Source organism: Periplaneta americana, chromosome 6, assembly GCF_040183065.1.
Source record: "Periplaneta americana isolate PAMFEO1 chromosome 6, P.americana_PAMFEO1_priV1, whole genome shotgun sequence".
Classification (NCBI taxonomy): Eukaryota; Metazoa; Arthropoda; class Insecta; order Blattodea; family Blattidae; genus Periplaneta; species Periplaneta americana.
The window spans coordinates 90,633,340-90,705,428 of NC_091122.1; the positions used below are offsets into that span (position 1 = coordinate 90,633,340).

Here is a 72,089-nt window from a genome sequence, read left to right on the forward strand (position 1 = left end):
GCAGAATTAATTTTGGGAAAAGGAAATTGTACCAGAACAATAGAAGGAGTCCATAATCGTACCTATCTTTAAGAAGGGGGACAAGACTAACTGTAGTAACTTTCGAGGAATATCACTTTGTTGACACCATACAAAATTTTGTCCAATATTATTTTGAGAAGATTAACCCCATATGTAGATGAAATTATTGGGGATTATCAGTGTGGTTTTAGGCGTAATAGATCAACTATTGATCAGATATTTTGTTTTCGACAGATAATGGAGAAAAACTGGGAGTATAAGGATACAGTGCATCAGTTATTCATAGATTTCAAAAAGGCATATGACTCGGTTAAGAGAGAAATTTTATATGATATTCTTATTGAATTTGGTATTCCCAAGAAACTAGTTCCATTAATTAAAATGTGTCTCAGTGAAACGTATAGCAGAGTCCATATAGGTCAGTTTCTGTCAGATGCGTTTCCAATTCACTGTGAGGTAAAGCAAAGAGATGCACTATCACCTTTACTTTTTAACTTTGCTCTAGAGTATGCCATTAGGAAAGTCCAGAATAACAGAGAGGGTTTGGAATTGAACAGGTTACATCAGCTGCTTGTCTATGCGGATGACGTGAATATATTAGGAGAAAATCCACAAACGATTAGGGAAAACACAGGAATTTTACTTGAAGCAAGTAAAGAGATAGGTTTGGAAGTAAATCCCGAAAAGACAAAGTATATGATTATGTCTCGTGACGAGAATATTGTACGAAATGGAAATATAAAAATTGTAAATTTATCTTTTGAAGAGGTGGAAAAATTCAAATACCTGGGAGCAACAGTAACAAATATAAATGATTCTCGGGAGGAGATTGAACACAGCATAAATATGGGAAATGCCTGTTATTATTCGGTTGAGAAGCTTTTATCATCCAGTCTGCTGTCAAAAAATCTGAAAGTTAGAATTTATAAAACAGTTATATTACCGGTTGTTCTTTATGGTTGTGAAACGTGGACTCTCACTTTGATAGAGGAACATAGGTTAAGGGTGTTTGAGAATAAGGTGTTTAGGAAAATATTTGGGACTAAGAGGGATGAAGTTACAGGAGAATGGAGAAAGTTACACAACACAGAACTGCACGCATTGTATTCTTCACCTGACATAATTAGGAACATTAAATCTTGACGTTTGAGATGGGCAGGGCATGTAGCACGTATGGGCGAATCCAGAAATGCATATAGTGTGTTAGTTGGGAGGCCGGAGGGAAAAAGAACTTTGGGGAGGCCGAGACGTAGATGGGAGGATAATATTAAAATGGATTTGAGGGAGGTGGGATATGATGATAGAGACTGGATTAATCTTGCTCAGGATAGAGACCAATGGCGGGCTTATGTGAGGGCGGCAATGAACCTGCGGGTTCCTTAAAAGCCAGTAAGTAAGTAAGTAAGTGATATATAAACAGGTGGAAGTGAAATAGCCTTGCAGATTTTCAGAGGGAATAGCTCATGTTGTTTGTAACAAATAATTATAATATCATATTGGTGGAAAGTTCATAGTTTTTCCCCAAATGTTTAACAACCACTTATTCAGTAACTACTGCTAGCAGGATCGTGATTTTTGTCCATATCGATAGGAAAACTAATAAAGAATAATTTATCCCTCTGGTGTATTTCAATAATGTGGACAGTTTTCGCACGGTGCGAGTGCCAGAGAACAGCTTCTAGCGAGACACACAGAGTTTGTTGACCTCTTACATCTGTATAACGAGAAGAGTGTGTTTTCAGCAATGTTCTCGGACCGCTGAAACTTCAAACTTAATTTTCTAATTAACCATGCATTTAATCATCAAATGTAATATACGTTTTCTATTAATTTCAGAGTACCCTATCGTCCCTTTCAATCTGCAAGGTTATTTCACTTCTACACTGTATATATATATATATATTTTTTTATTTATTACTTTTATAAATTTGGAAGCTTTATGTTTGTTGGTGCAATTGTATTAGATTTAGCCCACTTATGATAGACATTATCTTCATTATTATGTATTAGTAACATTCTGAAGAACACCTTTGGCCACAAAGAATTTCTTGTACAAAAATCATCTTCGTTCATATCCATTTCAAATAACTCCTCCAACTCTCGTAAGTCTTTGAAATCAATGGCTGTGTTTAAACTAGCAGGAAGTCATGACTATATTAAAATTTTCCCTGATTTCATATGTTTTGTCAAATAACTGTAATGTATAATATAACTCTTCTCGGGTTCTCAGCCAGGTGAGTTGGAGATTTGCTTCCAAGCTTTCACTGGCTAGCTCTGCCATCTTCTTCAGAGAATGAAGTGATGTGGGACCATGTCTAGCCGGTATATATGCAATAGTAGGACTCCCGTTGTGGGCCAAACAGGAGCTAGTTCCTAGTCCCGACCTCCAGGCGCATTCTGGTTGGTGGAAGCGGTAGCCAATCAGGAGCTAGTTGCTATTCCCGACTGACTGCCGTGTGCTGGTGGTCTAAGCGTATTGATGGCAGGTTTCCATGCTGTGCTCAGCTGTAGACGAAATTATTGCCATCTATCTGGATTTCGATGGCTTCCTTGATAACCAAGTCCCAGTAACCTGTTGTCTTGTCCAAGATGGTAATGGCGCCGAAATCTATCTTGTGACCCGTTTCTAGGCTGTGTTGGGCTACAGAAGACTTATTGGGGTAATATAGTCTTATGCTGCGTTCCATAATAGTGCATCCCGTCTGCCCGATGTAGCATTTTCCACACTCACAAGGTATTTTGTAGACACCAGGTGTCCTAAGACCAAGGTCGTCCTTAACTGGTCTCAGCAAGTTCTGGATCTTTGTGGGTGGCTTATGGATGGTCTTAATCCCGCGTTTTTTAGCAGTCTGCCAATCTTGCCCGAGGGAGGCCATAGAACGGGATGTATACCATGCCCTTTGTCTCCTCTTGTTCCTTGGTGGGTGGTTTGTCCGAAAAGGCCCTTCTGAGGGCCAAGCCGATTTCCCTGTTGCCGAAGTTGTTCTGTTGGAACGTCTTACGTAGGTGACAGGTCTCAGAAGGGAGACTCTCTTTGTCCGAAATCCCTCTCGTCCTGTGCAGAAGAGTCGACAAGACTGTTCGTTTCTGTGCCGGGTGGTGTGGCTGCATCCATTCAGGTATAGATCGGTATGTGTAGGTTTCCTGTATATGCTGTGACCCAGTGTGCCATCTGGCTTCCTGGAGATGAGAATGTCTAAGAAGGGGAGACATCCATCTATTTCCACTTCTTTCGTGAACTGGATGTTCGGGTGGATATTGTTCAGGTATTCTTGGAATTCCTGAAGTTTTGCTTCTCCATGAGGCCAGAAGACCAAAGTGTCATCTACATAGTGGTAGAAGTGAGCTGGTTTCAGGGGCGCGTTCTCCAGGGTTCTATGCTCGAAGTCTTCCATGTACAAATTGGCTATGGCTGGTGATAGAGGTGAGCCCATGGCTACACACCGTCGGATTGCTCGTAATACTGCCCTTTGTACACGAAGTAAGTGGAGCTGAGTATATGGTTAAAAAGTCCATTGACTTCAGGTGGGAAGTGAGCTCTCAGTAACTCCAACGTTTCCTTGAGTGGGACTCTAGTGAAGAGGGGTACAACATCAAAACTCATCAGAATATCAGACGGATTTGTTCTGATGCTCTGTAGAGTCTTGATGAACTCTGCTGAATTCTTGACATGGTGGCTGTATTTTCCCACAAGAGGATTCAGAAGACTGGTAAGCTATTTGGCTGGTAGGTGGAAGAACCTATGGCGCTGACAATAGGTCTCAGTGGAACGTCCTTCTTGTGGATTTTCGGCAACCCGTAGAGTCTAGGTGGTCTCGTGGAATGTGGAGTCAAGGACTTCGTCACTTCAGCTGGCAGATTGGCCTTCCTTAGTAAGGCTGTTGTGCGCCTTTCTATGGAGCTCGTGGGATCGCGGCTGAGTGTCTTGTATGATGGATCCGCTAGTAGTTCCAGGATCTTCTCATTGTATGTGTTGGACTCCATGGCGACCGAAGCGTTTCCTTTATCTTACAGTAGTACCAAAATACTTTCATCTTCTCGTAACGAGCGGAGTGCTTGGTGTTCTGCCTTTGTGATGTTGGGTGTGGCTTTACCGGCCCTTCTGAGGACCATGCAGACATCCCTGCGAATCTCTTCCGCAGTGTCGGTCGGGAGTTTGTAGATGGCTTGTTCCACTCCGCTTATGATTTCCTTTACTGGAGGTTTCTTAAGTGCTAGGGCAAAGTTAAGTCCTTTCGCTAGAACCGATACCTGGTCGGGTCCAATGTCTTGCCAGTCAGGTTGACCACCACACGGTCAGTGTCCAAGGGTGGTGTGACCTGGTTGCCAACACAGTCTATTAAATTTATCACTTTGCCTAGTGGTCGCCTTTCTCCTGTAAAGTTGTTCTTGTGCCTTGGTGGAACTGTCAATCCACTCCCAATCCTGCAGATGAAGCGCAGAAGTCAACTGGAGATGGATGTCCAGAAGCTCGCAGGCGATGGTGTCCAGTATTCTCTTAGTGTGGTGTATCCATTCTCTTACGAGTGCCAGGCTCGTGCGTCTAAAGATTCTCCGAGCTGCCAGTGAATTGACATGGTGTTGGATCACGGCAAATCGGGGGATGGTGTCCTGGTCCTGGCACCAAAGTGCACTGGCCCTCTTTTTACGCAGCTGTTCAAACTTGCGGATGCTGCGATGCATTTCCTCTCTGCAAAGGTGAACAATGTAAGACTTGAGGCTTTCCCGGCGTTTGATGTAGAATAACTCTTCTCGTGTTCTCAGCCAAGCGAGTTGGAGATTTGCTTCCAAGCTTTCTTTCGATGGCTAGCTCTGCCATCTTCTTCAGGGAATGAAGTGATGTGGGACCATGTCTAGCTGGTATATATGCAATAGTAGAGAACCCGAAGAGAGATATTTCAGTATTACGAATTCTAATAGTTCTAACGAGGTGGGGGGATATTCCGAAACAGTACCCAACTAGGCCCTAAGTATTGAGGGGTATTGGAGGATTGATATTGTGACAGCCACGTCGAGGCTCGATCACGCGTCCCGCAGAGGGCGGGGCGCAGAGAAACGCGGCGAAGAAGGCTGCAGCCGCTCGGGTCTGGAGGGGCGCGACGTAAGGGGAACGACGGACTGTAGTCCGCGGCAGTGAGGGGGAAGTAAGCAGCTGGTGACTGAGGGGAGAAATCCAGAGAAGTCTGGATAGGCGTTATCTTCTAGGCATCTGACGATTGATCGCGAAATCGTACTCTCCAGAAACTATGGTTTAGTTATAAATACAACACACGAGTGAACTTGAGTTAGTTGTAATCATTGGACAGCAAGCCAGCCTTGTGTAGCAGTGGAACCAGCTTCGAGACCGGAGTTCGACTTGAGTTGTGTCCGTAACTGTGGGAGCCGGAAGTCCTGAGTTTGAGTGCAGTGGACCGCAGTTGGGGGACCTGAGTTCGAAGTTCAGCGGATTGTCTCTGAAGGTCTGGGGTTCGAGATACTGTGAACTCGAGTGACTGAGCTAGAAGAACTAGCCAAGGCAAACTAACTGTGAACTGAGAACTGACAGTTCTGTTTTGTAAATAGTGCTTTGTGAACATTAGTTAAGATTAACAGTTCATTGTTGTTCTCAATAATCCAAGTAAATTGTCATTGTCGTCTGTGGAGTGCAATAACGAATACTGTGTTACATATGTGGAGTGGAAATCCCATTGTTGACGGGAGTATTTAAACTAAATTATAGAAAGTAATTATTGTCGTAACGAATAAATTTACAATATTTAATATATATATATATATATGGACTGGAAGGTCCGGGGTTCGATCCCAGGTGGTGACAGGAATTTTTCTCGTTGCCAAACTTTCAGAACGGCCCCGAGGTTCACTCTCAGCCTCCTATAAAATTGAGTACCGGGTCTTTCCCGGGGGTAAAAGGCGGTCAGAGCGTGGTGCCGACCACACCACCTCATTCTAGTGCCGAGGTCATGGAAAGCATGGGGCTCTACCTCCATGCCCCCCAAGTGCCTTCATGGCATGTTACGGGGATACCTTTACCTTCTATATATATATATATATATATATATATATATATATATACATATATACATATATACGTAGTGAAGATGTCGTTCCATACGGCGCATCGTGTAGACACAAAATCTGCATACATCTTAATTGAACGTTCGTTTTCAACCTGATTCTGTCAATATTCTCACCAGATTGCATGCATAAACGCATAGAAAATTGAACCGTGTTTCCATGTAGAATATGTAGAGTGTAGACGTATCTTTAAATTGATGACACTTCATAAGTTCATATCGTGTGTAGTAGGTTTACCAACTACAATAATTGAAGTAGGCCTATATTAAGCCATACAACAACGTCATAAATATAGCTCTTCAAAGTGAAAAACTATATTTGAAGTGTAATCCTAAAACATTTCCTGATGCGGACTAGTTTTTGTTTCATCTATGAACATCACTTTGCATTGTTATTATGTGAAGTTGGCTGCACTTTTTTGAAGTGTACGCCGGCGCCGGTGTGTTTATCGTTGACATATGTGCACGTTGACGCTAGTTTTTTTTAATGTCATAATGATAAAAATAATGTTATTTATAAGTATTGTTTTATCTACGTTGATTTTAGAAGTTTAGGGTGCCGCGGATTGTTTTGTGGTTTTACGATAAAGGGAAGTGGAATAATAATGGATATCTCTGAATTATTGAAAAGACATTGGTTCTTGGCTGGAACAATGATTGCTATCTTTTTGGCCGAAATATTTCCAGAAATTGGAGCAAAAGAAGGCAAGTAGTATATTACTCTTCGTTGAATAATCTTAAGCTTAAGGAAAGCTTATTTTAAATCGTGACTCTTGCAATATTTTCAAAAAAATAATACATCCTTCAAAATTTACACTAAAAGCCAATTGACACTGACGTGCTGTGCCACTAGTTGTTACAGGGGCTGGAATTTCATAACAATATCTTCCTTAGATATACCATATATACCAAGAAATGGATTCGGAACACCTCAAAATCTGTGCTTCATTGGCTGGTCATGATAATATCTTTGAAAAATATTAGAGTGCAAGAGGTCAAATGACTTTATTGTCAAACGCCTGGCATTAGAAAACAACAACAATATATTTCTTCTTTGTCATAAAAATTTATTGGTAGCCCGAGCGATTGTCTCGCTTGAACAATAGAACGTTTAGCAGCACAAGTTAGTCTACAAAGACCACACAGTGACCAAATTATGGGGAAAATCGCATTAAGCAGAACGTAGAAGCTCCGCCCAATACCCCTTGTATTTTTAATGTATAATATAATAATCCCTGATTGAGGTTCTGGCTGATATGTACATCTCACTTGACGATATGTGTCAGAGGAAGAACAATTGTTTGTAGGCCTATACATCTGAAATCTGTTTAATGACCTAATATGTAGCTAGTCGGCGATATATGCAATGGAGGAAAGAAACTGGCCATCCCACTCTGTTATCTCCTGGCCTAGTTGCCTTGTTGGTATCGTTTTTGAGGTTTAACCTGTCTTCTGAAGTTGACTAAACAACAACAATATAATAACTCCAAGAATATTGAGAGTTCTACCATCAATATAACTTATGGTAATTATGTTAAACGTATATAGGACATTAGAATTATATATATATATATATATATATATATATATATGTATATAGGCCTATTTTTTTTTTCAAAAATTTAAAAATTACGTTTTTTGAAAAATCATAAATGGAATATTTTATTTCTCTTAAGCACACTCTAATTTTGAGGATATTACGTTGTATTTCTATATTTAAGAAAACTGCTGTCATATGCTTTTAGGTAAGCCCAAAACCAATTTTGTACCTATGTTCATTGGTTTGTAAGTTATGATAACATTTGTTAAAGGTACGGTAATTACATGTAAAATTTAATTTTTTTTTTTCTATTTCCTTTCCAAGCAGTAACTCAAAAAGTGTTACGTATAGAGCTCTATTATTTTGTGCATGTTCATTTCTTATGTAAAGTACCGTAACATGTTCATCAAATTTTATTGAAATTGAAGAAAGTCGGGTGGAAAATGGTGACAAAGTGTGTTGATTTAACATGGAATGTCTTGTACTATGCCATGGGAACCGCAAAAGATTGCTGAAAAGGGAGCTCTGGAATGTTACCCTTCTAGTAAAACTAATTTAAGATGGTTTCTATTGTTGTTTAGTTTTTGTTTGACTGAGACTAGCATCATTCCTTGAGTTGCGAATGCGTATAACATGAATTAAGCTGTTGTTGAGTGAATGCAGTGACGTATACAGAACATTGATTGATAGTTTTCTGCCCAAGACAGGTCTTTCACTGCAAATCCAGCATTCTCCAATCTTTCCTATTTTCTGCCTTCCTCTTAGTCTCCGCATAGGATCCTTATATCTTAATATTGTCTATCATCTGAGATCTTCTTCTGTCCCGAACTTTTCTCCTGTTCATCATCCTTCCAGTGCATCTTTTAGTAGACAGTTTCTTTTCAGCCAGTGAAGACCAATTTCTTTTTCTCTTCCTGATCAGTTTCAGCATCATTCTTTCTTCACCCACTCTTTCCAACACAGCTTCCTTTCTTCTTCTGTCTGTCCATTTTACACATTCCATTCTTCTCCATATCCATATTTCAAATGCTTCTAGTTGCTTCTCTTCACTTCGTTGTAATGTCCATGTTTCTGCCCCATACAGTGCCACACTTCACACAAAGCACTAGTCTCTTCCTTAGTTCTTTTCCCAAAGATCTGCAGAAGATGCTCCTTTTTCCATTGAACGACAGAAATTTGAAGCTTAGTTAAAAGGTGACTGTCTGTTCGATTCATCTGGCCTCCTTACTTTTCCCTGTCACATTTCTTTAAGTTAATTATTTTCTTGTATCTCTTTTCTGCTTTGTGTATAGTGCCTTTATACAGGACTAAAAAAAATTAGAGGAATAAGATTTTGTTCGAATGTACCATTTAACAAGTTATTATTTAAGACATACTTGCTGTGTCTTATTGTTCTGACCAGGGGCGTATTTTGCGGGCTACCGGCGGTAGCCCAAGGAAATTACAAAAGAAAAAGTTTATAATATAACATAATGTAACAATTTTGTATTATTAGTTTTACCATAGTAATTAAAATTAAAGTAATTGTTAGATATATTTTGTGTAATAATAGGGTCAGCGGTAGCCCAAACCCTTTAACCAGTATACGCCACTGGTTCTGACACACTTTGCAATTAGGCTATAAGTAATCCACCAAATTCACTTTTGAAGCTATAGCTTCTAACAAATATTAAAACATATGTCGAAAACCAAAGTGAGTGTTTAATGATTGACGTTGTCTTAAACTACATCTAGGACCTTCAAGAGACGATTTCACCTTTGTATGCCTTGTTTACATGTACTTAGTCAAAATGAGACACCTTACAGAGGTAAAAACTGTCACTTCATAAACCATCCTGCCTTGTTACTGAACCAAGCACTAAGCTAAGCCAAGATGACCTAATCGTTTATACAAAGGTTAACTATCGTCTCACTAAACCATCTAGCCTTGTTATTGAACTAAGGAGTCTAACCTTGTTGCTGAACTAGGACTAGGCTAATCAGTGGCACCAACTTTTGGAAAACATTGGGTGGGCTCAAACACTTCAGTTTTAAGTTGTTGTTGTTCTTTTTTCTTCTATCACGTATTAAGCCTGGTGGTCTGTTACAGTCTCACTCTATCACGACCCAAAGATCTTGTTTCTAAAGGGCGGTAATTTAGTGCTTGGCATGGTATCCTTGTTCTAGGCATCCTGAATATATGAGATTTCCATTTCTGTCTGTAATTTTGAATTTTCTCTAAAATTGGGTCAATATTTAATTCTTTAAAAATATCCAAATTTTTCTTCTTGTCTAATCTAGTATAGCCAGCAGTTCTTCTTAAAAACTTCATTTCATTGGCAGTGATTCGGTGTTCATCACATTTACGTATGGTCCAAGCTTCACTTCCATACTTAAGAACAGGTCTCACCAATGATTTATAGGGTTTAATTCTGGTATGTTTTTGGACAAGAGAAGGTTTGAAAATGTTATTAATGGTATTCATTGCATAGTTAAAGTAATTCAGTTTTGTAGAAATATCTTTCTCTTGTTCATAGCTCAAATGATAATCCAAATATTTAAAACATGAAACCTGTTCTAAGGTTTATTATAAAGGCAAATTTTGCCGCGAAGACGATTTTTTCTGGTGAATCCCATTACTTTAGTTTTATTAATTGAAATTTTCATCCCGTATTCCTCAGAAATGAGTTGTAATTGAAAAACAGAACGTTGGAGGCCATTTTCAGAATCTGCTAATAATATTACATCATCTGCAAACAGTAATATATCTAACTTTAAATTTCTTTTGATATTCAAATTACCATGTTTTGTTCTTTTCCAGTTTTAATCATATGGTCCATATATATAGTAAATAGTAATGGGGATAGTCTACAACCTTGTCGAACACCTTGATTAATTGATTTCCACTCAGTTTGGTTGTTTCCAGTACATAAGCACTGAAATATATTTTTCACAATATAAATTACCGGTAATTTATAGGTTGCATTTGTTAATTGGTTTGGAACATAGCCTAATCTTCCTTCAAAATTTCAAATAACTTTTTTCTATTAACTTTATCAAAAGCCTTTTTAAAATCGATGAAAGCCAAATGTGTCTCTCTATTAAACTCCCTTTGTTTTTCTAATATCATTTTTAGAGTAAAGTACGTTAAAATAAATAAATCTCATAAATAATAATAATAATAATAATAATAATAATAATAATAATAATAGTAGTAGTAGTAGTAGTAGTAGTAGTAGCACAACAAATTATTGGGTGGGCTTGAGCCCCATTGGTCCATATAAGTTGGCGCCACTGAGGCTAATCCAAGATGACCTAATCGTTTGTACAAAGGCTGTCACCTCACTAAACCATCTAACCTTGTTACTGGAACCAGGGACTAAACTAAACCAAGCTAATTTAATTGTTTGTACAATTGTTTGTTCCGTTTCCTTGTTTATGTTTTATAAATTAATTTTTTAGTCGTGAACATTGTAATTGGGCTTTGCCTGTTATGTTCAACAACAAATAAATAAATAAAATAAAAAAAAAGAAGCAACTTATGTGCAACTGCATGTTAGTTTCTGCAGTAACAGCTTAAGTCGTTAATGTGGATTGCAGATTTAATTTTACAATGACAGATCATGCATTACTTACTTAAATTGACATATTATTAAAGAAGCATCTTAAATTGTTCCTACAGAAAAGGCAGCATTCTAGAGTCTCCAGAGCCTTCACTGGACTGGAATGACCTCGTCTCTTTGAAAAATATATTTTGTGAAGAGTAAATTAGATGGATGGTGTTATATTAGGATAATGTTAGCAACAAAATTTATTTATATTTATACATGACTATCTGCAAGGAAATGAAACATGCTGTAAAAATACCGATTTCGAGATTTTCACGGACATACACGTTTACAGCATCCCTGATATCGAAAAAGTGATTTTGAGCATGCTGTTTGTCTGTGCACAATGTTATCTCTTAATGATTGGACAGATTGTATTAATATTCATTATCAACATGTTAATATAACTTGATTGATGCCATTTTGTGTAATCATGAAGGCATTGAGTGCGGAGCATTGTGCTTTTATCATCGAGACTTTTTCAAGAATAGCAATTCAGTTGTGAAAACACAGCGTGCCTTTTGTCTTCATTTTAATATTGGTCACCACGGAGCCATTCCTAGTCACAATACCATATTGAGATGGGTAAAAACTTTCGCTTGACATCATCAACTTCCAATAAGAAACTACCAGGCCATGTTCAAATTGTACAGATGCCAGAAAGAATTGAGCGAGTAAGAGAGGCATTTATGAAGAGTCCACAGCAATCAGGTAGATGATAGGCTGCAGTGCTCCGAGTTGCAGATCATTCTGTGTGGTGAATCTTACATTTAGATCTCAGGTTTCATCCTTATAAACTCATGATTGTTCAGCTATTAAATGAGAGAGACTATGCCCAAATGTAAGACATTCGCCAAGATAATGCTCAACATTTTGGCAGACGAAATGTTTGTGTTCATGAGTGATGAGGCGCATTTCCATTTGAATGGTCATGTAAATAAGCAAAACTTTAAATACTGGGCACCCGAAAATCCTAAAAAAACTACACAAGCAGCCACTTCACAGTGCAAAGGTTACAGTTTGGTGTGCCATGTCTAGATTCTATATCATAGGCCCATATTTTTTTGAGGAGAACAGAAACACTGTGACAGTGAATAGTGAATGCTACATCGAAATGCTGACGAGATTTCTTCATAGGCGTCTTTGTGGGATTAATAGGTAGGTGGTATGGTTTCAGCAAGGTGGTGCCACATCTCAGCACAACGACATTTCCTGGCCTCCCCGTTCACCTGACCTTACAATCTGCGACTATTTCTGTGGGTTACCTGAAGTCAAAAGTGTATGTAAACAGGTCCCGAACAATCGATGACCTGAAGATTGCTATTGCCCAGGAAATCGCCATCTTTGGTGGCGAAATGTTGGAAAGAGCGACATGTAACTTCAGGGAAAGACTTGAGTGCATGGAGAGGGACGAACAACATTTGAGGAACGTAATTTTCAAGATAGCCTAAATGTACTGCATGTATGAGGGGCGTCCCAAAAGTAAGTTTGCAAGGCATTTATTGTCGCTAGACAACATCTAATTATGGCGAAATGTTTGTATTGTTTCATTTGATGACGTCATATTGGTTGGTAGCATTGTGCACAAGCATTTGCTGACAAAAACCAATTAAAGATGGAGAGTCGACTGGAACAATGGTCCAAGCAGGAAGTTTGTGCTGTAATTTGATTTCTCGACGCAAAGAAGATGTTAACTGCGGAGATTCATCGTCAGTTGGTGAACATCTATGGCAAAAGCATAGGTCGTCAGTGTGTGGCAAAATGGTGCACCAAATTTCGAACCGGGAGGGTGACAACAGTTGACTGTGTGTGTAGTGGCATATCCGCAACAGTTGGCACAGCAGAGAACAAAAAAGACACTGAGCATGTGATACTGGAGAACAGGAGAATCACCATCACAGAACTTACACATGACTTAGATCTGTCACGTGAAACAGTTAGCCGCAGTATTAAGCAGTTGGGATTTCACAAAGTGTGTGTATGATGAGTTCCATGAAACCTTTCTGAAGACCACAAAGCTCAGAGAATGTCTTGTGCCCTGTCATTCTCGCAGCAATACAGTAGAACCCCAATTATCTGTCACCCTATTAACCGATTGGCGGATTATCTGACTGTCTTTCCTTTGCTCTTATTTTTTCCTTTCTTTTATGCTGCAGAAAAAATAAGTATTACTGCATGTTATATTAGTACTAATTTCTTCTACAGTGTGTTATTACAAGCCTTTACCCTTATACAGTACTGCTCCTGCTGCCAGCAACAGGAACAATTAATTACTTGTGGGTGTTTTTCCCAACTTGTAAAATAGTCACTACCTGCTTTCAAAGAAATGGTCCAAAGAATTTGTACACAATTTATAGCAAACCTCTGCACCATTCAGTCCTTGTTCTTCTGTTTGGGTGGCCGCACTTCATAACTTCTGTATAAAATGTTTTCCATGGGTGTCAAAAGTGTTTTGCTAAGTACGGTATCGAAATAAGCAAATAATTGAGTGGTATGGGGAAAAAGAAACCGTAGCTCATCTCGCATCAGAATACGAGATTGGAGTTACAACTGTGTGCGATTTAATAAAAACAAGAATAGAGTGTATAAAGTATGTAAATCTATAACACGAGACATGTACTATTACAACCTTTCTGCAGACAGCCATCACAAGAAATTTTCTTGGTCCTTATAAACCCATCGCTGAAAACAAGACTTAAATTAGTTAACTTCTGATTCACTATCTAGCGTGTTTAATCAAAAGACCATGGAGGAAATTACGAAACTGTATTATGCACTTAATTTATGGAAATATTTTACGTTACGGATTATCCGATTTTTTCAATTAACCGTTCAGTCTGCCCCCTTCATTACCATGGATAATAGAGATTATACTGTATGCCATTGGTGGCCAAAATTTTCTTCAGCATATTGTCACTAGTGACAAGTCATAGGTTTACCACCATATTCCAGAACCAAAAAGGGCAAGCATGGAGTGAAAGCATCCAGGTTCCCCACGAACCAAGAAATTCAAGGTCATGAAGTCGGCTGGCAAAGTGATGGCTACTGTCTTCTGGGAGCAGAAGGGTGTGTTGCTGGTCGATTTCTTAGAGAAGGGAGCAACAATAACAGCTGTATATGGTACAACATTGGAATGTTTACAAGCTGCCATTAGATGTAAACATCCTGTATTGCTCTCCTCCATGATAATGCTCGGCCACACACTGCCAATGTCACTCAAGAATTGTTGCGACATTTTCGGTTGGAGACTTTGGAACTTCCACCATACAGCCCTGATCTCGCACCAAGTGATTATTGTCTCTTCCCGGTCTTGAAATAACATCTTGGAGGGTACAAATTTCAAAGTGATGAAGACATCAAAACAGCAGTGAAATGCTGGCTCAACACAAAGGACACCACATTTTACGAGAGTGGCATCGACAACTCATCAACGGTTAGATAAATGCCTTAATCGCCATGGAGACTATGTCGAAAAATAGTGTTGAGCGTAGAGCACAATGTGCAGTGTTTTATGTACAAAATAAAATATGAATATTAAAAAATATGCCTTGTAAACTTACTTTTAGAATGTCCTTTGTACAAATATCCAAATGGACACATAGCCAGATTTTTGGCATTAATAAATTTGGTTCTGGTATACATAACCACTGTGTTATTTCCATTTGAAAACCGTCCAACTCCTTTGTAGCACCTTGTATAATAATTTTTGGTAGAAGATTAATATGTATTTGATCGAATTAAATGGCGAATTAGTCGAATCAAATCTAAAGATTTTATTTGTGATTGTGTGCAGTGCATAAATAGTGTAGGATAATCTGGCAATGTGATGAAGTTGGTACCGATGGAAAAATATTTTGCTAAGAGTTTTAATAATTTTACATGCCACAAAGGTGCGTGGGGATGTGACTCATGCTTCAATGACCTTGGCGCTAGAATGAGATGTGTAGGCACCCCCGGAGAAGAACTGGTACCCTATTTGATAGGAGGCTGAATGGACCCCTGAACTGTTCTGAAACTTTTGGTAATGAGAAAAATGCCGTTACCCTGGATTGAACCTGGAATCTTCATATGAAATTTTATTTCTACTTTATGTTGCTAATGTTATAAGTTCCTTAATCCTTTAGGCTGCACCAGGTCAGGCAGCTAATAAGTAATGTCGATTTTCACAGAAAGAAAAAATAATATTAAAAATGAGGACAACATAATATATAACTATTTTATGTAAATTTGTGCAAAATTAATTATATATATCTACTTAAACCATACAATGTTTAAACGAAGTCAAATTTCTTACTTTTCCTGTTATAAAGAATACATACCTTTTATCTGAAAACCAGAGACGAAAGTTCGTATTCTTATGTAGATGCATATGAAGTGATTTCATTTTTTGTTGTTCAGTCAACTGTCTGAAGACAGGTTTGAACCTCATAAGTGATACCAATAGGGCATCACTCATGAGGCAACTAAGTTAGGAGATAATGGGGTAGAGTGGCAGTTTCTTTGCCCCGTGATTTTATTTATAGAAGTTATATTATATCTTCATATAATTAAAGGACAATAATTATCAACAGTAATATCACAACATGCATGAATTGTTACAAAACATGTAAAGTTTACAAAGGGAAAGTAAGGAGACCTATCAACTTTTTGACACCCATTTTTTATGTCTATAGTAGACATCACAAGCAAAGATACCACCATGCTGTTTTGGCATAGTGAATGAAACTTTTAGTCCATGGCTACACTTGTGCAGAAGAGTTGAATCCTGCTTTGTCAGGTTACCTGATGTGGTCTTATTCAAAGGTTTTCCCCAACTTTATGGCGAATGTCAGATAATCCTGTGATGGATGCTCAGATTCATCTTGCTAAAATACCATCTTATCACCAATTCCATCAATACTAGATAACCACGTTGATACAATATTGTTAAATAACTGATTAAAAAAGAAAGAAAAAAGAAAACAGAAAAACAAAACTGGAAATTATGATATTGAATTATAATTACACGTACGAGTATATCCACAAATTGTAGAAGAAAATGTTTTTCTGGAGTGAAAAACAATGGATTATTCAGACTGAAAAAAAAGTCTAAAAAGATATTGAAAGATAAATTGAAACATGGGATGACTAGCAGTCCTAACTGTAGAACTGTCTTGTGTTACAGGGCCACTGAATCCCGAAGTCACTGTCAAGTATGGTGCAGTTGGACTCATCTTCCTCGTTAGTGGTTTATCCATAAAGCTGGAAGAGCTGTTGGGTACCTTCACTAATTATAAAATCCACATTTTTATTCAGCTGTTCTCGCAAGTGTTGACACCTGTGTTGGTAAAGGTGCTGACTTTATTCTTGTGGATGATAGGTGTCAATGAATGGATTATGAAGGGGTGAGTCATACAATATTGCATGTTGATTCATAACATGCTAACATATCTTTGTGTGCATGAGAGTAGTAAACAAGTGCGCTCTACGTCTACCAGGCTGATCACTGTTGCTTGCATGCCGCCGCCCGTGTCATCTGCAGTCATCCTCACCAGAGCTGTCGGGGGCAATGAGGCGGCCGCCATCTTCAACTCTGTGCTGGGATGTGTCCTTGGGATCCTCCTCACCCCCTTTACGCTGCTCTTCTTCGTATGTGGCCAAGAATATGTGTGCGTGTACTTGTGCGTGTGTCTAAGGTCTGGCTTTTGAGGATATTTCATGAAAATGTTTCCCCTACTACCATCATCTCATTATGGGGAATTATTGTCTGACTCTGCCAGTCCCACATAGTTTGTATGTTCTGTGTATGTAGTACCTATGGATTTCATGTCTGACCAATTAGTTGAGCTGAAAACATTTTGAGAGAGAAATATCACAGTCGACTTTCGTTTATCATTGTTGCGACGATTATTGAAACTACAATCGAATCATTTAAACCCATATTATAGTGACAGTTCATTTCGAAAATAAAAGCTAGTGACATATAAACATCTTTTTACATCTTGATTACACAACGTTTAACACTATATCACTTCGGAATATGTATTGCAGACATCGGATTCTAGGGCAAATGCCTATTTTGTTTCTTTAGGAGAAAAGTAAAAATAATTATTAATATTTGTGTTTCATGGAAATTGAAAGGTATTCAAAGAGTTTTATAGTGCCCTAAAATGCCCTAAAACGGTTATTAGAGCCTAATTTGTTAATATTCGCCTAAAAATGCCTAACTCACTGTAAAGTTTCGCATTTTACTCTCACTTTTTATAATTTATACATGCATTCACTGCGAAATTTAAGGCATTTAAAAAGTGGAAAGTTTGCTTCACACCGGCCATGAAACCATTGATAAAGGAAACAAAATGTTTTGAATCTCACGACACTCACAATAGATTTCACCGAATTTAACATGTTTGGAGGCATAAATGCCGACAAAGAACCAACCTTAGTTTTGAAGCAGGCAACAATCACAACATGTGCTGCTACCGATTCAGAGATATACTATACTATAAAAATGACTGTTTTCGGTCAGAAACCGATTAGCTGTACTGCCCTTCAGAGTGTCATAAAATCACAATTTTTGGAGAAAGAGTGTTTTTGAAATATTTATGAAAAGTCGTAAAACTGCGAATTAGTAGGGTAAACCATTACAAAATATTTAAAAGAATGGCCCTCCTAGTGTTAACACTACCAGGAAATGCAACAATAAGTGGAACTTTGTATTTTTGTCCAATTGAATCTCAATAACAACGGTTTATTTGAATGCTCGTTAACAGTTACTCTTTCCCTCACCTTATTTGTGTTGAGAAGTTTTGAGCGGTAGGACGTTTTCCTGTGAAGTTTAACGCGATAATGCCGAAAAATATAAGTGCAAAATCTACATTGATCCGGCAATGGCTAACAGAATATTCAGAATTCACTTATGATGGAAAAATAATATTCTGCAAGATTTGTAGCAAACAGGTATGTAACAATAGTTGAAATATATAAATTCTATTAATTTTAATGGTCTTTTTAAGACCACTACACTTTAACCTTTTAAATTCCGATAGTTAAAGTATTTGCAGGTCATTAAAATTTTGATTGTTCGAACCCACTACTTTGTGATAGAAATACGGCAATACAACAATTAGGATTTTATTTTAATTCAGTTTACTTTACATTTTTAGATTTCGCAAGAAAAGAAGTGCCACCTAAAGCAGCATGTGCAAGGAGCGGCTCATAAGGCTAAAGCTCAGCAGAAAAATCAACTGCAACAAACTTTACTAACACAGCCTACTTCATCCAATCTCAGCAGCAATTTCTATGCTGATTTAACCAGAGTGTTTGTTGCTGCTAACATTCCCTGGAATGCAATTGAAAATCCGGCTTTAAGACAGTTTTTACAAAAATACTGCAAACAAAATATCCCATCTGAGTCGACCCTAAGAAAAAATTACTTAGACAGAATATACAATGAAACTTTAGCTTCCATTCGGGAGGATATAGGTGATTCTTACATATGGGTCTCTGTGGATGAAACCTCAGATCCTATGAATAGGTATATAGCAAATATGGTAGTAGGAAAACTTAGTCCTGATGGACCTTCGATTCCACACCTCGTATGTGTTAAGGAACTTTCGAAAGTGAATAGCCAAGCCATTGCTTATTTTGTAAATAAAGGCCTACAGTCTTTATACTCAGGTAATATAGACGATTCTAAAGTTCTGTTGTTTTGTACTGATGCTGCCTCATACATGGTTGCTGCAGCTCCACTTCTTAAAACATTTTATCCTAACCTCACGCATGTAACCTGTCTAGCACATGGCCTTCACAGGGTTTCTGAAGCAATCCGGAATGAATTTCCTCTTGTCAATTCGTTTATTTCTAACACAAAAAAATGTTTTTGTAAAGCCCCATCCAGGATTTCAATATTCAGAGAGAACTTTCCAGATATCCCACTCCCATCTCAGCCGGTTGTTACACGATGGGGAACCTGGATTCAGTCAGTGGTGTATTATTCTAAGTATTTTAAAGAAGTGGTTACAGTTATTGATAAATTACCTGAAACTGATAGTGCAGCGTGTGTGAAAGCAGTGAAAGATTGTCTGAATGACTCACGAGTGAAAAACGATATTGCCTTCATAACATCAAACTTTTCTTTCATATCTGCAAGCATTGAACAATTAGAACGTGAAAAACAATCTCTTTGTAGCCAAATAGCAATAGTAAAGGAAGTTCAAGTGAACATACATTCTGCTTTGGGCGAAACTGGGAAAAAAGTTAAAAATAAGTGGGACAACGTATTAAATAAGAATGTAGGATTTTCATTGTTGGAAAAAGTATCAAGAGTGATATCGGGGGAAAGTGTAAATGTTCCAGTAAGTATTGATGTTTCTATTGTACCTAATTTAAAATTTGCGCCTCTCACATCAGTTTCGGTTGAAAGAAGTTTTTCTGCTTTCAAAATGATTCTCAGTGACAAAAGGCAAAGGTTAACTGTGGAGAATTTAGAAAAAATTCTGGTGGTGTACTGTGCAGATAATTATAATAAAGTCTGAGCATGGAACTGAATTTCAATAACTTAAAATGAGTAATCTTGATATCAATAATCATTATTTCATTAGTTTCAATATATTAAATTTGTGCAGCTCTGTTTATAAATATAATATAGTATTCTTTTTTAATGTTTAAACATACTTTTTTGTGCGTATTTTAGTGTATAACTAAAAATTTCAGTAAAAGAAATAAGTATGATACCTTGATGTGCCTAAAATGCCTATTTTCATTAAAATAGAGCCTAATTTTACAAATTTTGAGCTTATTTTAGGTGCCTAAAACTGCAATTTTTAGTGCCTAAAAATCCGATGTCTAATTATATGTCTTTATCGTGTTAAATTTTACCGTACCTAATTGACATGTTTCGGCCTGTTATTGGTCTTCTTCAGAACTTCAGAACATATCAGAACAGGCCAAAACATGTAACCAGGTACGGTAAAATTTCACACGAGAAAGATACATAATACATATTCCGAAACATATTTTGTTTAGGTTGCAACTTCGAACAAAATTATGTATTATACACAAGAAATGTCTCTTAATACTATCACATTAATTTAATTTAATATAAAATAATTAAATTCGTTACATTTCATATATAGGACTTCAACAGAAAAGGTTCAGAAATTCTGTAAACTTCAATAAAAACATGTTTTGATGAAATGCCATGTTTGTTGATCGACTTTGACATTCTGACAAGGTCTAATGTGTCTCCATTACAAGGGCAGTCAACTTGCAGATTACAACAAAATGCCATTATCGTGTACAGAAACAAGGAGCACATAACCGAATAAAATATTTACATTATGGTGACTGTAAGTATAATAATTGTTACTTGCGATGAAAGTATTAAAAATGTAATTTTATTTTGAGTAGGGATGTTTGCAAAACTAAGTCTCAGAGCTAGTGATGCAACCCTACGAACAAAATAAAATAATTTTTAACATATGTCCACAATCTTTTCAGACAGCTGTTCATCTATGCTAATGTAGAGACAATTCCCCAAACATCTCCACTGGTGTATTCCCCCTCTTTGTAATATTGAAACTTTATTGCATTAAAAGTAAGCAGTTATATTGCTCAATGGTAGAGCATTCAACCGCAGATCAAGCGGTTTCCAGTTCAAACATGGGTGCTCCCTGATTTTTTATAATTACATTTAATTCTTAATTGTTTCATATAGTTCAATAAAATATTGTTGAAGCAGTTTACTTAAATTGTGTACATTTCTTAACCATAAAATCATTTTTAAAAGTATGTCTGCCATTGTTTGAACCTCTTTATTGATCGATTGTGATTGCTGCCTTGTGATATTTGGTGAAAAACAATTGACAACTAACGCAAACAGTTGAAAGTCAGTGTTAATAATACTATTTGCACTTATGTTAAAAGAACTTTTTGCATGTTACTGCATAATAATCACTTTTTAATATGCTTGCCTAGGAATGACTGTCTAAAAACATAATTAAAAAACTTTTACTTATATCAAAAGATTTACCATTCTGTGTACAATAATAGAAATCTTGTGGCACCCAGCAGAAACAGTGATTAGTAGAATTTTTATTATAATCGAATTGAATGGATTAAATGGCAAATGACTGTTAGTAGAAACAGTGGTAATCAAAGCTCCACTGTATAAGAGAACAAAAAAGCAAAACATTTGGTATATAAGTGCGATTATTTTTATTATTATATTATTTTATTTTTTTGCTTATGGCCAAAAACTCCACTGGCTGAAGGCCGTGGCTGAGCGTGGCAGTTTCTAAAGTGTTAGTCCCTCTTTATATTTTACATATATACATCTTGAATACACAACTTTTAACACTGTATCATTTCGGAATATGTATTATATGACTTTCTTGTGTTAAATTCACACAAGAATTTAACACAAGAAAGTCATATAATATATATTTTACAGTAACATGTAACACCCCATCCTAAGTCTGGGCAACTAGTTTATCCTCAATCTGAAATTCTTTGATTAAATTGAAAACATTGTCAGCCAAGGAAACAACAGTGTGGTCTGAACTTATATCAGTAAACCTTATGAACATTTCTTGCACACCATCAGGTGTGATGTAATGCAAAATGGATGAAAATTTATATTTTTGCGTTATATTTGTAGCCTCGTCTTCGATTATATAGACAGATGGTGCTTCTTTGGCCTTTTATTTAATTTTATTGAATAAAACGATTGTTATAGAATCGATTAAATCATTGTGAATATTATGAGATTTGCCAACAAAAATACAATAGGTGTTTCCAAATAACAGTTTCTTAATTTCTCTCCATAGCTGGCTTTGTGATGAAGTAATTCAATATAATTTCCTTTTTTTCCTTGATGCAGAGTTCTCATCATGGCCCCTAAATTGTAACTCTTGTTCGGCCAAGAAATGCTCTATATCTATTAAGTATATGTGTCTGTTTGATTTAACATTTTCATTATACTTATCGCTACTAATTTTGAAAGCCAACCTAGAGACTCTTCAATTCCAGTGTTTCTGAAATTGTGTAATGCTATTTTGCAGTTAACATGGTCTACAGATAGCTTATGCCTTTTTTTTCAACTCTTGAAAGCTATTTACTTCAACCTCTTTTGTTGTCCAAACATTTTTCCCTTTTGAAAATAGAGGGCAGGGCCAACAGTACATAGATCATAATTTTTACAGTCATATAGCCGCGTATCATTTTCATATCATCCTTTGTTAAAACGTCATACTTTGGGGTTTGACTTATCATGCTATTTAAATTAGGAATTGGTTTACCTCTCTCAGCTATTCCTTTCTTTTCAGTAAAACTTCTGCTGGAAAAGAAATGACTCAGTAAATCTTCTATATAATACAATCAGTCTTTCCCTACAATAAAGTTCTAGCTCGTGTAACATGTAACAGTCACAATAATACATGCAAAACCCTCAAATGCGCTGTTGAGCCAATCCTTAGGGCTTACAAAACCAGCATGCTATGTGGCGTGTAATCCAGCATGTTGTATTACTAATCTACATGAATCAGTGAAGCAACTGACAAGAAGTTTGCAACTTGGGTTTGCAAGAATGAATCACTTGGTGCCAGGGTGCGAATTAACAGGGGGAGGGGAGGATTTCCTCCACTGTTGGAAAGTTATCCCCCTCTCATAAATTCATACTAACATCCCTGTCAGGGATAACTTCTATCCCCCCTTAGAAAATATAATTATTTTAATATGAGTATACTTTATAAAGTATAAAGTAAGCAAAGAAAATAATGTCTTATCATCACTGGCAAGCTGACAACAATCAATAACTTAGGAATTACACATCTTATCTTAAGCTGCTCATGGATATAATTATTATTATGATCAAGATGCAAGACAAGCAAACAGTGTGACTTAGCCATATCGAATAAGGATAATAATAATGTTACATATGATACTCTAACTAGGATTCTATCCCCCCTCATCAGAAATCTTAATTCTCACCATGCTTGGTGCATTATTCACCATATTTATTATATCTCATATGTTAAGATATTCTAGTATTTCGTATTTTAATTTACCATATTAAATTGTTAGCCAGGCTAACAGTGTTAACGTGAAACCTCCTCGACCTGGTGAAGGTCACGTCAGGAACTGGTCTTATCAATTATAACCCCTCCTGTCTCTTGCATTTCTATTTTCTACTCATATAATTTTGATCAGTGATAGTATGGACACAATAATTTTGTTTTTATTTTATGAGTACCGGTACTGACTGTGTTGTAGGAGTTCGAAGTAGTCACACATTCCTGACACCTCTTCATGAAATTTGCATTTACTTGCAGAAATACTACATTCGTAATTATTATTATAATTTCTAGCCTATATTTTCTTTAACTTCCTTTATATTATGTGAGTTATTCTTTTAGACATTATTTTTCAGTGTCTAGTAATTTCATGTCAAAAATGTATTCTGCCGCCTGTACACATTGACTGTGCTTTGTTAAGAGTCCACCCCTCTTATCAATAAATCAAGCTGAATAAAGGTAAAAAAAACAGAACTCGAAACTTCCATCTAGTGGAGAGATTAAGAAATAACGAAAGTGAAGTGAGGTTATGCAATGAAGTGAGGTTATGTAACCCTTGGTGTAGTTTGAGATTCTGTGACTAACTTTCGAAAGATTTGGAATTGGGTGGCTAATGGTGTCATTTGGGGAGACCATATGCTTAGATCCTTTGTATTTTTATGGGTGTGAAAGGGTTCCAGCTGCGTAATGGAGGTACTTTGATGGTTTATTGTAATTGTATTTCTTTTATATTACTATCTAGTATGTACTTCCATCAGTTTCATTAGCTGCATAGTTCCTCATTCAGGTATTTCGGCTTTGGAGATTACAATGATAGTTGCTGTAACTGACAACAATATTTGGGGCTAAGAGGGATGAAGTTACAGGAGAATGGAGAAAGTTGCATAATGCAGAACTACACACATTGTATTCGTCACCTAACATAATTAAGAATATTAAATTCAGGCATTTGAGATGGACAGGGCATGTAGCACATATGAGTGAATCCAGAAATGCATATAGAGTGTAAATTGTGAGACCTGAGGGAAAAAAACCTTTGGGAAGGTCGATACGTAGATGAGAGAATAATATTAAAATGGATTTGAGGAAGATGGGATATGACTCTAGGGACTGGATTAATCTTGGTCAGGATAAAGACCATTGGCGGGATTATGTGACGGCAATGAACCTCCGGGTTCTCTAAAGACCATTTGTGAGTAAGTAAGTAAGTAGATGAGATATGCGATCAGTATTTAGTTTGTCACATCTTATTACAATTTGTGAACTGACTTGTGAGTACAGACCTGGATTGTTAGTAGGCTTATTTCTTCAGTCTCTCTTTGTTTTCTGAGAAATGTCTTGTTCGAAAATTCATGTTTTAGAGAAACAGTTTTTTATATTGGCATGCCGCAGATAAAATATGGTATTTAATAAGATAACCATTTTCGAATATAAATATTTTTATGCACCCGGCTCATTTCATGAAAATGCGACATTTTCACGAAAAAGGAAAATCTCACGAATCTCTGCTTTATATATGTAATTTTTTCATTATGATCTGAATTTTTTGAATCTGACAACACTGATTGTGTAACAACACTTATGTGGGAGGAAAAGCATAAAGAAGTCTGTGGTTTAAGAGTGCGAAATTTTCTATTAGAAATCACATTTAAGGGAAATTAATCATTACTTCTGTATGTTAAATTCAATTAACAATAAAGTGTTGACCTTTGTTAATAATCATAATGCACAGAAACCGTAATACAATGATTATTTCGTGCTTAATTACATTATTACAAAGAAAGGTTGAGAGTTCGTGTGTCACGCTCAAATGGACATTTGTTTATATTTCTTCAAAACCATTTCATTGTTTAATGTTTCATAAATGGAAAAGTGATACATATCACATAACAGTCAACTTCTTATATGGACAACATTTTGTTTTATGTACAAATTCTACAAGAAAAAACGTGACACACGTAACACAGTGACTATATGTCACTAAAGTTTATTCTCAAATCCAGTTGCAATTTTTATTGTTATTGGAAGTCTTTACGCCTAAACATAATTAGCAGTGGGATTTCAAATACTTATTGTTGATTTAGATAATTGTATGGGTGTGTGTGCACACACCTGTGCGTTTTTTTTTTTTCAATGTACATACAATGTTAAACATTCTTCAAAATATGTGTTGCATAATTGTTGTAAGGGGAAAAGGAACTGGCCACCTTGCCCCATTATCTCCTGACCTAGTTGCATCATAGGTGGTGCCTTCTTGGTATCACTTGTGAGATTCAAACCTGTCTTCGGACAGTTGACTAAACAACAATTGTTGTAAAAATATAGTGTGTAGGCCTAAAATTCGTATAAAACATTTAATTTATGCCTAAAGTTCGTATAAAATATTTCATTTTTTAAATTCCTTGAACTAAAAACTTACAAAAATTGGTTATGTTAATTTATTTCATATAAAAAATAAGCTTATACATATTTTTATGTTAAGTAGATAGCTACCATACTAGGCCTATGTATAAATAAACTGATGGTGTATATATTTGCACAACTGATAACTAAATTTCTGATATGAATTTAAAATTGTTTTATTTAATAACATTAATTAATTACCCAAAGTATCATTTAGCAATTCTAAAAGATATATTTTTTAAAATCTATGTTAGTTGTTTCATTAGTATCATAAATATTTTTACATTTTGAACATTTTTGTGATTGTATTTTCAAGAATTTAAGTTAGATAAATTTAGTTGGAGTTAGCACAAAAAAATGAGGTAATATTAGCCCACTGGATCACTGACCCAACTTCTCCAGTTACCGTAAATGTTGTAGTAGGCCTACTCTACTACAAAAACAACGGGCAAAAATTTTGAACAAAGCAACACTTGATGATTTTTGCAGTAATAGAACGATAAAGTAACTGCCTGCAGCCACATATTTTAAGAATAGGTGTATGATGGCAACCATGTCGAACAGTAACTATACTGTTTTCGCTGTAAGAAAAATCCTAATGTAAACACAAGCACGTGGCTGTCTTACCCGTGATTGGCTCACAGTCAAAACACTCACATGACGCAGGAGAATATAGTTCGTATTTGGAAACCATAATCTTGTATTATTTGCAAATAAAAAATTGAATTCTAGTTGTTAAATACGATGAAACATATAATTTCACTCATATTTAAAATGCTATGTAAAAGAAAAGCTACTTTTATATTTTGTTATGTACTATGAACGCGGATGAATACCAACAGTAATAACGAGGTAGTCTGTTCTTGTAACAAGCTGGCGTTACTTGAGCTCGTAGTTGTTCACGTAAGCACGTAGTACTGAAGTATGGCTTCTGTATCCTCGGTGTGTGTGGTTATTAAACATAAGAGTGGAAACCCTCTCAAAATCGGAGAAAAACAAATAGTCTTAAATGTATATGATAAGTTAAGTGAGTTTTAATTACAATAATTATAAAGTAAATGTTTCCTAAGCAAATGAATGCATAGTAGTGAGGTTAGGTCTACTTGATGAGTAACAGGAAATGTTTAACATGAAACAGAATGTACAACAGTAGGCGGGAACACGTACTGAGAATCTATGGCGCCAAACAGCGACCAATGAAGCCTCACTTCAGTCACGTGCTATTGTTTACATTAGGATTTTTCTTACAGTGAAAAGATTATATCCGAATGCCATCCATTATGATTCACGGAACTTATTTCACCAGCATTATCACCTTCATTTCATTCCGACGCTAAATAACCTAGATGTTGATAAAGCGTCGTAAAATAACCCAATAAAATAAAAAAAAAACTAAAAGACACTGCCACAGTTTAAAAGTAAACTAAAAAAGTATGTTTTATCTCACGAAATCCATTTCTGAGAAGTTGTTACTTTATGCCGAACTTTTTATCTTTAGTATTTTGGCAATAATTTCCTTTTGTTAGATTAATCCTTTCTCTTGTCTTTGTGCCAGGATACTAGAACAGCTTATTGTCCCTTGGTTAATAACAATGATGCTCAGTGTCACTGTTATTTTGTGCCTGTATTTGTTGTATATGTTTTTACTTTTAATGTCATAAAAGAATCTAATATCAATGTGAAATATATTTTTGTAGGCAAAAACTACATTAATCTCACTGAAGACAGAAAGTTCTTTCAAAAGATTGTATCAATTATTGGAATACAACATGCTTAATGCATTCTCGAATTGGGGCATCTTGTGGTAGGTGTCTTTAGAAATACTGGAGATCATTCACCACAATATGTTTCATCACTCATTGAAACAAATCAGTCCACAGAAAGGAATGTACACATTGCAGTATTGCGGAAGGTCAATTGAAGGTAGGAGGAGATTGGTGTGTTGTATAACATATGATGACATCAAATATGCTACCGGCATAGCTCATTTGGCTGGGCACTTGTCTGCTGATTCAGAGTTGCACTCGGGCGTGGGTTCGATTCCTGCTTGGGCTGATTACTTGGTTGGGTTTTTTCAGAGGTTATCCCCAACCGTAAGGCGAATGTCTGATAATCTATGGCGAATTCTCGGCTTCATCTCGCCAAATACCATTTCGCTATCACCAATTCCATCAACGCTAAATAACCTAGTAGTTGATACAGCATCGTTAAAAAACCAAGTAAAAAAAAATAAAATAGAAAAAAAAAAGACATCAAATATCCAGGGGTAGTTACAAAAGCTTGTGGTGGCAAAGAATTTAAAGTGCCTGTGATGTTCAAGGAAGGGAAGTACTACAAATGACAGAAATAGTGGACATATTGGTGTATTCATTACGTGACATTACACAGTAGATATCACCACATATGGCTGTAAACAACCTTGAATATTTTAAATCTGAAAATGTATTTTAATGTACTCAAGTGTTGTTTTGTATAAAAACTGTAGGCACAGTGCCTTTCACAAGAAGTGATTATAGTGCATTTAAAACATTTAGTAATCAACTGTTAGAAATAAATGTTCGTGTGTTACAACATATTTGTAATATTTATTTGTTAATGATGCTGTTATTATTATTTTTTTAAGTTTGTGATTTAGCAGTTACATGTACTACACAAGTGTCTTAATAGTTTGGAAAACAACTGAATGCATTTATATCATTTGCCACAATAATATGAACATTTTTCATTTTGGTAATAAATTAAGTGGCAAGAAAATGTTCGTGTGTCACACTATATAATATTTTATATTTTTTACATTATTAATTGTTTCTTTTCATTAAGAATTTGTGTTTATATTTTGGAATGCTTATGTTAAAAGACAGTAATATCTTTATTATGAACTACCAACAAGGGAGGGTTTTCAGTAGGGCATGATGGATTTGGCTGAAGGTGTTAATGTAGACTGATTTAAGGTTCCTGAAAATGATGGTGAAGGTCTCTCGTTTCGGAATTTCGTATTTTTGAAAATACAGCAATTTTAAAAATCTGGATTGCTTGTCATTCTTGCTTGCAGCTTGCTCATAACCTACTTGCAGAGAGCAGTAGAGTCGAGGAAACTACTTTCTTCCATCCCTGTTAGAAATATAGAAGCATCAATATGTTTACATTTGCATTTAAGACGAAATGGATAATATTTAGGGTATACTCACCTGTTACGTTCACACAGCATCTTTTCACAATTCAGGCATCTTATAATGGCTGCTTCTTCACACTCATCAACACAACAAACACTATTTCCCACACGCAACAATGTTTGAAATACATTTTGAAGGGCTTTATTTTCTTCCTGTATTGTATCCACATTTTTTGCCAAGCATACAATTAACTTGTCTTGTAGAAGAGGATGCAGAACTGATAGTAAAGAACTGAATGTAACTTTAATATAAAAACTCTGTTGTGAAGGTTAATATCCGAATGTTCCATAATACATTTATACCTGAAACAGTTCTCCATTTGTTGAACGACTATCTTGTGCTGTCGGAAGAAATAGACATCCAAAGGCTGAACAAATCATGTGGTTTTTGGCGGAATAATTTCAATCTGAAGTGACTTACCATGAAGAACATTTTGGAAACTAAAATAAACTCCTTCAAAAATGTATTTCAAACATTGTTCATGTGGGAAATAGTGTCTGTTGTCTCAATGAGTGTGAAGAAGCAGCCATTATAAGATGCCTGTATTGTGAAAAGATGCTGTCTCCTGACTATCTCTTGGTGAACCCGCATTATCATGTGTGAACATAACAGGTGACTTTACCTTAAATATTATCCACTGCATCTTAAACGCAAATGTGAACATATTCTGCTTCTAGATTTCTAACAGGGATGGAAGAAAGTAGTTTTCTCGTCTCTAGTGCTCTCTGCGTGCAAGAACGACATGCAATCCAAAAATATGCAATTCCGAAATGAGGGACCTTCACCATTTTCAGGAACCTCAAATCAGTCTACATTAATACTTTAAGCCAAATCTGTCATGCCCTATTGAAAATCCTCCCTTGTAATTGTTTAATTAAATATTGTGTGAAGATAATAGTTAGTTACTTCGAAAATGTTACATGTGTCACTATGAAAGGACCCACCCAGTTATCCACAGAAGTAGCACAATATTAAGCCTGTACATGATACAGGATTTATTCGTCTCAAATCTGATTTATAGGCGTAAACAGTTTGTTTGTGTGTGGTTGCAGCTGAGAACGACAACACTGGTGCCAGTGTTGAGCACAATATTCCAGCTGGCGACAACAGTGGTGGTGCCTCTCGCACTGGGGCAGCTGCTGCGCCACTTCACTGACTTCAAGGCATCCAGTTATCCCTTGGGAGTAGTTGGGCAAATGGCACTACTCTTCATCATCTTCACGACTTTTTGTCAGGCCTTTTTGAACCATGACATGCAGATGGATGCCCACGACATCCTGACCACAGTGCTACTAGGTGAAATCATGGCTATAGTTCGTATTTCTAGTTCTTAATAAATATCTGTGATGAAGATATTCGTCCTTGTAATATGATAATCAAGTTTGGTAGCTGCAAAACATTGTCATTTGGAACTACTTCCAGGTTCCACCATTAGGGTAATACAGTACCAGACCTGAAGGAATGCCTATTCTGTTGGGTCCATTAGCCTATGCTTGGCTAATCCAGTCAACTGTTGGTCTTATGCTATACTGCTCTGATGAGATCTGTAAGTTGTTCCAAAACATTGGAGTAATAAGTCCAAATGTAAAGTGTAAAATCTAAGACTTTTCATGTAAACATAATTATTATCATGAAAGCCTAAAATATCATAAAATAGTCATGTTGTTTAATGTACTTTGTGTCTATATACGTATATATAGATTATTACGGAAATACACTTATTAACGTCACTTCTCAAGTACTGTGCTTGACAGGCTGTTGATATTTTGTCAATCTGCTTGTCTCTTTACATGAAGTAGTGTACAAATTTGTGTATACTGCGTTCATTTATCCAGAAATGTGGCATATTGGAGTTTTTACTTATGGTATCATTCAAACCAAGAAATGAATTCGTAACACCTCAAAATCTGTGCTTCAGTGACTGATCATGATAATATCTTTGAAAAATGTTGGAGTGCAGGAGGTCAAATAACCTTATTGTCAGACACCTGCCATTAGAAAACAACAACAACAACAACTTATGGTATCATTTTTAAAGAACAGAATGGCTATCTTGTTGAAGGCAGTTCTAACATTTATTCGATCCCCAGTGTTGGAGCGAATTTTTCTTCATTATTAATAAATAATCCTAATAGAAATTGACTCTACAGTACGTATAATATGCTCCACGTCAGCAACTTCTTTATTGTGTGACTGATTTGTTGAATTGAAAATGAAGTTAATTGCTCTTTTAGGCAGCACTGTGACTATGTGCCTTATGTTGTTGCAGTGGTGCTGATCCTGATTCTGCTTACTTGGCTGGTGTTCTTGGTAGCCTCCAGGATGCCACGTGTGTTCAAGCCAGAAGACGTGGTGGCTATTGTATTTTGCTGTACTCACAAGTCGCTTACTCTTGGTATTCCTATGTTGCGTATATTATATGGAGGTTATGCCCATTTGTCCACCATCTCTCTGCCACTGCTAGTTTACCATCCCACGCAGATCATCCTTGGAGGCCTGCTTGTGTCCCACTTACAGGATTGGATGTTATCGAGGAGAAGGTCCAGGTATTGTTGTTTTATTTCGACTTCTTAGTACCTGTAGTCTTCACTCCCACATTGCTAACTCTTTGGCTCTCTTTGTTGTGCAGGACAAGACTGGAAGCATGAACTGAAAAGTGGAAACAGTTACCAACTGGAAACTGTATTGTACACATTTTGCAGTGCAATGAAGAGGTAGTGACTATTTCCTGAATCTGATGGAATGTTAAGATCAAGGTACTTGAACAGTAATTAATTAAAATTTTTCAAATGCGGTGTCCAAGACTTCTACTTGATTCTCATCTTGATTAGTTTTTGGACTTTGCATGATACTCGATAATTTCATTACTAATGCATTGAAATATTTTAAATTCAGTTTTCGAGATTTAGGTTAAATACAAACTACCATCATTAAAGATGATTGAAGCTATCAATTTACATCCTACGACATCTTTATTCCACATCCTGAGCTACCTTTCTAGTATCACTTTCTTTATTCTTTTACTACATTAAATTTTATATTGATCACTGTATTGTAAAAGTCCTAATTTCCTATTATTTTTTATTCGATTGTAATCTTATTTACATTATTCATTGAGATTATTATATGGATAGTTCTTTATTTAAGTATGTTTGCGAGGGAGAGTCAGCAAGTTACAAATTGAAGTACATTTTTGAATGAGATGTCTGAAGCTATCATCATTAGTTAGCATTATAAATTGAAACAAAGAAGCAGCAATTACAGAATGACAGCACCATTGGCAACTTGATTTGAGCATTCCTGCACTCTTTGTCTGTGACTGGTAATGATGCACCCAAGACTCATCGCATGTGACTATTCGTGGTAACTTATCATCTCCTTCATCCCATCTGCCCGGATCAAGTCACCAACCTGTTGCACATTTGCCTTTGTGACAATCTTCACTGACTCGTCTATGTATTTGTTGGTTAGCTTCAAATATTGAACTCTTTAAAATCATGTCATTTGCTCTTCTTGATTAGTTTTGGCTTAATTATCACCTGTTCTCAATTTTTCCACTACATTCATGTATGCGAAAGGATATTGTTACACAGAAGTCTATAGACTTTTAATCAAGATGTTCCTACACTTTGCTACCAGATACTTCTGCAGTCATTATTGTCATGACATTTGTTACCAGGATTTGAGAATGAAATGATGAGTTGGGTCTTTTTCCACCATGGGCGAACGTATCTTTTTCACGATGTTAATTGTATGAGGTCAACAGTTTTTTTTCATCATCGGATGAAAGCTGCACTTGGGATTCTTTCAACCTAAAATGCTCTCTTTCTCTTGCCTAACCTGGGAATGAACCTGCAGTACTTCAGCCCAGAAGCAAATATGTTAACCAATAGACTATTGAGAACGACTTTTACTTATTTCCTTAGCAACAACACTTTTAGCCACAGAGTGTGGTTTGTGAAGTGACAAAACCATAATGACTAGATGTTTAGAAAAATGTCAATTTTTCATGAATATTAAAGGATAATTCTCTAAACTTTTTCCAGCAGATCATAATTTATATTTCACCCAGGATTTAAAATAATTTGAACTGACAAAGTAATTATGAAAACTTTAACATTAGAAACTGTAGGATTACATTATCCATACAAAGAGTGGTTACAAATATAATTATACGAATGAATCTCTTTATCAAATAATAGAGGAGCAGTGGCTGGAGGAACATGCACTATTTTCTCCTTTCATCACTCAGTGGATCAGAACACAGCACATTTTGATAGTGAAATTGCTGCTGTATTCGTAACCAACAAAATCTATCATACAGGATAAAAGATTTTCAAAATGGTGTAATCTTGTCAGATTCATGTGCAAACATTCAGGCGATAGTTGCACCACAATCCTCATAAAGTGTTAAAATTCTAGACTGCAGAAAAAAAATGTTACACCACTTAAACAGATTGAGTAAAAATATTATTTTACAATGGATATCTTCTCATTGTGGTATAAGGGGTAAGGAAGTGCAGATATCTTGGAAAAAAAGGTACCAAAATTCTACATAATTACAACCAAAGTCTTTTATTGTACTCTGTAAAACAATTAATTAAAAGTAAATTTAAATTCATCTGGAAGCAACATAATGAAAATATCACTAAAGATAAGAATTAGAAGATTATTTATTGTAGCTAATTCTGGAGGAGTACCCTAAGAACCGGGAAAATCTATATTTGCAATGATCAGGCCACTTTCACAGGATAGAAATTTGCAACACACCAAATAGTATTCTGTGTAGTTCAAATGAAGTAATGAACCACCTCACTAGATGCACAGTCCCCCTTTTCATGCATGATACCATCAGTCAAAATTTTGAAGTGCAAGAAAACTATAGGCTTTATTGCCAAATGTGTAGACATTAGAACAAGAACAGCAATATTATTTTGAGAATCTGAGAAACACATGCCGAAGTAGAGGTGGACGACCATCCAACCAGAATGGAGGTATCGTGTGGTCAGCATGATGATCCCCCCAGCCGTTATAGCTGTCTTTGAATTTAGCAATAGTCTTGAAAAAGATGTTACCGGTATTTATATGTTGAAATTCAAACAATGAAAATGAGGATGAAAGCATTACTGCCTTTAAACAAGAAGGGCTTCAGATCCTTGAAAAACTAACGTGTCCATTATATAATCTGTAAAATTTTAGTTGCTTTTTTCTTGTCTATTTTGATATTTTTAAGTGTATTTTCAGGTCCTAAACCTGATGTTTTAGTGATAATAATTATAATCAAGCATTACAAGATTTTTTACAGTAATTCTAGGAATTTACTTCACTGTATTACAAGCCCACGAATATATTGAAGTACCTTTTACTGTTGCAGATTCAGTACTATATGGATCAGCATTTTTTATTGCAACAGACTTCTATGGATTACATGTAATTATTGGAACAACATTTTTATTAACATATACGACACTTAATGTTCCTGATATTTGTATGTTCAGTATATATTGTTTTTAGTTTAGTGGCTTTTTCATTTCTGTTTTCATGTTATAGAAGCATTTTTGGATGCCTAAGCCTGATTTTTTAGTGCCTAAACTTCCGATCTCCAAAATAAATACTTAATGAACAGAACATATACACTGGGGAGGTTTTACGCATAGTTGTGGTCTATTGTAAGGTACTGTTTACTGGATTTGCCTGGGGTGGAAGAGGGGAGGAGAAGAAACATGTCTTGGTGATCAAAACCAGAGCTGGAGTTTATTTCAAATTATTTAGACCCAATAATGTATTATATTTAGGCCCAATAATATATTATTATTGTTATATGGATGTGAAAATGAGGCTTTCTATATAATATTAAATTGATTACTTACTAAGTATTTTATAAGTGGGCATTAAGTGCTCAATTGGATAATTTTTTTCAGATTTAATGTGATATTATTTTCAGGATGTGTGCTCTGTCATAGTGTGTTATGGATCTCGGAAAGTACAGTAGGCAGACAGCATGTATTGGTTGGAACTGTGAAAAACTTTGCTTCAAAACACTCAGATGTCTGTGTCTGTGTCACTGATCTCGTGTTGAAGATACATGGGAACATTTTTTATTTGCCAGAAATCTTGAATTTCAATTATTAAATTCAGTGACACATTACATACTTACCTTTTTTTTTTAGTTGAGTTGACGATTGCTTCTATCTGTGGTGACTGAGATTATATTGTATAACTGGCCTGTTAATTTTGGTTGCTGGAAAATTGATTTTAAATAAAAATTTTCAGTAATTTTATGTGATAAATTGAAAGTATAAAGTTTAATTCTCTTAGTATTTATAACTATCTTACATTGAATTTCATAATTGCTTTTCATTGTTCAATTGTCTTATTGGTTTGCAGTACCGTTGCTCTTAAGAATTTTCTGCACTTTTGTAGAAGAAATCCGGAGGTTCATTGCTGCCCTCACGTAAGCTGCCATCGGTCTCTATCCTGTGCAAGATCAACCCAATCTCTATCATCATATCCCACCTCCCTCAAATCCATTTTAATATTATCCTTCTAACTACGTCTCGGCCTCCCCAAAGGTCCCTCCAGCCTCCCAACTAACACACTATATTTATTTATTTATTTCATCAACCAGTATGATACAAAATTACTACATTGCTATAAACAAGACATAATTAATACCGTATAATACAATACAATACATAATTAATATAATACAGCAACAATCCTTTTTATAATTTCGAGGGAAAAATTGTTCCAGGGCCGGGCATCGAACCCGGGACCTTTGGTTAAACGTACCAACGCTCTACCAACTGAGCTACTGTCGGGTAGCTCAGTTGGTAGAGCGTTGGTACGTTTAACCAAAGGTCCCGGGTTCGATGCCCGGCCCCGGAACAATTTTTCCCTCGAAATTATTCAAATCAACTTTACAGGGAGTTGTACCTGAAAGCTTGATTTGCAATCCTTTTTATCTTCCCAACACACCAATAAAATAATTATGTAATAATAATAATAATAATAATAATAATAATAATAACTCATATCATAATACAGTATAATTAAATTATTAAACTTGATCATGATTTTAATTGTTACTTCAATTTTACTGTGTTTGTAAGAAATCATTTAGCTTTTTCTTGAAAGTAGTTATTGTCTGGCAGCCCCTAATCTTCTGAGGTAGAGAATTCCATTCACGAGGGACTGAGACAGTAAAAGAGGATGAATAGTGGGATGTCCTATGGGGAAGAATTGCTAGGATTTAGTTCTCCTGTGACCTGGTGTTTAGATTGTGATTGGAAGATAAGTAGTTAAACCGAGAACGCAGAGAATTTGGAGTAGAAGTGTGGAGAATTCGAAACAGAAGAGATAGCGATATATATATATATATATATATATATATATATATATATATATATATATATATATATATATATATATATATATATATTGTCTACATGTGGCAAATACATACCTGAAATTATGCCCCGTATTTTTTAAACATCCTGTATATCTAACTTAATCAATTTATCAATTTAATTTAGGTACGACTGTCATTATTATTATTATTATTATTATTATTATTATTATTATTATTATTATTATTATTATTACATTATTTTATTGGTGATGTGAAGATGAAAAGAATTGTCATTGTATTATATTAATTATGTATTATATTGTCTTGTATTGCTTTGAATTGTATTGTATTAATTATGTTATGTTCATAGCATTGTAGTAATTTTCTGTCATACTGGTTGAGTGGAAGAGAAGGCCGAATGACCTTAACTCTGCCAGTTAAAATAAACCATTATTATTATTATTATTATTATTATTATTATTATTATTATTATTATTATTATTATTATTGTTATTATTATTATCTATACAGTTCCAGAACCAAATGGTGTTACCTGGCAGAAAGACTTGATGAAGGATATTCTAATTTTGTTTGTGAGCCAACATCATGCCATCTTCTGGGCTTTTCATCTCCATGTCTGGTTAGCTGTATTAGGACAGTTTTTTTCCCTGTAATATATATATATATATATATATATATATATATATATATATATATATATATGTATGTAGATTCCATTGCATTGAAAATAAAAACTAGACTTCATATTCGCACATGGAAAATAAATTTCTAAAATTCAATATTTTCACAAAATTTTGGAAAAGTTTCTTGCCTATTATATTATGTCTTGCCTATTAAGAATATTTTTTTAGTAATGAACTACAACATTCAGTGATAAAATGTATAAAAATAATTGCAATGATTGATGATTCAGTTGTCGTTTAAAAAATATATTATATATTAGTCGAAAAATATGGGTTTTAAAAGTTTGGATAGCCCTGGTTCCTAAACTAATTGCAGTGAATGCTTTTCCTGTTGGGTTTACAAGTTCTTTAGTGTGCACAAACTTTCTGAAAAAAAAAAAAAAAATGGGCCAAATTGGTGATGTGATGCAACATATACGGAAATTTCCTACCAAACACATTCATGTTCCAATAATCATAATATACTCTTATAATAGAAAGGGCATTTTCCTTTCGTTCATCATGAATCATGGGATTTCAGAACTTTTTTCTCTACCTTTATTCTGTCTTTTATTGTATAATGTTTTTCTGTGTTTCGTGCCTGTTTTTTCTTTTCTTTTGCTCTATTCATATTCCTTTACTTCATTGTTTCTTCATTGGATCTAATTTGTCTTGAACACACTTGAACATTCAATACACTCAGTTCATCTCCTTTTCTACTTCGCTTCTTCTTCTTCTTCTTCTTCTACTCTTCTGGTAACATCACCCATGATAGTAATATTATTGCGTTACTTTGTGTTCTCCTTAGTCACTGGCATAGCTCAGATAGTAGAATATTTGCTTGCCTGCTGATTCGGAGCTGCACTCAGGCGTGAGTTCGATTCCCGCTTGGGCTGTTTACCTGATTGGATTTTTTCTGAGGTTTTTTCCAACTGTAAGGCGAAAGTCAAGTAATTCATGGCAAATTTATATAAAATATATAGTAGTGTAATTGGCAGCTTGTACATATTACATAGACGCCTGTATCTCGTCTGACAGAATAGAAACTCCACTGCTCTAAACCAGACTAACTTATTTACAAACTCAAACCTATATTTAAATAATGAAAGTGATTAAAAATTATAAGTTATGTCGATTTGGTCAGTAATTTTCTTCTACTAGTCCCCTACTTCTTGAAAACTTTTTACTTTACAAAACATGCAATGACAATAATACGAAAGACACAAATAACTCGAAATAGCTGAAATTATTGCAGGCATCATTATTATTGTTGGTGTAAAGTTATACAAGTCATATCACAGAGGTATGCATAATGCCATAAGTCATATTGAGAAAGGGTTAAATGAGTGCTGAGGTAGTTCCCTTCTTTCTTCACTTCCACATCTTCAGCCGACCTCTCTGTAATATAAACATAACTTTGGTGACAATACGAAAGTTTCACGCTAGTGTACACTCAGGCTATCCCTTGCATATACGAATCTTGACGTGAGATTAGGTTAGTCCAGGCTTTTGTTATGGCTTGTATAATAATATACTAATCTGTGGCAGGTTAGGTTAGTTTAGGCTTTTGTTATGCCTTGCATATACTAATCTCTCTAGGATTTTCAAAACCTACTGATTTTTGTGCTGACTGATGTCAGTGCTGGGTACTGTAATGGCCAACGTGGAAACGAAGTTACAATATAGAAATTTTGCGTCTGTTTCATTATCAGAGCTGTGATTCCCTTAACCAAAACATTGAAAATTGATTAGTTGTGTATAGACTATAGCTGCAGTCTGACGTACATGAGCGTACACTCGTAACGGGAATACGATATCCCGTGAAGGTTGTTTTCCTTACTCAGGTACATGAACATTTACTTTGTTACGAGCACAAGCATTAGTCAGAACGTAGTCTTATGTTGTTCAGAAATACGCCAAAAATAATAAAACAGAACATGCAACAAATATTGGTAAATGAACTTGGCTGTGAACAGACCTACTTTTGTCTGATAGGATGTAATATATTTTATAAAGTATGAAATGTGAACGTAAGAGTGGAAAAAAGACATTTCGTTCAATCACATTGTAATTCAAGAAGACACAGTGAGCATATGAAAATTCATGTTAAAACACAACAGGAAGAATTCCCGTTCATCTCAACGGAGTACAAGTACCCAAAAAGAGTTTTTATGGATCTGTCTAAAATGTTGGTAAGTGCCAATATTCCCATTTTCAAAGTTGAAAATTTGGCTTTTAAAGATTTCATGGAGAAATACATAGGTAGGAAACTCCCATGTCAATCAACCCTTCGCAAAAATTATGTGCAATCATGTTATGAAACAGTTCTCGATAACTTTAGGAGCGTGTACTAGTAATTTTTATGCATAGAAGTATATTTTATTTATGTATGCCAAATTGTAATGACTAATTTTTGTTATTCGAAGCGTATTATATTTATGTATTTTATTTAATTACTTTTGAAAGTGATATGAAGTTTACTGCGTTAAATTCCAGTGCAAATGTTGCTAAATAATGAAAAAGTTAGTACACATGGAAACTGTTTCATTGACCTGCTAGAAGATTTTTCATCCGACTGTACCTGTAAACACGCGAGCACTGCTTCCGAATGGGATCCTAAAGGTATTCTCTGTCTCTTTCTTTCCTCTACGAACATAGTCGCTGCGTCGTTTACAGCATCGCGCAGGTTAAAGGAATCTCAGCACTGTTCATTATTATTTGTTGTGCTTCACTGTATTACAGTGATTATTGAATAAATACAAGTTTTGCTATCTTCACATTACATCGTATCGTTTGTTTTATGTCCTTATGTTCCTTTCGTTCACTAGAAACCACAACATTTGCACTTCCATTACCACGCACCTATCATTTCACATGTAATTTAATATATTTATGAACAATAAAATGTCCTTTCCTTAAAATATTTCCCTATAAAATCCTTAACTTTTGAAATCCATCTCCGCAAGAAATCCCCTACAAATTCGACCATTTTTACTTCCAAAATCATCGGAACTATCTCAATGGTCGGTTTTTCTAAGAAAGACTCATTTGGCTATGCTCTAAAACATATTATTTTATATTCAATCTATGGTACCTATACCCTCACGGGTGCATGGGGTTGTCTTAAGGTGTATGCATCCCACTGACTATGTATGTAAAAATGCTGATATTTATTTTAGTATACTTGTTTATAATTGTTGCAGTTTACATATTTTCTTTTACAGTATCAACTCGTGTTCTTCCTTGCTTCAGTAACATTTACACAGTTCATTACTATTATTATCGTATCAATAACCACTGTATATGTAATAATAATAATAATAATAATAATAATAATAATAATAATAATAATTTATTTTGCATACATCATAGTCTTTCGTTATTTCTTACATAATACAGTAATGCAATGCAGTTTGGGAGTACAATGGTAAAAAGAATGTTTTCGAGGTATACTAGCAAAAAAAAAAAAAAAAAAATTGAATACCACTGCCCTAAAATATTCGGAGTGCACCATGTCAAATTACAGTGTTGACTTACCTGTCTTTTCTCATGCACAATTTATACTACAGCTTTAGAAATTGTCCTAGCATGTACGGATATTTATCTCTGTTATTAAAAAAAATACCACTTAACACATTGGACTTATGTCTAGAAAAGTTATTTCTACCGTACCAGTAACTCAATTTCGAATGTTTTTACTTGGCCATCATTGTATACACAATCGGGAATTACTATCTTGTTCTAGTGATAAAAAATATTTCATTAATGTAGCAAGCTATAAGTCGTCACACAGATTCTCTACACCTACTTTCGGATGTAAAATTAATAGAACCTATTGTTAAAAAATTAGAATAATACCACTGTTAATATTCAGATGACATTTGACCTCCATCCATGTGTTCCGTAGTAATGTTTATTTAACGATAAACACCTCATTATTGCGGTGTTTCAATTGGTGAAGGTTGTTGATCTTGACCTGACAGGCAATGGGTTTTTACATAATACTACACGAGAATGCCAGTAAGATCAAGTCAGGCGACCAGGAGGCCGTGTAATTGATTTTTTCCCCCAATCCACTTCCCAGGAAATTCGTGATTTGAGGTGATGCTCACAATGATACCTTAATAGAACATTGCCCCATCATGCTGGGACATGGTGTGAATTACACATTTTCACAAGAAAAGTTGAAGAAAGAAGCAGTCCAAATCTGTGGAGTAACAGCACGTCTGACCGCGAAACCAGGTGGCCCGGGTTCGAATCCCGGTCGGGGCAATTTACCTGGTTGAGGGATTTTCCGGGGTTTTCCCTCAACCCAATATGAGCAAATGCTGGGTAACTATCGGTGCTGAACCCCGGACTCATTTCACCATCTTTATCACCTTCATTTCATTCAGACGCTAAATAACCTGAGATGTTGATACAGAGTCGTAAAATAACCCAATAATAATAATAATAATAATTTATTTATTTATTTATTTATTTACTAATATTTATTGTGCTGTACAACAGTCTGGGGCCAGTAACAGTTCAGCACAAGATAAAAGTTAGCACAAGATTTACAGTGAACAAGGAATTAACAAAAACAGTGCATAAAATAATTATTAAAATTAGGAACAGATACAAATAAACAACAATGACAACACAAACGAATGAAACTGAAATGAACGTGATTTTGATGTGTATACTTAATATAAGAATAACCAAACAACAAACTGTACTTTAAACGGATCCGTATTAATATAATGTAAATTGGCAGCTTTCATGAATCTGACAACTGGAGAGAGAGATTTCGGCTTATAGGTATAAAAAATTGTTTGAAATCTTAAATCATTCGAAGGGACCCGAAGGTAGATATTGCTTATGAAGGATTCACAGTGTCACCCTTTACAGCCTTACAAAAGAATAAGTAGTCGAGTTCAAGATGTCTAGCATAAAGGTTAGAAAAGTTAAAATATTTACAAGTATGCTCATAATTGAAAACAAATGAATTTGGAAAAACCTAAAAGCACATAGGGACACAAATTTCTTTGAATGATTTCCAGTTTAACCGAATCAGTAGAAGTTATAGAATTCCAGACAACAGATGCATATTCAAGTTTAGATCTAATTAATGTATAATATAGAATTTCAAGAATAAGTTATAGACCTTATAAGTTCGAGCATTCTAATGGAAAGATTATAAATATATTGAACATGATTATGAAAGTGTAATTTGGTATCGAGTAGAACTTCCTGGTCTCTAATAAAGTATTTCCATATTATGCTGATATTATTAAGAATATAATTAAATTTTTGAGAGAAGTGGTTTCTCTAGCGAAGGAAATGACAAGAGTTTTCGATTGATTAATTTTCATTCCATTTTATCAGCAGACCATAGGTCAATAGCATTTATATCATTTTGCAAAGTTATATAGTCTGCCAGAATATTAATTTTGCGAAAGATTTTCAGGTCATCAGCAAATAAAAGACAGAACTTATTATTTTACAAATATCATCTATAAATAATAAAAATATTAGAGGCCCCAAAGTGAAACCCCGTGGAATTCCGCATAAACTAATAAATGGACCAGAGTAAGAATTTCCAAGTCTAACACTGGATTGTCTATCTTTCAAAAAATTTTCAAACCAGCTCAGGTAGTTAGTGGTAAGACCAAACTAATTTAATTTACTCAGTAACATATTAAACCATAAGAGCTAGGAAAAACTCATGTTTGCATATGTGTTCTGTCAAAGGAAAGGTCTTGCACTGCAAACCCAGCATTCTCCAATATTTTCTATTTTCCGCCTTCCTCTTAGTCTTGGCATTTGATCCGTATATCTAAATGTCGTCTATCATCTGATATCTTCTTCTACCTCGAACTTTTCTTCCGTTCACTGTTCCTAACAATGCATCCTTCAGTAGGCACTTTCTTTTCAACCAGTGACCCAGCCAATTTCTTTTTCTCTTCATAATCAGTTTCAGCATTATTCTTTCTTCACCCATTCTATCTAGCACAGCTTCATTTCTTATTCTGTCTGTCCATTTCACATGCACCATTCTTCTCATCCACATTTCAAATGTTTCTAGTCGTTTCTCTTCAATTCGTCGTAATGTTCATGTTCCTGCCCCATACAGTGTCACACTCCATATACAAAGTAATTTACTAATCTCTTCCTTGTTTTTTTTTTTTTTCCGGAGGTCTGCAGAAGATGCACATTTTTCTATTGAAAGCTTCCTTTGCCATTGCTGTCTTCCTTTTGAGTTCTGGCAGCAGTTCATGTTATTACTTATAACACACCCCAAGTATTTGGAGCTGTCCACGTGTTCCATTTGGCTCATTTAAAATTTGCAAGTTTACCTTCTTTAGTTTTCTTTCGATAACCATGGTTTTCGTCTTGTTTGCATCTTCATCTCATACTGCTCACAGCTGTCATTTAGCTCCAGTAGCATATCCCTTAGTATCGTCTCCTCTTCTGCTAATAACGCCGTATCATTATCATATCTTAAGCACATTATTCTTCTTCCTCATACTATCACTCTTCCCATGTTCTGAAAACAATTCTTCACTAAATCCTCCAAGTATACAGGATGAACCTAAGTAATGGCATTAATTTCAGGGGGTTATTCTTTGAAGTATTTCAAACAATGAAGTTTAATACAGTTTTGCTCGTTTTTGCTTCCTTTTCGAGAAAAAAAATATATTTTGTATGAAACATTTCATAGCATATTTTGAGATAGCTATTGAAATAATTCCCAATATGCTCAGTCAATTTAAGAGAACAGTATATTATGATAATAAATGGTTGGAAGAATTTAATTTCATCCCTTAGATGTGCAGAAATTTGATCTGAAAAAATGTAACTTTTCGTTCTGAAAAGGAATTTTAAAATATTACATTTGTTCGGATCAAATTTCTGCACATTTGAAGGACAAAGCTAAAATTATTTAGTAATTCATTATAATAGATTGCTCTCTTAAATTGACTGAGCGAGCATATTAGGAATTAAATCAATGGCTTTTCCAAAACACGCTATGAAATGTTTAATATAAAACATCTTTTATCTCGAAACTAGCAAAATTGTATTAATTTTTTTGTAATTGAAACATTTCAAAGAATAACCCTCTGAAATTAATGACAGTAATGACATTACTTACGGTTCACCCAACTCTTAGCTTTGGGTGAGGCAAGCAATTGAAGATGGAGCGTGAGTGAAAATTGTTGCACGTTTTCAGTAATTATGTAACATGTGTAAAATACCCATTTTTCTCCTCTCTCCTCTCATGAACTAAAATAAATTACCGATACATAAGTAAAGGGTGCCCCAGCATGAACGCCGGTTTTAATAATGTGAATAAATGCAACAAAATAGATAACAGTGCCATCAAACCAACAAGACATTGGCGCAGTGTCCCACAATATCTTGTCATTGTTGGATTGGCGGCACTGCTATCTGCTTTGTTATCTGTTTTTGTTGCATTTATTCACATTATTAAATCCGGCGTTCTTGTTGGGACACTCTATAGAAATTTATATACAGAGTGTCCCATTTATCTTGTGGACATATTATAACATTTTTGTTTGGATAGGTATTGGAATTTTTGTTCTTGAGCGTTATGTTAGAACGAGGAGCTAACATGAATGTGGAGATTTGGTGGCCTGTAACTACATTATGGTACAAGATACACGTGACGTCATCAATTTTTCAAATAGCACTACGTACTTTAATCATGTTACATTGATTAAACACATTAAGACGAGTTCAAAAATGTATCACAATATCACCTTCCTAACCAATAACAACAAAACGAAACAAAAACGTACCTCTAATGTGATAATGTTATGCTTCGAGAGTTACAGTAGATGTTCCAAATGGTGACCATTGACATTAATGTACATTCGAAGGCGTTCCCCCGAACGACAGTATGACTGCCCGGCATGTTGCTGGCTGAATGGACACACAAGCCTGTCGAATGCGTTGCTGCATGTCGTCTAGTGTTGTCAGGATGTTCTGGTACACACTGTCCTTTACAGTTCCTCACAGGAAGAAGTCGAGTGGCGACAGGTCCGGAGAACGTGCAGGCCACTACGTGGATTATGGCATCGACAGTTATTGTGGTTTGTTTACATGTTAAGACAGCAAACACAACACACGACGTATACGGACGTCAGTCGTCTTTCGTTTTGTGTAAGTTAATGCACATGGTGAATGGGGCACCACAACAGACGGTACATTCTGATGGCATTCATTTTGCATTTTGTTGTTATTGATTGGGAAAGTGACATTGTGATATATTTTTGAACTCGTCTTAATGTGTGTAATCAAGGTAACATGATTAAAGTATGTAGTGCTATTTGAAAAATTGATGACGTAACGTGTATCTTGTACCATAATGTAGTTACATGCACAAAATCTCCACACTAATGTTAGCCCCTCCTTCTAACATAACTCTCAAAAACAAAAATTCCAATACCTATCCAAACAAAAAAGTTATAATAGGTGCACAAGATAAATGGGACATTGTATAGGTTTGTGTTGTCTAGTATCTTTTACATTCTGAGTTATTGGCATTCAATGATGTTACTTGCCAGCGTGACTTGGCATTTAGTGTCTAGAATAGGGATAAACGTTATTGAACGTTACGAATACGTTGCAAATAATGGATGGTTGTCTGGGTGCGAGATAAGAATGCTGCATATTGTTTTCCGTGTTGTTTGGAGGTGAGTTGTGGTGGACTAAATCTGGCATTAAAAGACTCAACTCTGTAGCCATCAGCTTTAAGAAACATGAGGCATCGGTGATACACATTATTAACTTAAAACTAACACTTTCTGGTACAGATAATGTAGTCGAGCAGTAAAGTACGAAATAGTTAGGCATAACAGAAATGTGGTAAACATTTTAATACCGGTACATTTACTCGGTTTTGTGGAATTTTTGAGTTAGCATTAAGAGGTCACCATGAAAGTGGAATTTTCAGGGGATTGATAAATTTTATTCTAAAACTAGAGCTATAAAGTTTCCTGCAGGGTGGTACATGGAACATAGCTAAGCACTTCAACTCAAATAGGCTTTTTGTGCACCCATGATGGAAGAGTTGCGTGCCGATTTTGCTGCCCGGCTAAGCTGATTCCATCATCCGGCGCATTACGTACGCATTCCTCTGCAGTCTTCAACTCCGTATTCTGTATCCCTGGTGATGGTCCTATACCTGTCAGTCTAGCAAGAATCTGGAGGCTCCGATGCTTCTTATGCAGATCTTGTCTAGAATCCACCATCATTACCATGTATCAATTTTTTGGACGACCAGTGAGGAACACCCACCGTGGTGGACAACCGATTCGGAGTCACGCAAACACAGGAGTTGCCTTATTTTTTGGAGACGGAAATTATTATACTGAATGGGAAATTTTGGAGAGAGTTGGTAGAATGAGCAGGGAAAACGGGAGAATCCCGAGAGAAACCCTCAACCTTGGTTTTGTCCACTACAAATACAAATAGCTCCGCCATCGCCGGGATTTGAAATCGGGTCCACGTTCGTCGTAAGTCAGGGCTCTGCCCAACCAAGCTGCTAAGGCGTATATTCTACTACTAGATGTTTTAAAGACTGGTTTGGAGAAGATAACTGTATTTAAAGGAACATCCAAATCTTTTCAAAATGAAATGCATCAAGTTGTATTAGACGTGTGTTGCGACGAAATATCGGGAGCAATGAAATAGGCAGTTATTTTAGTCGTCGTTAACGAAACAAGTGACGTTTCCAACATATGACTACTGCATACCGATACGCAATAAAAGAGAAACCTGTTAAGAGTTTTTGGAATTTTATTTCTTCTGAACGGCGTGACGCACAGACCTTGGCTTCTTGTTTACTCGAGTTAAAAGGCATAACATTTATGAAAATCCCTCCAAATTGATTGAAGAAACAAATGACGGGGCTTCGGTTTTGCCTGGTTATTTCCGTGATGTATAAGGAATCGTAAGGAAATGTATCCTGCTACCGAATATATATATATATATATATATATATATATATATATATATATATATATATATATATATTCAGTTCCTGGGCATAACACTACATATATATATATATATATATATATATATATATATATATATATATATATATATGTAGTGTTATGCCCAGGAACTGAATTTAGTTATGATGAAAGCTACTTCTCTTAATAGAAATATAGGCCTATACGTGTTTTTCTTCAATTTTACAATACATCCATACATTTTTAAGCAGCCCTCAGTGAACTGCAGTGCTTGACAAAGTATTTAACAAAGAAACATTTGCAAATCAAGCTTTCGGGTATAACTCCCTGTAAAGTTGATTTGAATAATTTCGAGGGAAAAATTGTTCCGGGTCGGGTATCGAACCCGGGACCTTTGATTAAACGTACCATCGCTCTACCAACTGAGCCACCCAGGAACTCTACCAGACACCGATCCTATTTTTCCCCTCTGTATCCACAGACCTCAAAGTGGGATGACAACCGTCAAGTAACCAACATTCTCGAAATTATTGCATAATACACGTCACTGTCCGTTAACAGAAAATCACAATTTAAGTCACACAGAGTTAGGGACAATTTTTCCCTCGAAATTATTCAAATAAACATTTATCACTACTATCTGATACAACGTGGAATTTCACTCAGACGATTTTTAAACGGAAGAAGAACGTGATTGCATGAAAAATATTCAAGAGTCGAGTGACATAAAGAATTAAAATATAGGCTTATGCTCACCTGAAAGTTCCCATCTGCCGCACTACGCATTCCTCTTTAGGTGGTTTGGCGTACCTCATAGATCTACCTAAGTCGTCATGTCCTTCGCCAGGAGAAGGAAACCGATAGGGCTTCGGTGTTTGTTGTTGCTTATCCGTAACTCGTCTGGAATTCACTACCACTGTAATCTATCTTTAGACAAAGCGCAAGGAACACCGCCTATATCGGACGATACATTCGGCGTCGTGCAAACACAATTGGAGCCCTGTTTTTCGAGATGTAAATGATAATGAAAGAGAAGTCTGCGGTGTATATTAATGGAATGACGAGGAAGAAAATCGGAGAACTCAGAAATAAAACCTTCACAACCTTGCTTTTTTATGCCATAAATACAACTCTGCCATCGCCGGATTTGAACTTGGCTTGTGGTCATCGTAAGCCAGTGTTCTGACAACTGTGCTATCGAAGTATCTGATTTGAACTACTAGAGAGGTCTTGACGAATTTGTCAAACAGGAGAGAAAAATGAATTTCCTCTTAAAATTGCTTGGTAATTACTATTTGCAACTTTATAATGCGTATGATTGCATTGTTTTCTGTTGTTCTGCTCTAAGTTGGATTTACCAATCTAGCGGCATTCATCTGTTAGCTTATTCCCGCTAGAGATATCTAAGGTTTGCTTTTAAATGGTTCTTTTTTTCTCTCTTTTCTTTTTTTTTTTTTTTTCATTCTTTCTTTCAACACCCGCCTTTACATTTCAGTCATTCGATGACTTGCGGCCCGATATTCATTTACTAATAATGTTCTGCCCAAGGACAAGTCTTTCACTGCAAACCCACCTTTCTCCAATCTTTTCTATTTTCTGTCTTCTTCTTAGTCTCCGCATATGAACCATATACTCGTATCTTAATGTCGTCTGTCATCTGATACAAAGTGGAATAACCTATTTTGTGTTAATTATGTCATAAAGGTTTGTATAGTTTTGTAAATGTCCGACGTCTATTCTATTCTTCCCACACAATGGACGTAGCTGTCACTATCCGCTACACCGATGCATTGTACCATAAATGAGCTTGAAATATTCGTTTCTTGTTAGTAATCGAAATTCTTAAACGCCTTCAGAGCAGGATGGGTCCCATGGGATGCAACAGGATGTTAGGTGCATCCACTCTTTACCATTGGCTGCTTTCCTATGATATGAAGGGTTCAGAACCATAGTGGCCCAAGCGCCATTTACTAAAACCGTAGAAAACAAGGGTTAAAATGAAGTTATTACCATAATTCAATGGAAACATATAGCAAGTAATATAAAGTATACACATTAAAACTAAATGTTATGTCAATCTTTATTAAACTATGGTATTCACTTAACTTTAACCCTTGCTTTCTCCGTTTTTAATAAATGGCGCTTGGCCCACTATGGCTCTGAACCCTTCATATTATCTCATTTTGTTCCTCACCATTGATTAATTTGGACCTTCACCGAGGCAAAGATATTCCCGCTGTATGTTGTGACATTTGGACTTCCATTTTTGCTTGTTCATTTCTATGGATTTCTACATGATCAGAAATCCACTGAAAATTGACAATAATTCCTTCTTCGACGAGTCATGCTAGATATTCTCTACATGCATGTTAAGACAGCACTCAGTAGGAGTATTTGTTATTATTGCAATAATAGCTGCTTGGGAGTCAATCAAGAAAACGGCTTGAGTGATTCATGTTAGTCCGAATAGCTTTTTGCTGCTTCGTAAATGACAGCGGTTTCTTCATTATAATGTAGTTGCTCCGTGGTGTTCCAACTGCAACTGATCCTTAAAACACTTTGCTATAATAGCCAGCTCCTACATCGCTATTATTAGGGTTTGGAGAGCCATCCATCTAGGCATGCAATCACTACTCTTCAGTGTGCAATTGGTGGATGCTGTTGAAAGTAGACTTCCTGATCTCGTCTGGAATTCCGGCTTCAGACTACTAGATATCAGTACTGAAGGTAAATGGAGTTGGTTTTCTCAGCTCAATTTTGTATTTCGTATCAAGATATTCAGCTCCAATAGTAGGAGCAACGTTAGTCTTTGCTTTTCTCATTACTTGAAAAATTTTGCTCCAAAACAAGTGCTTGAACTGTTTTTAAAATTATAATCATGTAAATTCTTATCTTTTATTTATTTTTTTTGTCACTTCAACAATGTTGTATTCTTAACTTAATATGTTTATGTATAGGCTATGGTACCGTTTGTTTGTTTTTTCTTATTCTTTTTAAACTTTATGTGTAATTATAGTTAACAGTTTAATCACAGTTGTGATTATTATTATTATTATTATTATTATTATTATTATTATTATTATTATTATTATTATTATTTTATTTATTATTTTTTTTCTTCTATACAGTTTTCATTATTGGTTACATCCCACCTCAAGCATCTTGTTTTTTCGGGTGTGACCCAGTTTTATTGTATTTATACAATAATTTGTAATATGTAGGCTATTTGACTATGAGATTGGTAATGTTTGGAATTTTGAAGAATATTCATATACGAGTATTACAATAGTATTGTAAAATCTTTCTTATTATATGTAATTTTTGCTTGCAATAAAAATCTTTGTTATTATTATTATTATTATTATTATTATTATTATTATTATTATTATTATTATTATTATTATTATTAATATTAATAGTCGCTATAAACTCTCTTGTTACGATTTTTGTCTTCAACTTTTCAAGGGTTCCACACTATTTTGCATTTTTATTGCAGTGATAAGGGTTGAAAGAGCTCTTCTGGTAATTGAGTCGTTCTCTGGAATAAGAACTTAACTACAAAACCTTCAATTTGAGATATAGAGGATCAAATATTTTAGATCTAGTGTAACAGCATTGCGTAGAATAACATTGAAATGTTTATAGAGGACGCTGTGTTTGTTGCAGATAATATTTTATCACGAGGGAGATATGTTAATAAGGATTTAATATACAGTGTGATTCACGAAGATTTACCGTCCTTTACGGAGCTTCTTTCTGAAGACATTTTGAGCAAAAAATGTCATATAAACATATTTTCTTTTCTCAATGTTTTCAGAGTTACACTAATTTAAAGTTATTTGTAAAATACGTTTTTTCTTTAGTTTGAAGGTAAAAGAATAATAGCCTACAAATAGAGAACGAACCATTCAGAAGTATCATTTCTTTAATTGGCAAGTATTATGAAGCTAAAATGTGCTGTGAACTCATTTGCTTCGTACAGACATCTTTTTCCATTTTTAACTAGAAAATTACATTATTGTTACGCACTTATCATAACAATTATTACAAATCACACCACTTCCACCGACTTAATTATTTGCAGTTCAATTTTGCATCCTAATTTACAATCTTTGAGAGTTTACAACACATTTTAAAAAATGTCGCCGTCCGCTTGAGTACACTTGGCCGCACGCTTGTGAACGGCACTCGTCGCGCTACGTAACTGCATACGGCTATCTTTGATTTCCTTAGCGCTCGCGCTGGCTGCTGACTGCACGCTGACCAAGATCACGCCTTCACAGCAATGCGTTTCAATAACGAAACATAACTCTGTAAATATTGAGAATAGGACCCATGTTTATATGACATTTTTTTGCTCATAATGTCTTCGGAAATAAGCTCCGTAAAGGACGGTAAATCCTCGTGAATCATCCTGTTTGCTGAAAACAAAAAACAACATAATATACGTTAAATTGTTTTTCTGGAAACGCCCCAATTACAAGAAGCGTAGTTTTCTATACTTTGTCTAATAGAGAAGATTTAGATGTTCTTGCAAATTCTCTTAGGTCGTTTCCATTTCTATCAAATAATGCAACAGCCTGTTTATGCACTCAAGAGTCGTCATTTGTTTTCATCAGAGGGGAAGGAAATTATTAATTATATCCTCGGGGATGAATAATTAAAATTATTCGGGGAAATATAAAAACTTCCAGGGAGGAAATCCCTACTCTGGTAATTTGCATACAATAATTATGAAGTACTATAAAAACAATTGGAACTCTTAATGTGGAAGAACACAACTCTGTAGCCTGTGGCCGCCGTCGATAAAAATACGGTGTGTCTGATTGCATGTAAGTGGAATCTGAAGAAGATTCGGAAACTTACATTTGGATTACTGTAGACCGAATATAAGAATATTTTCGATATATATATATATATATATATATATATATATATATATATATATATATACTTTTTTTGGCTGCTCTACATTTGAACTCTATATTATGTATACATTTGCGTTTAATTTTGGAATGGTATACCTAATGAAATATTTCTAAAAGAGATCTGTATATTATAGATTGATGAACGAATATTGAATAACAAACCGTTACCTTCCGATTATACATTCAGTCTTACCACACAGACTATTTGTGTAGTTTTTTTTTTTTTCACCTTGCAAAGTCCTTTATTATTTGTCAGATAACAGAAGTGTTTTGCAACACTATTGCACAACACGTGCAGGGTACCCGGGAAGATTTCGTCACCTTGGTAACGTACCCATTGATAAGTAGGAGTCATACTAATTCCATTGTTATATTTTCTTCGATAATGACAAAACTAATGTGATATTGCAGATTTTCACAAAAATACAGGTTTTACACATTCGTACAGTGAAAAGATGGCTTTTGACATGTCGTGTGTCTGTTTACAGTATTTTTCTTTAAAATACTGAACGAATTTTGTTCGTATCCAGTATCTAATTTGTTCTGGAATTATGCACATCAAATATTTGAAAAGTAAACGGTGTAATGACAATGATACGTACCTACTTTCTCTTTATAAGTCCACGCTTTCCGTAACAATTTATTTCTGTATCATGTAATAAATTATATTCACCACCAAATTTTTATTTTATGAGTTTAATTTAAAAGCATTAGGCCTACATGTTAAATAGACGGTGATTTTTTATTCTTCCCTTTTTTAATATTCTTTTAGTTTTAATGTTAGTTAATGAAGACATTTTTTTATATTTCGAAAGAGAGTTCATCATCGTGTCGCTGGAAAGTCAACTTGAGAGTGAGAAATGAATCGAATTCTCGATTCTTAACTCGGCGAGACCACAAGTTTAAATAATTGCTTCAGTCTTATCTTAACGATGAACGCAGTTAAAGTTAGACCTTGAAGAATGGAATAAAAAAAACTGAAAGTATCGAATATGTACGTAAGACTTGCAAACCAAGAGAAGTCCCTCAGGCGAACACTCATTCCTGTTAAAACTCTATGTCTCAAAACTCTGAGGTAAACAAAACATATCCAAACAAGCTAATAAAAAACATAGAACGTGATAAAGTTAAACTTAGTTAAAATACCATTTGAAAGCACACCTTGATTCCGCGGACCCCTTTAAAATCACTCGCTATCACAAATTGAAAACCAGTGCATTAGGGATATTTTTAAGATTTACTTGAAACAATTAACTTGACTGTAACCGTTACGGAAATAACCCAACAAGAAAATATTAGTTTTTGAAAGATGTACGTAGGTCTACAAAATCATATCTCCGTTTGAATTTTTTTTTCAGGCAAATATATGAGTATTGTGATTTGAAGATAACACGAATGACTTTGCAGGATTATCGCCGTTATGGAGACAACAAAGTAAAAGGTTTTATTTTTATGTAAAAACTTCACTAACGTGTAGTCGAAGTCCCAAAATACTCTCAGGATCTGCGTTAATTTCTCGTCATAATAATTTGAAATCCAGCTAGGGCTATTCGACGTCAGTATTTGTAAAAGTATTAGCTTCCTTTCATACACCGCTAATTTCATATAAAGATCATTAAGGACGACGAATATATCCAAGATATATTATTGTTTTAAATTGTTTCTCATCTAGTGGTAAGATGCTACTTTGTGTAATCTTTGGATTCTTGATGGAGTTCTAAAAAGGTTTTCTTCACATTAGATATGAAGTGATCGGCACTGTTGTATTGGAAGTTCTATTGTATACTACCACTCTATGAAGGTCATGTGACAAACATTTTAAGTGAATATAATAGCTGAATACTTTCAGTCACTTTCGTCATGTATGACACAGTATTTTTTACAATAATTAAAAACATATTTCCCCACTTCATACCATTTCGCCAGAAAATACACAACCATATCAGAGAGGTTCTCAATGCTTATGTGGTTCACTTTATCAAGTAATTTACATACTAACAAAAATCCTACTATAGTGAACGCAGAACAGCCTTGAATATGAGGCGTGGCTAGATACGGCTATTATTCTGCAACCAGTCACTGAGAATGCTTAACGTTGTCTAAGAAAGAGCAGCTACTATCTTCCGTCTCTGTTGCTCCCGCTGTGTCGCTCTGACAACAGTGTGTTTGAAGTAGCATTCAATTGGTTTATCCCATGTTCAGAGTTATTTTATATTCACTATAGCACAATTACGCAACGCTATTCCTACTATAGCAATGCCACTACCGGGTACTAACAACTGTGGCTTCATCCAGCGAAACATGTATTTTCTTGTCTTCTACGGCTATTCTTATCCAACTGAGAGTATAATTATTCATAATTAGTAGCAGATTCTGGACAGATTTGCGCAACCACCACTTCTACCACCACTATTATTGTACTTCTTTAATTGAATCAATATTGAAATGTTACTTCACCCAGTAGCATTTCATTTAATTCTTTCTGAATAGAGAGTCGTTTTAAGTTCTCTCAGCCAACAGCGACACAAGTTCGAGTTCAGCGATGTTCAGCTCGGTGAGGTGTGTCACTTGCTCTGCCACCGAGAAGATGATCGAAATTTCACTCGTTTCTCGTGCGTGCACATATAGCCTATCTCTTCCACAATCAGAGCCATTGAGCCCTATATTGCGAAATCTGGTTGCAGAGGCCTGCAACTTTTGTGACGATGACAAGTGTTGCTGTTACTGCTTTGTGTTTGAACTCGGCAGTGATTCAGCTAATGCATTTTCAACATGCATTCAGTGTCCAGCTTGCTGTTAAAACCCTTCATTTTGCATTCGGCGGAACAAAAGTTGGAAATTAAATCGTTACCCACTAGAGTTCTGCATAACCGCTTACGAAAGATAGAACAGACAGATTGCTACTGAACGCCTGGCGCTATAAACAATATGCGAAGCTCTTCCGTCTCGCGGAGTAGTCCAATGTTCGGTTTAACGAATGTCCGAATCTCACTCGGGTGGACGGCTCTGGATCATGAACGACAGATGATATTGAGATATCTAGGAGTTCCAAGAATCGTTGCAAGAACGCGATTATCATCGTGTACCTTTCAAATGATATATCCTCCTTTCTTCTCATTGATTGAAGCACGCATCATGAAACTACAATCATTAGAATTGAGAGTTCTTTTATTTTTGTTAATAACTTGTTATCTCCCTAAAAACGATTTATTAGAGAAATAATAATACATCCGCTTAGAATAATTAAAAGACATAGGCTATATTAACAATTACCCTTTCAGAGGTAGCCTATGTATTTTGAGTTTAAAGTATGAACGTTACAATAGTAAACGTGTACATATTTGCTCTGCTCTTTTGTAAGTAATTGTAATTTATTTCATTCTTGTATTTGTTTACACGTCAGATTTCATCTATGCATTACGTTTATTTCCTTTGTTGTTACGGTGTCCATTAGTTGATTTATATATTAGCTATAAAAATAAATGTACCAAAGTGTCCAATCAATTATAACCCTATTTCAAGCTAACTTACTTATGGCTTTTAAGAAACCCGCGGGTTCATTGCTGCTCTCACATAAGCCCGCCATCGGTCTCTATTCTGTGCAAGATTAATCAAGTCTCTATCATCATATCCCACTTCCCTCAAATCCAGTTTAATATTATCCTCCCATATACGTCTCGGCCTTCTCAAAGGTCTTTTTCTCTCCGGTCTCCCAACTAACACTCTATATGCATTTCTGGATTTGCACATACTTGTTACATGCCCTGCCCATCTCAAACGTCTGGATTTAATGTTCCTAATTATATCAGGTGAAGATACAATGCATGCATCTGCGTTGTGTAACTATCTCCATTCTCCTCTAACTTCATTTCTCTTAGCCCGAAATATTTCCCTAAGAGTTTCAAGCTAACCCTTTTTTAATTAGGAGAAGTACATTTCCTTCAATTACTCCATTTGTGTAGTTACAAAATGTCATCAGAGTTCCTGTATGGTGAAATGCGCTTGATATTCTATCCTCTATATCTTTATGGTTCTGTCTAGCCAGGCGCAACCGCTTCAAGGCCGGATATTCGAACGAACGTCCAGCCTCGCCAGTTGATTTGCAACCGGTCGAATATAAACCGGTTGTAAGCGCTGTTCTGCAGCACTCTGTTACCCGTCCCAGCTTCAAATATAGAGCAGACAATGAAAAGTACCATGGGGCAAAATAGTTGTTCGGTATTAACATTGATTTCAGTGGTAAGCAGACTGTATCATGAACATTTCCAATTTCAAACAGAAAATTATTGATAAGTTCTCTCTTCAGCAGATAAATTAGAATGGACTTCCTTTTCAAGTAGGACTTAGTGTTTTCAAGGTATATGTTTAATATAAATCTTCTTAATATATCCAGCTGTTTGCTGACAACATAAAGTCCACTATAGTCCACTGTAGTCTTTTCAGTTGTTGTTTTTCACGAGCATTGAGGGGTATTTTGAGCGGTGTTCATTATAGATACCTGTTGCTAGTAGCCAGAGTTGGGGTGTAGTCAATATATACTGCAGGGCTGTGTCTTCTGCAACTGGTACTGATGATTTTAATTTACTTCTTTTGTGGTTTATGGATGGACAGTATAGAAGAATGTGTTCCAGATCTTCATCATGATTATTACACCATAGACAAGTAGGAGTATCAGAAATGTGAAATCGGTGTAGGTACAATTGAGTGACAATGTGACTTGTTCTGGCCCTTGTTAAAAATGTTTGAACATGTCTGGGCAAGTTTTTGTACATTTCCAGGTATTTGGTTTCTTTTATACAGACTGTAAAATTTTTCCTTTGTCAGAAGAGAGCCAGTTGTTGATCCATAGGTTTTTAAAATGAGAATTTACTGAGGCAAAAGCACTGGATAGAGATATCACTTGAAGAGGTTTTGGTTGCAAATATGTTGCTGTTTTGCAATATTATCGACTTTCTCGTTTCCAGGTATACCACAATGACTAGGTATCCATTGAAATGTTATTTCCTTTTGGAGCTCTTTTAGTTTACTTAGTTGTTTCTGAAGTGGAATAATTCTATGTGCATATAGGGTTGGAACATACTTAATTATATTAAATATAGCCCCCTTGAAGTCTGTAAGTATGCAAATAGATTTTTCAGAAATTTGATGTTTAATATAGACAACGTAGAATATTATTTGGCATGTTGATGGTTTGTACGGTAGGGCTTTGGATTCAATTACAGCCGATCCCGTACATAGTTCTGTTTTATTCGTAATTTAATTGTAAAGTAAACCTCGTTCCTCATGTTTTGTTACTTATTTATTTCTGTTAAGGTTAGAACTATGCTCGCTTACATAATGTAGATTATGCAACACGCGGAAAGTCGTTTGCTGCACGCTCGGCTTTTGATGTAGATGGTTCAAGATCTCTTTTCTGAACTACGATTATTCAGGCACTCAATCTCAGCTGAAGTACGAACTGCTCTGGAAGTCCTCCGTTTTCTGCAGCCCACCTGTGATTCCAATCCCAATCTAACAATCTCCTATCGAATTCTCCTAACTATTCCTCTTACTGTCGCCTCAGGGGAACGCAGTTTTTCAAAGCTGAAAATCATTAAAAACTATTTAAGGACACGATGAAACAGGAACGGTTAAACGGATTGGCAGTGATTTCCATTGAAAGTGAAACGACCAAGAAACTACAAGAGGAAGAGTTGATGAAAGAGTTTTCTGGGGGGGGGGGGAGGAAAGCAAGGAAGATTGTCTTTCTCTAAGGTATGCTAGCGTATATCAAACTGTGCTGTAATGTTGAATAGTAGGCCTAGATAAGACAGTGCAGCCAGGGATTATTCCAAATACCTCAAATTTAAGATTTACCATTGTTATAACATTAATGGCTGATAAGGGGTCATGACACCGGAGTATCCAGCTGCATGACCCTAAGTAAGTCGATTGTTACCCTTGATTCTATTATTAGTTATTATTATTATTATTATTATTATTATTATTATTATTATTATTGTTCTATTTGTTGGAACTCACATTTCTGCCTTATTTAAAGAGCCCTGCGCTTTGTTTCCACCCCAGGTTTCGCAAATCGTCGGGAGGGGTTGTCTGTGGGAGTGGTTGTGTTGGCGTTATATTGCGTGTTAATTTTCTTACTATGTTAGTGAATTTATGTTTAGATTTAGATTTAGAAGTGGTCTTTTGCTGCTTTTGCTATGTGGAACGGTAACTTTAGGAAATTATCTTGCAAATAGTCTTTTTAATGTACTGCAATCATTGTTTTTCAGGTAAGTCTTGACTCGCCGTATGCATGCCATTCCGTGTTGAGACACGTTTACCTTGTAAAGATGTTAAAGTTGGTGAGGATTTATCAATATGGCGCAGTGGAAATAAAAAGACAAGTCCGGGCTGCATGCACCCGAACTTAATAAAGGAATATAGATAGGGTGTCCCATTTTTCTTGTGCATCTTAAATAACTTTTAAGTTTGGACTTCAATTTGAAATATTTTTTTCGAAGTTGTTGTAAACAAAGGGTCGGGTTGCATCAGCTGCTTGTCTATGCGGATGATATGAATATGTTAGGAGAAAATCCAGAAACGATAAAGAAACACGGAAATTTTACTTGAAGCAAGTAAAGCGATAGGTTTGGAAGTAAATATCTTGGAGCAACAGTAACAAATATAAATGACACTCGGGAGGAAATTCAACGGAGAATAAATATGGGAAATGCCTGTTATTATTCGATCGGGAAGCTTTTGTCATCTAATCTGCTATCAAAATATCTGAAAGTTAGAATTTATAAAACACTTATATTACCGGTTGTTCTGTATGATTGTGAAACTTGGACTCTCACTTTGAGAGAGGAACAGAGATTAAGGATGTTTGAGAATAAGATTCTTAGGAAAATATTTGGGGCTAAGAGGGATGAAGTTACAGGAGAATGAAAAAAGTTACACAACGCAGAGCTGCGTGCATTGTACTCTTCACCTGATATTATTAGAAACATTAAATCCAGACGTTTGAGATGGGCACGTATGGGCGAATCCAGATATGCATATAGAGTGTTAGTTGGGAGACCGGTGGGAAAAAGATCTTTGGGTAGGCCGAGACGTAGATGGGAGGATAATTTTAAAATGGATTTGAGGGAGGTGGGATATGATGATAGAGACTGGATTAATGTTGCTTAGGATAGGGACCGATGGCAGGCTTATGTGAGGGTGGCAATGAACCTCCGGGTTCTTTAAAAGCCATTTGAAGTAAGTATTGTAAACAGGGGCTAACAAAAGTATAGAGATTTGGTTCATGTAACTGCATTCTTGTACAAAATGCAAGTGACGTCACTTTTTCAAATAGCACCACATAATTTAACAATGTCCAAAGAATTACGCTATTTAAGACCGAGTTAAAAGTGTATCATAATGCTACTATCCGAAATACACTGACTGACAAAAAAAAAAAAAAAAACACACGCACCAAGAAGGAGTTGTGGAAATTGCATGAAACCTGATGTGGATGATCGTAACATTGATGTATGTAAATGATTACAATATTGGAGAAAAATAATAATTTTATTGCTGAAAATTGACCACCTGAATTGAGGCTCTAGTACCCTGTTTGTCCACCTCTAATTTGGATGCAAGCTGTAATATGGGCGGGTAATGAGGCATACAGACTTCATATGGTATCCTGCGGCATATCTGTCCATATTTGCTGCAATTGGTTCTCTATATCTTGTAAACTCCTAGGTCGCTGAAGTTGGCGCCCCAGGTGATCCCAGACATGTTCGATTGGTGACAACTCTGGCGATCGTGCAGGCCATGAAACTGTGACAACGTTGTGGAGGCATTCCCGTGACATCCTTGCTGTGTGCGGCCAAGCATTATCCTGCTGGAAAAGACCTCTTGGAAATCCTGCCATGAGAGGCAACACATGTGGCTGAAGGATGTCCTACACATATCGCTGCGCTGTTATTGACCCTCGTATCATTACTAGAGGTGACCGACTGTCATACGTGATGATCCCCAAAACCAGCACGCTAGCAGTGGCTGCGGTGTGTCGCGCCACAGCAAATGTAGGAGTGAGGCGTGCACCACGAGGTTTCCAGACACGAACACGACCGTCGTCAGAGCTCAAAAGGAACCTGGATTCGTCACTAAAGACAACCCAGTTCCAGTCTTCAGCAGTCCAGGTTTGTCGCTCACGAAACCACTGCAAAAGGAGGCGACGGTGGACGGATATCAATGGCAGGACACGTAATGGCCGCCGTGAGACCAAATTTCCTTCAGCCTAGTGCCTGAAATAGTTCGGGCAGACACAGGTACCTGTAATGACGGTGCTACCTGTCTCAGGATGGCGGGCGACGAAACAGTTGGATCTGTTCGGGGTTGTCGAAGGATTCGACTATCTTCTCTCCTGGCGGTCTGTCGAGGACGTCCTGAGCCCAGTCGCCGTGTGTGCGTGCCCTCACGCATCTATTGGTCCCAACACGTCCCAACAGTGGTCAGAACTGCGTAGGTGGCCGGCGATTCGCCGATACGACCATCCAGCCTCGCGCATGCCAGTAATGCGCCCCCTCTCAAACTCCGTTAACTGGATAAAGTCTCTTCGATTGCGTCGTAGAGGCATGTCGAATGATCGACGACTTTTATGCAACCAGAAACAACAATCCACTACGTTCCAGTAGCCTGTGCAAGCCCTTTTATAGGCCACGGATGACAGCAGGTTCACGACCTCTGGTGGCGACACCATTCAACAAATTACGTTACTACGCTAATCATTTGACTATCTCCCTGAGATGTAACTGTATGCCGAAGTTTGCAGCAAAACGACATCTCCTTCTTGGTGCGTGATTTTTTTTTGTCAGTCAGTGTAATAAGATGAAACATGAATCACATCAGTATGTTTTGTTTTTGATATTGTTCGAAGTAACGTACCTGTACACCTTGCATGTACTGCAGAATATGTAATTCGCAGGAAAAACGATGAATGTCACAGTTTTCTTAAGGTTGATGTCATTATCTAATTCAATGGATCACTGCGAAATTTAATGTTGTTCTTATGAAAAATGGTAAAAAGGAGAATTTTCACCACGAATACAGTAATTCTTTCCTTTATTTTCTATAGAAACAGCACTACATCTTGCAGTGATAGACTCAATTAAATTATTATCTAATCCTTAACAGAAATGTGACATTCATCGTTTTTCTCGCGAACTCTTCAAATAAAAACGGTAGTTTAAGCCAAAGTCCAGGTTCATTCATTCCGTTGTTTTCCAAGGCTAATGTTTACTAAGTAGTACAATGGTTGTACAATGTTCCGTGATGGGGTATTCTAATGAAACAGTTGACGTGCTCCTCATTTACGGGGAATGTCAAAGAAACGCTATGAGGGCAGAGGAGCTTTACAGGAGGAGATATCCTCATAGAAACCATCCATTTCGGATGATGTTCGCTCGTCTTGTCTTGAACCTTCGTGAAACAGGGACTATTTTCTTCTCGGAAACGACTTCGACGCAAAACTCGCACTGGTGAAGCAGAAGTTGCAGTGCTGGCTGCTGTTGCAAATAACCCGCATGTGAGTGGTAGAGGTATTGGTATATCAAAATCAAGTGTCCATCGCATTCTTTAACGCCAGAAATTTTATCCATACCACATGTCTCATAATCAAGAAATGCACAATAAAGATTTTTCAGAATCGTGTACAATTCTGTGAGTGTGGCCTGCAACAGTTATTAACAAACCAAAACTTTTTCCCAAATGTCCTGTTTACTGATGGAGTCACGTTTACAAATTATAGTGATGTGAACACCAAAAACATGCACTATTGACTGTAGAGAACCCACGACGTTTTCGTCAAGTATATTATCAACACAGATAGAAGGTAAATGTTTGGTGTGCGCCATTGTTGGTAACAACATTATTGCGCCATACTTCATCGATGGTAATCTAAATAGTACCAAATACCCTAGATTTCTACGACAAACTCTGCCTGGTGTTTTTGGAAGGTATACCCTTGAGACATAGAGTGTCAATGTGGTATCAATAGGAGGGCTGTCCAGCACACAATTCCCACCGAGTGCGTCATGTTCACAGCAGAAAATTTCCTGGTCGGTGGATTGGTCGTTTTGGACCGGAACAATGGCCTGCACGTTCTCCGGAACTTTCGATTTCTTCGTTTGGGGAACTGTGAAGGATATTGTGTACCAAAACATCCCAATAACACCAGAAGATATGCAGCAACGCATAATACAGGCTTGTGCGTCCATTCAGCAGGCAACAATTCAGGTAGCAATTCAGTCTTTCAGGGAATGCCTTCGATTGTGTGTTGTGAATGGTCATTACTTGGAACATCTTCTGTGACTCTAAAAGCAGGTACTGTGTTGCTAAAGTGTCAGATTTCAGTTCTCTTATTTGTATGGACATTGTAGGTACAGTGTTTTTGTATTACCTGGAATAATTAAGCGGAAAGGAGGGTCATTAGTTCATTACGGTACTTTTCTTGTTGCTTAAAGCGACATTTGATTTGATATCATTAATGGTTGGCAATTTATAGTGCAGTATGCTGTGTACAAGACTTCGTGCACAGAATTATCACTTTGAAAGTAGGCTACATTATTTTTTCTTTTAATTCGTCTGAAAGAGAGTAATTAATGTAACATGAAAAAAGTATGTGGTGCTATTTGAAAAAAGTGATGACGTCACTTGTATCTTGTATAAAAAAAGCAGTGACATAAAAAATCTTCAGACTTATTTTAGAAATATTTTCAATACCAGTCCATACATAAAAGTAATTTGAGGTGCACGAGATAAAGGGAACAATAAAGAGAAAATAATAAAAAGTGACTGGGACAATAAATCGTAATTAATCTCATTCATTCATTCATAGTGTTCTGCCGAAGGGTAAGTCTTTTACTGCAAATCCAGCATTCCCAGTCTTTCCTATTTTCTGCCTTCCTCTTAGTCTCCGTAGGCTATATGATCCATATATCTTAATGTCGTCTATTATTTGATATCTTCTGCCCCGAACTCGTCTCCCGTTCATCATTCCTTCCAGTGGATCCTCCAGTAGGCAGTTTATTCTTAGTCAGTGACCCAGCCAATTACTTTTTCTCTTTCTGATCAGTTTCAGCGATATTCTTTCATCACCCACCCTTTCCAACACAGCTTCGTTTTTTATTCTGTGTGTCCATTTCACACGCTCCATCCTTCTCCATATTCACATATAATTAATCAAGTACAGAATATTCTAGAACTCATACAACTGTACTGCACTGAAACTAGAATACTGACTCCTGAACATATTACTCTGTGCAATAGTCTACGTTATTAATCTATCAGATCAGTAACGTGAGGAGGAGTATTTCACTTAGTTATGATATTTCCGTACTTCCGACCGAGTTCCAAACTACAAACCAATTAATGTATTAAGACTCCCAATATCAGAGCCCGCCGTCTTCTCCAGCCAGGTACCTCCCTGACTGTGAGCTACTTTCCGAGTGTTCGTTATTAGGACGCAATCAATCAAGGAAGCCTAGCTTCACTCTCCTCTCTTACCAGTCCCGTTGATGCTTCTGTGACGTATGATGGAAAGATAGGACGTGCCCAGAACTACTTACTACCAAAACTTCTGTGGCTTTGACCTAGAAAATCGAGCGCTAATGCAGTACTTATCACCTACCAGTTGGGGCGTGGGAGTGCCAAGCTACTTGGAACTGGAGTCCGATTCTCTTGATTGAGTCAGTTATTGTGTTGCCATGTCTCATGAAATCATCATTAAGGATGGTGAAAACTACGTTATGTCTTTTAGAATTCATATGTTATGTCGACCATTAATCGAGAGTAGGTGACAACACTGAAGATACCGGAGAGAAATTGAACAAACTGATAATAACGAGTTGAGACTTAGCGGCTGGGTAAAAGCCTAGATCATATATACTCAGATTGCTCGGTCTTATAGGCTTTGATGATAACAACTTTTGTCAGGTTTACTATGCTGCCTTCTAGTTGTTACATAAGGAGTCACGTCATAACTTCCATTTGAATTGCATTAGCTACTGTACTGCCATCTCGTGTTCGTTTACTGCGGACGGGTGGCGATCCTGGCGGTTCTATTCAATGTGCTACCGATTTTAACATAGGATTGAGAAATCTGTTATATATATGATCTAGGGTGAAAGTTCGGTCAAATGATGTCAGTCGATCTACAGTAGTGGTTCGCATATTTTCCGTTTTGGGGCATCAGTACACGATGATTCAAAGTCGATGGATCTGATTCGCGAACATTGCTTAGTCTCACCATGAAAATCCTTTGCTCTAATGTAAATTACTGTAGTGCCATGTGAGCTAGCTAATCTGAACAATTTACTAACACAATCAGGATAACACACAATCTAACGTCAACACAACCACTCCTAAATCTAAACATTTCACTAACACAATCAAAACAATAACACGCAATCTAACGCCAACACAACCACTCCTATAGAGAGACTGGATTGGACTGTAGAGCGTGCGAGAGACGGTTTGCCGCGTGTTGCATGGCCTTCAAGCCGCTCGCGTGCCGTCCGGTAGATGTACAGCTGTCAAAAGAAAAAGTGGCCGCTCTCCTGAAACAATGTTCCCTTCGGGTATCTTCGCTATAATTCGGAGACAGGCGATGTTACATGTTGGACCACGTTGCCTGATATCTACAGTTATAATTGAAGTATTCCCTCTATGATTCGGTAGCATAATGGTAGCGTTCAGGCCTCTTATTCATGAGGTCCTGCGTTCGACTAAAACCTCGTGCTTTTTATGTTCTTTTTTGTTCCGTTTTTGAGAGACACAAACTATACATAATGGCTCCTTTCTCTTTTACGATTATTTTAGTAATTAACATCAGGTTTATTAATATATTATGCCATGACTTTATCATTATGATATTGTGGCTGCAAATGGAAAAAAAAAAAAGATTTTATCCTCAATAAAATATCTTTCGTGGCATAAACAAAACTAATTTACTGACGTCGGCCTTAAAAAATTCAAACAATTAAGCGTTCAAAAAACAAAACAAAAAGCCACAATTCAATATTTAGTCTATCTTCCTCTTATCTCTATCATCTTGGAGTCGAATGGGCATGGAATTGACTAGTCTTTGCAAATAGCGACTGTTCTTAGACACGATATTCCAGGCATTCTGAACATACATACATAAGTGTTCTGTCCATGGGCAAGTCTTTCATTGCAAACCCAGCAATCTCCAATCTTTCCTATTTTCTGCCTTCCTCTTAGTCTCCGCATATGATCCACATATCCTAATGTCGTCTATTATTCTTTTCAACCAGAGACCCAACCAATTCCTTTTTCTCTTTCTAATCAGTTTCAGCATTATTCTTTCTTCACTCACTTTTTCAAACACAATTTTATTTCTTATTCTGTCTGTCCACTTCACACGCACCGTTCTTCACCACATCCACATTTCAAATGCTTCAATTCGTTTCTCTTCATTTCGTCGTAATGTCCATGTTCCTTCCCCATACAATGCCACACTCCACACAAAGCACTTCACTAGTCTCTTCCTTAGTTCTTTTTCCAGAGGTCCGCAGAATATCCTTCTTCTTCTATTAAAAGCTTCCTTTGTTCATGTTTGCAGTTTTTCTTGGGAAGGATAGGCCTAAATGCGGTAACATCCCGTTGCTTTCCGCATACCACTATCTCTTTCGCATCTTATTAAATTCCAGGGGACCCAAGCGTGGAGATGAGGAGAGTGGATTTGACTAATTGGGCCCTCCGGACTTCACCGAATGTCACGGCAAAGGTTAAATATTAATTCTATCAGGATGTTTGACCCGATCAGAGACCGGGAAATCTCAATTAGCCTTTGCCCCCCGCATCCTGGACTAGCTTCTACGAATCATCAGAAAACCTTAGAGTGTGATTGGGCCAATTTTTCCGAAAATGTTTCCACACTTTTGCCCTCGTAGCTCAGCGGACGAACGTCGAAATTTAGAAGTCAACGTCTCAGGTTCAATTCCTCGTTACTCCTTTTCATTTTATTGTGGTTCAAGATAGTATAATGTAATAATACAAAAAGAAAAACTAATACAAGTATTATGCAACTGGATTTTTCCAAACCTAATATTAAATTTATGTTATTTATATCGCTAAAGAACGATTACAATATAAATAACTTGAATATTATTTATACAGTATCACTAAAGATCGATAACAGAATATAATGATAAATATCGGTTTGTTTAATTAATATAAGATATTATATAATACTTATTTAATTATCTAAATAAAATAACCTATTTTACAAAGAAAGATGGTTATTTGTGTTATAATAATTACTTACATAAAATACAGATTATTTATATTTCGAAAGAACAATAACAATATAAATAACTTGAATATTATTTTATAATGCTAATGAAGGAAAACAGAATATAAATGATAACTTGAATATTATCTATATCGCTAAAGAACGATAACAATATAAAAAACGTGAATATTATTCATATCGGAATTTCACATATTTATTACAGATGTATTTAAGAAATTGTAGAAGAATAGTAATTAGTAACAGTGTCCTATTTATTCTTCTTGGAGCCAAATTTGTAACTTTTAAAAGTGTGGTTACTATGTTGAAGTGTATGTGTTGTAACGGATGCTTGATTTGTTATGTATGTGAGTCAGTTATGGGATGCTTGAAGTCGTCGCAATGTCGTAATTATAGTTTGATTGTGTTTGTGTGACTATTGTGTATTAATTTATGATGTATGGTACGGAAAGCTGCATATTTGTGTTATAGAAGTGTTACGTATGTGTGTTGTTAATATTTTTGTATGTTTCAAATTGATACCTGATATTTATTTTGCAATCGCAATGCCTAATTTACGGATTGTTTATGTTTTGTTTACATCGCGTAAGCTAATTTAATTTTCTTTTCTATTTCTCTTTATGCCTATCTTTTTTGTGTATGAAACTATAGCCCTAACATACATATGTAAAATAGGGCTAACCACCATTGGAGTTACAATAATAATAATAATTGTTATTCATATCGTTATAAAACGATAACAGAATACAAATGATGACTTGAATTTTATTCATATCTCTAAAGAACGATAACAAAATATAAATAACGTGATATCCATAAAGAACGATAACTGGATATAAATGATAATTTGAATAGCATTTACATCGCTAAAGAACGATTAAAAAATAAAATGAAAACTTGAAGAAGGCCCGAACCCACAACCTTTGAATCATTAAACAAGCCCTCTACCTCTGGCCTACGAGGCGCAGACATGGAACACTTTCATAGTTCGGGAACTGCTTGTACAAGCACATGCATCGTGTAACATCGCCGCGACCCGAAGTGGACTTTGAATATATTCGCTGTTCACGAGTGGGGCCACTTTTTTTTTTGACAGCTGTACATTATGTAAGCGAACGCTCTGAATGTTACATGATTTGGAGGCTGTTTTCAGAATTCAAAATTATAGATACAATACAGGCTTCAGTGGCAGACACATGTCAAGAGGATGGATCGCTCTAGATGGCCCAGACAGATTTTATCGTATGTCCCAAGAAGTGAAAGAAATTTAGGAAGACCTAGGAAATGCTGGCAAGAGACCGTAACAGATCCACTGGAGTCTAACACTTGAAGGCTGATGATGATGAAATCATAGATATAAGTTAACTTCAACCACCTATAAATTATACCGCTAACGACCACCGAATTATAGGAAGATCTTAACTAGGCTAATATTTCCTGACGGTTGATACTCGGGAAACCTACCTATGCGTATACAGTATTATTTTTTCAACAGACTGTTTGACATAATTATTTTCTACTTTGTTAAAAAGAATATTGGAATGTACCATCATTAAACATAAATTCAAATTTTCTATTTCAGTGAGGTCCGGAAGTTGAGGATACGCCTTTATTATTTTTATTAGATTTAATGCTATTACTGGTATTAGCCACCGGCTTAGCTCAGGTAGGGTTAAGCGCGTTTGTATGCGATTCGGAGTTGCCATTGGGTGTGGGTTAGATTCCCGCTTGAGTTGATTACCTGGTTGGATTTCTTGTGGAATTTTCCCCAACTGTAAGTTGAATGTAAGGTAATCAATGACGAATATTAGGGCTCATCTTGCCAAATACTACCTCGCTATCACCAATTCCATCGACGCTAAATAAGGTAATAGTTGATAGCGCGTCGTTAAGTAATCGGATAAAATATTGTCATTATCTCATATGCTGTTACAATGTTTATAAATGCAATATATTGCCCCTCCTTTTATGTCCACGTGACATATTATACAAAATATGGTCTTTTCCTGTTTCATGAAAAAAATATTTCTTATTCTATTCCTCTGCAAAAAATGCAAGTGCACTCCGTGTTTTCGGTATGTTCGCTATGTCAGTGGGAATTCCAAACAACCCGTTGACGTATGCAAAACTTATTTAAAGAAGAGTAAAAACGAGTGTGTTTTAGTTATTTGTTTGAAGAAGACAGCTAATTTCCTTTGTTAGTCAAATACGTCATTTTAAGCAGGGTCCATAGTTCAACGTTAACTCGTCGATTTTCCGTCTACGTGGCCCGGGTTCAATATCCGGCCAGGCCATGTTGGCACTTGTGGTGGACAAAGCAGGCGTTGTGGAGAGTTTTCTCGACGTACCGTCAGCTGGGGTGACTTTGTCTCATATGACTGAAAAAAATAAAAGTGGCGCTATCTCACATTTGTTTCAATGAAACAGGTTACTAATACCTGATTCCGATATGACAGAACTAGTTTCAGTATGGAAATTTCAGATTGGACTTTGTGGTTCCACAGTTGGTTGTACTGGAGCTGTTGTGTTGTTTACATTTTTCAGTGAATTTCTTGTGCAATAAACTTTCTGTTGCAGCAGATGTCTGAACTTATTTCAGTAAGCTGGTAAGTACGAGGCGGACCTACTCGGAGGAGGAGTTTCGCCTCGGACCGACAGGGGGCCTTGGGGGAATTTGCCGAAGCAGGAATGGTGTATGGATTCTGTCGGCTGTAGAGACCGATTATTAAGGGAGTCATATGATTAGAGCGGTGCGCGTAGGGGATCTGTTGCATGGAACTCATTCCATATCGAGAGTTAGCGCAATAGATCTCAATAGGTCGCAGTGCTGGGCCGTCCGTGCTCTCCTCAGTTAAATTCCATCCCATTCCAAGCTGATAAGTTTTATTTTTACTCCTTAATATGTCTACATGAAACGCCAATGAAAGTTACAAATTATTTAGCCAACATTTTAGGTTAGTTTGTTGGGTTTAGGGAAATGCGGCATTTCTAACAGAGATTTGGGGTGTCTTTGTCTCATCAAAATTTGCTGATGTTTTATATTGAAAATGAATTGAGGTATTTTTGATTTGCATTTATATCCATACATGAATACTAGCAAATACTGGTACTTGCTTTTGTTTTCATATAAGCGCTAATATAATCTCTGCAGTTGCGAGCGTAGTTAAATAAACCACAATTTAAATTTAAAGTTTTTGTCATGGTTCTTATCTTGGTAAATTTAGGCCTAGGTACGTACTGATTCACCATGCCACGCATGTGTATGTATCCCCAGCAGGTAGCCAGCCCTACAAAAACTACAATGAAGAAACTTTGAAGAAAGCTGTAGATGATGTCTTAATGAAGCAATTAAAGCAAAGAAAAGCGGCCATAAATTATGGAATTCCTATTACAACTTTAAAGAATAAACTGAGAAACAGGCACATAAAAACACTTAAAGATTTTCAACGTCAGGGAGGGGCAAACATTTGCTGACCATCTTATAAAGTTATCAGAGTTTGAGTCTCCTGTGAATGAAACTGATTTTAGAATGACTGTGCGATATTACCTGCAACGCAAAGGTGTAAGTGTGCCTAAATTCAAGGACAATACCCTAGTCTCTGATTGGATCGAAAGATTTCTCCATAATTACCTGAATTAACAGTGACGTGGCCACCGGCGTGGCTCAGTCGGTTAAGGCGCTTGTCTTCCGGACTGAATTTGTGTTCGGGTGCGAGTTCGATCCCCGCTTGAGCTGATTACCTAGTTGGGTTTTTTCCGAGGTTTTCCCCAACCGTAAGGTGAATGTCAGGTAATCTATGGCGAATCCTCCGGCCTCATCTCGCCAAATATCGTCTCTCTATCACCAATCTCATTGCCCTGAATAACCTAGTAGTTGATACAGCGTCGTTAAATAACCAACTAAAAAAACAGTGACGTTTGCGCAAAATATTAAGAAAATAAGAGCTGGCATCTCAGTTATAGGAATGGGAGAGCATTTTGAGGAAAATTGATCCTCCGAGACCTGTATCGGTGAAGAGGAACAACTATTTTTCAGTCCTAGAGTTGAGTGATTACTACTGCAAATAATTCCTTTATTATTGTTTGCTCTCCAGTTTTTTTTTGTGTCTGCTTTTGTACTCCTCAAATTACTTTAAAAATATGAGAATAAATGGAAATTTTCATGAAATGGTATTATTCGCCTAGTTTATATCCTTCACCTACTGAAAATGATCACTTGTTATGCATAGAAATTATCATTGTTTATTGAGATTCATTTTTCTACGATAATATAGGGGTGACATTGTCTCACTATTTCCTGTAAAGGCTTATTCAATGATTTTTGAGATTCGAGACAAACCCCAGGTCGAGGTGAGATTGTCCCATTTTTTTTTTCGAAAAAATGTGTGGACTTAGGAAATTTCAATAACTTTGAAAAATGGCTTTAAATTATTCATTAGGCACTGAACAGTTTGAGAATAATATTATAGAAATTTAAAAAATACTTTTTACACAATAAAAATGTTTAAAGAGAAAGAGATGCTGAAAATGAGACAAAGTCACCCCGGTTGACGATATTACCACAGTCTAGTATATACAGTCACGAAGCTTGAGTTGTGAGGGTGCTACGAACAATAGACTGTGCCGGTACTACTTCGCATTGTCTGTAATGAGGCGATATTAGCGATCCGAGTGGTTATCAACTATCTATGGATGCATATTTACTACGTATTGAGCTTCGTGACTGTATATAGCCTACTAGACTGTGGTATTCCCGTGTCTCTCTTTCATTCTCCCAATACTCTCTACGTCCCCGTCATTTCATCTACCATCTGCAATACTTAAAATAGCTCGGTAACTATGAAATCTTGGGGGCGGTACGGATTTTCGTTACTGATATAGTATTTGAGGGTTTTGAGCTCTGAACCCTGCTGCTTGTCAGATACGCGTGTTGGGATGGGACCTGGCTCTGTCAGAGCCGAAGCAGGATGGCTCACCTTTCAGCATCAGATTCCCGAATGGTACCAGGCACCTGTCGCACTTGGACAACCATCGCATGCAGGACGCAAACTGGACCAATGTAAGCCAAAGTGCATGGATCCTACCGAGTCCAGCCCTCCAAAGACCAAGTCAAGCCAAATTACAGTACCATCGTGATTGAAAGGGATCAAGCACATCAATAAAATTAGGCTACAGTACTAAGTAATGCATACCGACTGTACTACTTGTCCCTATGAAAACATGATATACAGTCTACCAAGTCATGCAACTAACTTCAACCCAGTGTATGGGTGACCCGTGACCGAGCTCTAATTATGAATGATCGTTAAAGAAAACAAAAAAAAAAAAAAAGAAAGAAGTATAATATTGGTTACATGATAAAGATCTATATTATTCCGAAACTCATAAAACGAATGTAATGGCAAGAAGACATAAATCGTCTTCATGGTAGCAGTTATGACTTCTTGTTGGTACTGAGTGACGATGCAAAACGTCGCGTTTTGCTTACTTGGTAATAACTGATTAATGATTATAACCATTCCTGATTTTCTCTTTATTTCAATGCACAGTAAGTGTTTTATTTCAATCATTTCTTTTGGCTGGCGGTTGAAGAAAATGAAATAATGAAATGAAACTAATTGGTTGCATGACAAATAACTAAACAGTTACGAATCGCGTAAAATGTATAATGAGAAAGCATATCTCTAGAATGCCGATGCTGAAAGGCCAAGTAGCAAGCAACACCACGCCGTCGTGGTCATTTGGTCAGCCTATGCAAGGCCACATCTCAATTTAAAGAATTGGTTTGTTGAAATGTTAAATTATATATGCAATTAAACAAAATGTTGAATTACAAGGCAAAACTATTTTTTCTCACAGTCTTATAATTATACAGCTATACATATTATCGAGATCCACAAGACAAGCCTCAGTAGTGAATGTTGATCATGCAGAACAATAATAATTTTCCTCGCAATCACGGTTATAGCAATTTATATAACGTGCACG

The 72,089-nt window shown here is 36.2% G+C and overlaps 1 protein-coding gene across 3 annotated transcripts; it reads left to right on the forward strand.

The window, feature by feature from the left end:
- Positions 1 to 6,508: 6,508 nt before the first annotated feature.
- LOC138701487 (sodium/bile acid cotransporter 7-B-like) lies at positions 6,509 to 35,592 on the forward strand. Of its 3 annotated transcripts, XR_011332605.1 has the most exons (8): positions 6,509 to 6,800; positions 16,387 to 16,606; positions 16,700 to 16,850; positions 29,904 to 30,147; positions 31,121 to 31,397; positions 31,481 to 31,607; positions 34,226 to 34,281; positions 34,796 to 35,592. XR_011332605.1 is itself a non-coding variant. In XM_069828403.1 (6 exons), the coding sequence occupies exons 1-6, from the start codon at positions 6,701 to 6,703 to the stop codon at positions 31,497 to 31,499; spliced, it is 1,011 nt and encodes a 336-aa protein (XP_069684504.1). In that variant the 5' UTR covers positions 6,509 to 6,700; the 3' UTR covers positions 31,500 to 32,671. The 3 variants fall into 3 exon arrangements, 1 of the variants encoding a protein (XP_069684504.1); XR_011332604.1 differs by lacking the exon at positions 34,226 to 34,281 and having other exon boundaries at positions 34,796 to 35,590; XM_069828403.1 differs by lacking the exons at positions 34,226 to 34,281; positions 34,796 to 35,592 and having other exon boundaries at positions 31,481 to 32,671.
- Positions 35,593 to 72,089: the final 36,497 nt, after the last annotated feature.

Excerpts from the sequence above, each read along its gene's own strand:
- LOC138701487 (XM_069828403.1), top strand. The coding sequence starts at position 6,701 with ATGGATATCTCTGAATTATTGAAAAGACATTGGTTCTTGGCTGGAACA. Across the intron at positions 6,801-16,386 it reads AGAAATTGGAGCAAAAGAAG|GGCCACTGAATCCCGAAGTC; the intron begins GCAAGTAGTATA and ends CTTGTGTTACAG. Across the intron at positions 16,851-29,903 it reads CCTTTACGCTGCTCTTCTTC|CTGAGAACGACAACACTGGT; the intron begins GTATGTGGCCAA and ends GTGTGGTTGCAG.